The following is a 71,722-nucleotide window of genomic DNA, read 5'->3' as shown; positions in this document are numbered from 1 at the left end:
GTGAACTTTTGTTTTTATCAGAGAATGAAATTTGTCACGGCATTCGAGTAAAAGTTTTTTCTCTTATTGTTTTTCGTCTTTTGTTCTTTTTCTTCTCTGTAATATTATTCTTTTTTTTTTTTTAATTACTTGCTTTTTATTCTTCTTTGTTTCATTTATATTTTTTCGTGGGGGTTTCAATTTTTTCTATTACTCGTTTTAAGACTTTTTTTTTACACTTGTTTTGGAATTCCTCTTTAGATATTACTTGTTTTTTTTTATTTATTATGCGTTGTTTATTATCATCCAACGCTGGTTTGTTACTGTGTTCTCATTTATCTATTCTTTATTATTTATTTGCTTTTTTTATTAACATTTTTTTTCCTTTGTGTTTCTGTCACTGTTCCTGACTAGTGGGAAAGAGGAGGGGGGTAGGAGGGGGGAGGGGGGGCACGGTGATGGCACACACAGTTTTGGGCAATTACTCCGTTCCTTCTCCTCCTTTATCTCCACTTTTTTTCTTCTTTTTCTCATTTCTATTTCAATATTTGCGTATTCCTTTTTTGTACTTCGCCCTGCCCTTTGTTATACTATTAGTATTGTTATTATTATTATTAGTAGTAGTAGGAGAAGTAGTAGTAGTAATCGTAGTGGCGGTGGTAGTAGTGGTAGTAGTAGTAGTAGTAATCGTTGCAGTAATAGAAGGAATGAATGATATTAATAATAGAGGCGATGAATGATGATAATAGTTATGTAAGATAAATGATGGTAACAACGATAAGGAAATAAGTGCAAAAACGAAAAAAATACACGCGAAAACAATGAACGAGAGAGAGAGAGAGAGAGAGAGAGAGAGAGAGAGAGAGAGAGAGAGAGATTCATATTACCCCCAGCCTCTCCTCCTCTCTTTTCATAATCTCCTCCTCCACCTTTATCAACTTCACTTTCTCTTTCCACTTCTTCCATATTTTATCATCTCAGTGTTCCGAATCACCAGCTCGAGACGTCTCTGGAGCCTCACCCACACCCCCACTCTCTCTCTCTCTCTCTCTCTCTCTCTCTCTCTCTCTCTCTCTCTCTCTCTCTCTCTCTCTGTTTATTTCGTTTCATCCATTTTCTCGTTTTACCTCCTTTCTATAGCCTCTCTCTCTCTCTCTCTCTCTCTCACTCTCTCTCTCTCTCTCTCTCTCTCTCTCTCTCTCTCTCTCTCTCTCTCTCTCTCTCTCTCTCTCTCTCTCTCTAATTCGGCTGATGAGACCAATCAGGCATCAACGGGGCTTCGGTCTTCCTCGTTCCGTCCGATGAAGAGGAGGAGGAGGAGGAGAGAGGGATTGAGGAAATGAGGGAAGGAAGGAAAAAAAAGTCGACGGAAGAGGATGAATAAAAATTGGACTTGGAGAAGGAAAGAATCAGAGAGAGCGAGAGAGAAGCAAACGAGACTTAGGAAGAGGATGACAAGAATAATTAATGGTCGAGAGGAAGAGGAAAAAAGGAAGAAGAAAAAGAAGAAAAATAAAACTGAGGAACTTAAAGGAGAAATGAAGAGAGACGGAGGAGAGGAGAGGTGAAAGAAAGAGCGGACAGAGAGAGGGGAAAGGGAGAGGAAAGGAAAGGAAAGAGAGAGAAGGAAGAGGAAGAGGAAGAGGAGGAGGAGGAGGGGGGGTAAATTGAAGGATTAGCGGCTTATATGTGAAACCTTGACGCGTGTCGTGTGTGTGTGTGTGTGTGTGTGTGTGTGTGTGTGTGTGTGAGAGAGAGAGAGAGAGAGAGAGAGAGAGAGAGAGAGATTAACAACACCCTCTTTCCGCCTTGAAAAAGAAGAAAAAAAACACGTATTGATTTTGGAGACGCCATTAATACCTGCTTTATGGCTCTACGATTGGGCTGGGGAGAGGGAGGGAGGGAGAAAGGCAGTGGGAAAGGAGATTTGAAAGGGAGGGATGAGGGGCTGTGGTTGCAGGGGGGGCTGGGGAAGGGCGGAAGGAGGGAGATTGACGGAAGGAAGACGAGGGTTGTGGTGGGAACTGGAAGGGTGGGAGGGAGCAGAATTATGATCTAGGATGATGTGTGTGTGTGTGTGTGTGTGTGTGTGTGTGTGTGTGTGTGTGTGTGTGTGTGTGTGTGTGTGTGTGTTTTCCTTGGTCTTCTATTCTTATTCCTCTACTTCTATTACTATATACTGCTGCTACTGATATTACTGCTATTGTTATTACCGCTCCTACTCCCACCGCCGCCTCTAACGCCACCTTCGTCCCTCCTCAGATGGCCACGCCGGAGACCAACGTGTCTGGCGTGCGCGGCTCGGGCGATGTGAACCCCGGCCACGCTCCTCCGCCTCGCCACCTGCACAACTTCAACACCTTCCAGTTCGTGTCGCAGCTGGTGTCCGCCACGCCGCCCTACCTCTTCAACATGTCCACGCCTTTCCCCGGCAACTTCTTCAGTGACCTGCTGCGTCGCATGGCTCCGCGCGCCGGCTCGCCTGGCCTCTCGGCTGACCAGACGCTCCAGCAACACATCCGCGCCGCCCTGTTGGCCAAAGCCGCCCCCCCGCCGCCTCCCTCCCTGCCGCCCACCGTCATGCCGCCTCCGCTGGACTTGGCCGCCGCCACGCACCGCAGCCCCGCTCCGCCGCCGCCGATGCCGCAGGACAAGGGCGTCAAGCGGTCACTCTTCTCGGACGTATCGGCGCTCAGCTCCAGCGAGGAGGAGAGCGGCGGCGGGAAGCGGCCCCGCCTGGAAGTCGACACGCGGGAGGTGGACAAACACCCACCGGAGGGTCTGCCGGCGCCGTTCCTCATGCAAGCACCATTCCTGCCCACCTCGGTGCCGCCCCCCCACGACGTCTTGAACCCTTGGTCCACGCGCGCCTCGCTGCTCCGCCCACAGGTGCCCATGGCGGCCCACGTCCCTCCCACGCCCCTCGATCCCTACCGCCTGCTGCTGGACCTGCGCCTAGCGGGCCAGCTGAGGACCATGGCGGCCACGCAGGCACTGCAGGGCAAGGAGGGGCACCTCGGCGGAGTGGGCGGCGGAGGCGGTGGCGGCGGGGGCCTTGGAGGCCTGCACCCCACCATCACACCCGGCCACGCCCCCCTCACCCCCACCAAGAGCCTGCTGAGCGGCCGCTCCTCCCCGTCGCTGCCCGACCCCCGCCCACCCCGCGAAGACCCGCCTCACCCCGTGTCGATGCCCGCCAGCGTGGGCGGTCTGCACGGCGGAGACGACCGAATCTCGGCCTTCCACCCTCCCGCACGCCCGCACCCCGACCCCGGCGTGGACACCAGCGACGAGGACTCCACGGAGCGACGGAGTTGCAGCCGCAGCAGCAGCGGCAGCGCCAGCAGTGGCCGCGAGGGTTTGGGGCCGCAGTACATCTTCCGCCACCTAACGCAGATCTACCGCTCCATCGACGGCCACAAGGGCGAGGCCGAGGGTGGCGAGGATTGTCGCAGGGAGGCCGCTCCACCCTCCCCAGACCCCTCCCGTGGCAGGGATCCCCCTGGCCCCCCACACGACCCTCGCTCAGACCCTGGGCGTGACGACCCCCGCCCCAAGGAGGGTTGATAACCCGGTGGGCGGGCGGCGGGGCAGCCACGCCGCGCCCCGCGTCGCCCCTCCCCCTCAGTGTTCAGTGTGTAGCTCAGTAAGACAACTTGGTGTCTCTCTTTCCATCGTCGTCAGGTGACCATTGCGCCGCGGCCCCGCCTACCACCGCACCCGCCCGCCGCCCTCCCGCCAGCCTCCACCCTGGCCCCAACCCCTCGCTGAGGCGGACAGCACAATCAGCGTGCGGTACACTCAAGTTTTGCCTCAGCGCCCGCCCATGCATACACGAACACAGCGAATACAAAGCCTCCCGGAGGCTCCATAAATGTAGTAACGCGGGGCGGGGCGTGTGGCGCCGAGGGTGTGGGCGTTGTGTGGTGGTGGCGGGCGTGGCGGGCCGGGACCTGCCGCGACGACCATAATAATAATAATAATAATAATGATAATAATAATAATAATAATAATAATAATAATAATAATAATAGCGACTAATCATACTAACTGCTTTTACATAACTCGTTCATCTCTGGATCTCCTCTGATTTTCTCTCTCTCTCTCTCTCTCTCTCTCTCTCTCTCTCTCTCTCTCTCTCTCTCTCTCTCTCTCTCTCTCTCTCTCTCTCTCTCTCTCTCTCTCTCTCTCTCCTCCCTTTCTCATTCTGCTTTTGATATTGTAAATAAGATGTTTATTTATCTAGTATTTAATTACTTATTTATTTACATAATTATTTATTCATCCGTTTAATCTCTTGTTGATCTCAGTAAGTAAGGACCTCCCCCCCCCCCCCTCATTCCCTCCTTCGATGCCCCTGCTCCCCTCCAATATGCGTCCTACTCTCCTGCTTACCCTGCTCCCCCTCCCTCTCACCCTCTTCATTTTTTTTCGCGTTTCTTTTTTTAAGTAACAAATGGAAGTATTTGCATTTGTTTTTTATTTGTCTCATTAGCGATTAAAGGGAGTAATTATCATTATTATTATTATTATTATTATTATTATTATTATTATTATTATTATTATTTACTGTTATTTGGATATTTATTTGTGTATAACAGTGCTTTAATTTTCGTTCTCTTGCTAATGCAAATATAAATGAATAGCTGATTCCACAATTATTATTATTATTATTATTATTATTATTATTATTATTATTATTATTATTATTATTATTATTATTATTGTGGTGAATGATGATGCTACTAAGAGTGATTTCTCCCCATGGTCACAATAAATAATAATTAATATATGTAGATAAGATTGCGTACATACATTCATGCGTACATACATACATGCGTACATTACATACATGCTTTCATACATTTCTCCCTCATCCATATTTCGTTTTTCTATCCCCTCCTTTATTCTCTTTAATTCCTTTCCCTTCCCTCTCCTTCCCCTACTTTCTCCTCTAAGCTCATACCTTTCTTTCCCTACGATGTCTTTCCCTCTCATTCCCCAACTCTCCCTTCTGATTCCTTTCCCTGCCTCCCCTTCCTCTCTTTTCCTTCAATTTCTTTCTTCTTACTCTTTCCTCCACTCCCTCCCCTTCCCCCTCCTTTCCCCTCTTTACCTTCATATTCCTTCCTTTTCCTGCTCTTTTTACCGTCCCCTCCTTTTCCTTCCCATTCCATCCTGTAGCCTTGCCTCAAACTCCTTAACTGGCTTCCTCTTTCATCTACCTTCTTCCCTTTTCTTCCCTTTCCCAATCCTCTTCCCATTTCTCACCTTTTCCTCGTCTTTCTCCACCTTTCTTTCCTTTGTTTTCTCTTTCCCTGTCTTCTTCCCCTTTCTTCCCCTTCCCTATTATTTTCGCCATTAAGTGTTCCCCATTTCTCGTCATCTCGTCCCCTTCATCGTCCCATCACCCCCCCAATATGCATCCTCGTATCCAACCAAAAAAAAGTAAATAATAATGATAATGATTATAGTTGTTACTAGAGTCGCCACGAAGGAGGAATAATAATAGTAATGATAATGATGATGATAATAGTTTGAAATTTTTATGACATGTAGATGATTTATGGGAAAAATCTTTAGTCTATTTCTTCCACCTTCTCTTGTTCGCTGGCGGCTTTGGTTCTCTCTCTCTCTCTCTCTCTCTCTCTCTCTCTCTCTCTCTCTCTCTCTCTCTCTCTCTCTCTCTCTCTCTCTCTCTCTCTCTCTCTCTCTCAAAATAAGATAATTGTGCTGTACTGACTTTTAAATACCATTCGCTGTTTAGTAATCTCTCTCTCTCTCTCTCTCTCTCTCTCTCTCTCTCTCTCTCTCTCTCTCTCTCTCTCTCTCTCTCTCTCTCTCTCTCTCTCTCTCTCTCTCTCTCTCTCTCTCTCTCTCTCTCTCTCTCTTTCAATCTGAATTAGTTGAATTAGAAAAAGAATGAAAAAAAATATAATCATGAAAGCCGTATATTGATTGCCTAGAAGAATAGACGTATGGAAAGATATTAGAAAGATCGTAAAAGAGAAGTCGAATTCGAACCCCCTCAAAAAAAATCAATCAAAAAACTAATTCTGGTTATATATAGGCTTTACGTGTGTATATATATTTATTTATTTATTTATTTAACTTGATTATTTATTTATTTATGTGCAATTCCAATCTCATTACCTGCCCGTGTTTTTCCAGTGTGCGAAAACTAAATAAATAACCGACATTACAAACGCACTTACTACATCCACGAAGCTCCTGATGTACGATATTTTGGCGGGTGGCGTACGACAGCGAGTCTTGGAGAAGCGACATCCTGACCGACTCTCGCCATAGACAAACACGGACGATGCGCCATGACCCGAGATGACCCCAAACAACGATACTCATAAAACATCCTTAAAACTGACTGATGGATAACCCGTAACGAAGGATTTAATCACGAAACTAAGCTTATAAGAACATCATCTCGCTCCTATACCGCCAGAATCGCTTTACTATGACGAAGAGTCGGTTAGTTGTTGTGATATGTCCAGGTCCTTGCTGTCAGTGCGCATTACCGTCTGTTTCTGTCTTTGCCTGCCTGCCTATCCATGTCCCTCCCGTAATCACTGTAACATCCGCGCCTCGCCCAAACCTTCCGTCAGTCACACTCCTTAATCACTTAGACCTAGAGGAAACTTGGCGTCACTAAGAGAATGAAGGGTTGTTACAGTCATTACAGAGAAGTAATTAGTATATAGACACGAGATATAAGAAAACTTTGTCGTACATTGGGTCTGCCACGATCATTTTGTACCCTAGTCTTGCCGCCGCCGTAGCCGCCGCCGTCGCCGCCGCCGCTGCCGCTGCTGCCGCCGCCGCTGCTGCCGCCGCCGCCGCCTGGTATTTCCTAGTACACCTGCGCATAATTGATTCCTTAATTAGTGAGCTGTTGTACCTGTGAGTGTCTCTGGTGTAGGTGACATTGTTGTGTTGTTTCTCTTGTACATAAAGACAAGACCAAGTTGACGGATGTGTTTCATTGCCGAGTGTGTGTGTATTTACCTACGTAGTTGTGTTTACCTAGTTGTAGCTTTACAGGGCCTGGACTTACGCTCGTGTGGTCCCGTCTCCGTATCTGTATTTGTCCAACTTTTCCTTAAAGTTTTGCACACCACCGATACTACATCCTCACTTAGTCTGTTCCAAAACCTCTATATTTCTTTGTCTCTCAAGCATCTTCCTTTCCTCAATTACTATGTCCTCTTGTGATCTTGGTGTTTATTCCTTTTTTTAATAGTAACTCCTCATTATCTACATCTTCCATTTTGCTCAATAATTTATAAACTAGTATTAGGTCTCCCCTTTCTCTTCTTTGTTCCAGTGTTGGTAGGTCCATCTCCTTTAGTCTTTCTTCATATGTCAATCCCTCTAGTTCTGGAATCATTTTTGTTGCCATTCTTTGTATTCCTTATAGTTTTTTTTTTTTTATGTTTCTTACGGGGAGACCACACCGCCTCCGTATATTCCAATTTTGGTTTAATCATAGTGGTTATTAACTTTTTCATCATATCCTTATCCATGTAGTGGAATGCTAATCCTATATTTTTCACCATTTTATACGTATCACCGAATATCCGATTAACATGACTCTCAGGCTGTTGATTATCTTGTATTGTCACTCCCAGATCTCTCTCTTTTTTAACTTTCTTTACTATTTCTCCATCTCCCATTCTTCGTATATGTCCATTTTGGTCTCCCTTCACTCTTTCCCATTTCCATTACATGACTTTTCTTCACATTGAATTCTATCTCCCATTTATTACTCCATTCCCAAATCTTGTTCAGTTCATCTTGCAAAATTTCACAGTCTTTACTGTTTCTAATATGTCTTAGCAGTTTTGCATCGTCTGCAAACAGACTCACATAACTGTTTACTCCCTCCGGCATATCATTTACATATACTAGGAAGAGTACAGGTGCCAATACCGATCCTTGAGGCACTCCACTCTGTACAATTCTCCATTCCGATTTCGTGTCCTTCACCACTTCTCATCTCTCCTCCTCTTAAGTAGCTTTCCATCCAGTTCTTCATTTTCCCTTTCAAACCTCCTTTATTCTCCAGCTTCCATAGTAGTCTTGTATGTGGAACGTCGAACGCCTTCTTCAGGTCCAGGTAAATGCAATCAACCCATCCGTCCCTCTCCTGTATTTTGTCTGTCACTCTTGTGAAAAAAAATATATATATATATATATATATATATATATATATATATATATATATATATATATATATATATATATTTATGTATGTATGTATGTATGTATTTATGTTCTTAAAATTAAGCTGTAGTGCAAATACGAATATATATGCATAATTTTTCATTCATACAGTTCTCTAAGTGATCACACACACACACACACACACACACACACACACACATATATATATATATATATATATATATATATATATATATATATATATATATATATATATATATATATATATATACATTGTTGTATTTTTATTTATTTATGGATATATCAATAATTGTTTTATTTTTATTTTTAAGCAGTGTGATTTATCACCTATAATAGTCAGGTAATACTAATGATAATGGAAGAAGAAAAAGGATTATTAATATTTACTACCACTGAGATATCTACTACTACTACTACTACTACTACTACTACTACTATTACTACTACTACTACTACTACCGTTACTACTACCAAAAATACTAATACCACTTAGCTAGGAGAAGGAGTACTACAACTAATTCTGCTGCTACAATAATTACTACTGCTACAACTACTACAAATACTACTACAACTACTGTTTCTATTTTTATTATTTTTTTTTCCTCCCTATTCTATGTTATATAGGGACTAATATTTTGATTCCCTTTGTTCTGAACTCAAAATGGCTGCCAACAGGACGCAAAAGGGGAAAGGGGCTGTCGTTGTTGTTGTTGGTGGTGGTGTTGTTGTTTGCGTGTTTATTGCTTATTTATATTCAGCAAATTCATTTACGGATTTATTAACTGGCTGTGGACTGTTGCTGGCAGAGTGAGGGTTGGATCTCTCTCTCTCTCTCTCTCTCTCTCTCTCTCTCTCTCTCTCTCTCTCTCTCTCTCTCTCTCTCTCTCTCTCTCTCTCTCTCTCTCTCTCTCTCTCTCTCGTAGCGAAGTGGCAAGGGGATAAGATTTCTGAAAATGGAGGGGAGAGGGAAGGGCAGGGGGGAGGGGAGGGAGGGAAGCTGGAAAAGGAGCTAAGGCCGAGGAAAGCAGGGACGGAGGAGGAGGAGGAGGAGGGATGCAAGAAAGGAGGGAGGGACGGTAATGGACGGGGAGGGAAGGTTGATCCACGCGGAGCCGCCACCCGCCACGACGAATATCAGGAAAATCATTAAAAACTCACTTGGAGATTCCGAGAGAGAGAGAGAGAGAGAGAGAGAGTTAATAGACAAGCGTCATGTTTTTGTTTTGTTTTTATTTTCGGATATTCATTTCATCTATATTTTTTCATCTATCTTTTTTTTCTATTTGTTTATATACTTATTTATTCACAAACCATTATCTATATTTCTTCCGTTATTCTTTTACTTATTTACACACAACTTATCTTTTTTTCTTGAAAACTACTTAACTAAATTACGATAGTGCGGAAACTTATACAAAGCGAAACGTAGTAGTAGTAGTAGTAGTACCATGAATACTGTCATTAAAAGTGTAGTAGTAGTAGTAATAGTAATAATGCTGATAGTAGTAGTAGTAGTAGTAGTAGTAGTATCGGCAGAGAAAAAAAAAGTGAGAGAAAAAACAAAAAACTAAAAAAAACTTCGGATTTCCCCTTTTTTTCATCTCTGCTCCGAATACCCGTGAATACATCTTTAGTCGCGGCCAGGAGGAGGAGGAGGAGGACCAGGAGGAGAAGGAGGACCAGGAGGAGAAGGAGGAGGAGGAGGAGTTGGTATATTGATTTCTAGTGAGAGTTTGTGTTTTGTAGCCTCGCCTTGCTGCCTGTTCACCACACCCCTGTAATACGGAGGAGGAGGAGGAGGAGGAAGGGAAAGACCACTGGAAGGACTGAGGAAGGTAGAGGGAGACCAGGAATTCGAAGGCGCAGGAGGGAGGAGGAGGAGGAAGAAGAGGAGGAGGAGGAGGAGCATTTCGGTAAAGGAGGAAAGGATGTATATAGAGTTGGATCAGAAGTGCTCACAGAGAGAGAGAGAGAGAGAGAGAGAGAGAGAGAGAGAGAGAGATGAACACAAGAGGGGAGAAGGGGCAGGAAAAGCACTTGAGCGAGAAGAGGAGGAGGAGGAGGAGGGCAAGAGAGGAGGAAGAGGAGGAGGCACGGAAGCAGGAAGGAGGGAGAGATTGAAGGAAAGAGGATTAGAGTGGAGTCTATTGAAAGCAAAATAATAACAGTAGTAGTAGTAGTAGTTTAGGACACAATAAAAACATGAAAACTAATATATAAAACTAACTGACAGGAATATACATACACTCGAGATAAAAAGAAATAAAAGAAGATAAGATGCACGCGAGAGACATTGACATTAAGAAGCCATTGTCATCGTTTCATTGTTTTGTTTTGTTTATTGTTTTATCGATACGTTACATACTTTCAACCAAGTTTTCCATCACTAATACCTTTTCTTCTAATCCGGAAACGATGATGATTGTAGTAGTAGTAGTAGTAGTAGTAGTAGTAGTAGTAGTAATAATAGTAGTAGTAGTAGTAGTAGTAGTAGTAGTAGTAGTAGTAGTAGTAAGGATAATAATACCTGTTTGCAATATATGTGTAAAAATTATTTGTTGGTTTTCACGCTCTTTCAACATTTTATAATATTCAAAAATGTTCCGAGATATGAAAGAAATGTGTGTAATGCGGGATGCACGCATATATATATTTTTCATGTCCCCATTCCTACACACGCAAAAAAAAAAAAAAGTAAATAGTGGAAATATTTTAAACCCTTTCTAGGAGTCTGTACGTGTGTGTGTGTGTGTGTGTGTGTGTGTGAAGCAGACTCGTCAGAACCAGGTGGCGGTGTGATCTGGGAAGCTATTATGAACGCGAACTCCAACACCACCACCACCATCACCACCTCCACTACCACCACCACCATCACCACCTCCACAACCACCACCATCACCGCCCCCCGCCATCGCCGCTCACTCGAAAAGAGGATTCGAACCCCACAACTCTTTGTTTTCTACTTAGAGTCTAATCCTCTTTGGCGGGTATTAGCGACAGGGAAAAGTTGAGGGGGAGCCGAATGTGGTGTTAAGCGATGACGATTCCGAGGGACTTGTCTAGGCTTTTTTATATATATATACGTAGATGTGTGTTGTTTTTTGTCCTGATGATGATGATGAGAGAGAGAGAGAGAGAGAGAGAGAGAGAGAGAGAGAGAGAGAATTTCACTAGGCAATTTGATAGAGAGAAAGAGGATAATGTGTTTGAAGTTAAAGTGAGGAAAGGTAAGGAGAGAGAGAGAGAGAGAGAGAGAGAGAGAGAGAGAGAGAGAGAGAGAGAGAGAGAGAGAGATGTGTCGGCTCCCACTCTCAATTGTCTAATCTCGAGTATTATCTTCATTCTTTATCCTCCCCTGCATTTAGTCCTCCTCCTCCTCCTCCTCATCTCTATCATGCTAAACATAGACAAACCGTTGCATCTCGTATATAGTCTTATTTTAAGCTAGCGTCAAAAGGAAAAGGGTTATAATATCGTTCGTTATAATATAGTTTGCGTTTTGACGAAGACGAAAGAAAACGGAGGGCTCATGAAACGTGATTATGTTATTCTAAGTCCATATACACCAAGTCAAGTCATACGCAGGTTTGTGGGAGGAGACACGGCCGAGGTGTGGTTTATGCATGACAATGCTTGGAGCCAAACTAGAGAATGTAGAAACAGGGAGTTAGAGAAAACGAGGAAAGGCGGACTAATTTAAATCAATCCCTCCATCATGCTCTCCCTCACACCCCACACCGACATATTTTTTCGTTAGTGGCTTGCCTGAATGCGCTGTGAAAGAAGGCGAGAATGCACATCCAGAGTGCACATACGGCCCCAACTTTAGTCACCCTTGAACTGGCGAATATTTTTTATTTTGGCTCCAAGTGACGTCATCCCGCTGCTCCGCCCCAAAACCGCCTCCTGCGCGTACCGGTCGCAGTTTTGAAGCAGAGTGACTTGACTTGGTATATATAGACTTAGCTATTATTATAGTCACATGATCGCTTACGTAAGAAATGTAAAAATGCTAGACTCCTAAAATAATCGTAGTTTGAAGTCGTTTTTATGTGTTAATACAGTGTTGACTCGTAGCCTTCTTTGATTACGTCCATCACCGAGGAATGAATGCATTGTCTGTCTGATTACCATAGAAGTGACTCACCTTGATCATTCACTCACCTCCGATTTTGATCTCAGGTGCTAATTACATGATTAACTTATAACTACCTGATTATGCCAACTAACCATAGAAAAAAATACAATCCCTAGCCGAATACATAAATAGATAGATCAGGTTGCATTAGATTGTGTGTAGATAATTATATAGATAGAGATAATTATAAGGCTCAAGATCATAGGAAAATACAATACCCAGCCAAATTTTTATCCAGGGTGCTAATTACATGATTGACTTATAACCCTTCCTGATTAACCGAGCAACCATAGAAAAATACAATACCTAGCCGAAAATAGAAATAGATCGGTCAGGCTACATTAAATTTCATAGATAATTATATAGATAGAGATAATTTTAAGGCCCAAGATCATAGGAAAATACAATACCTAGCCTAATACAGAAATAGATCGCTTAGACTGCATTAAATTGGGTAGATAATTATATATATAGAGATAATTTTAAGGCCCAAGATCATAAGAAAATACAATACCTAGCCTAATACACAAATAGATCCCTCAGGTTACATTGAAGTAGGTATAGATGATTAGATAAAGAGATAATTTTAGGGTGCAAGCCACCTTCGAGGACCTTCTGTGTGTGTGTGTGGAGAGAGAGAGAGAGAGAGAGAGAGAGAGAGAGAGAGAGAGAGAGAGAGAGAGAATCCTGTATTCCATCATGTACAAAAACACCGCTAGTCACCTCACACAGCCCTCGTACAAACCCGTCAATATTTCACTAGCTCACCATCACCAAACTGACCAGCGAGGTGACGCTTCCCTTCCGCCCAAGAAAAATAACCAAACTCGTAAAGCCTCGGTCCCTCCTAGCTGTCTGGCCTGCTCGGCGCCCTCCCTAATTCCTGGTTATCCTCCTCAAGGCTATGCAGGCGAAATGGCAAGCGTACGTGTTATTCTAAAAATGCTGGAGATAAAAAGACGAGAGACTGACAGGTTAACACACACACACACACACACACACACACACACACACACACACACACAGAGAGAGAGAGAGAGAGAGAGAGAGAGAGAGAGAGAGAGAGAGAGCGCAGATTAACATAGACATAATTATTATATAGCTTTTAGACTAGAAAAAGAGAGAGGGAATAGGAGGAGAGGAAGGCGAGGGGGCAGATTAGCATAGACATATATAGCTTTTAGACTAGAAAAGGGGAAAATGGATGAAGCAAAAGAAGGAATAGGAGGAGGAGGAGGAAGAGGAGAGAGAACTGAGCAAGGCATAAAACATACCGAGGGACAGTTTTGGGAGAGAAGGTGGCAGAGTAACATAAAAACACAGCTGATAGAATAGAAAAGAAGAAAATGAAAGAAAAAGAAGAAGGAACAGAAGCAGGAGGAGGAGGAGGAGGAGAATTGAGTAGACCACAAATCAATGAGGAACAAGTTTTGGAAGAAGCGGTTGAGTTAGACATATATAGCATTTAGACTAGGAAATGAGAAAATGGATTAAGAAAAAGAAGAAATGGGAGCTGGAGGAGGAGGAGGAGGAGGAGACCTGAGTAACCCATAAAACATACAGAGGGACAATTTTGTAAGGGTCGGCATTAAGCTGTCGGCGGAGCTGGGACAAGACAGGCGGGGTAGAACTCAAGCGTCAGAGCGGACGAGCTAATGACGGCCCCCGCTTGTCATCCTGCGCCGCACCGTACCAGATGACAGTGATCGCGCAGAAAACTTTTACACTAACCTTCTCTCGATAAATTCATTCCTTCCACCTTCTGATCAGATATACGAGGCAGCCATGCATTAACCGGGGAGCTGCTGCCTAAACTTTTTTTTTTTTTTTTTTTTGGGGGGGGGTCTGCGGTATTTACACACACGCGTTAACACACACACACACACACACACACACACACACACACACACACACACACACACACACACACACACACGCACACACATGGCAGAAGCACACAAAACCACAGAAGCAAATGTATATAGCTAGAAAGATCATTTTACAGATATATAAACCTAATATTTGTCCACCCCACGAAAAAAATATTAATGTTTTATTTATGGTACATACGAGAGAGAGAGAGAGAGAGAGAGAGAGAGAGAGAGAGACTTACTAATGACGTTCCAGCAAAGTTTCTTCATCAATAAGTCTCTTGTTGACTAAAAATATTCCTCCTATTTAATTCATCTTCGTCATGTGTGCGGACATAAACCAGCTGTCAAATTGTTTCTTTACGGGTTCTCTCTCTCTCTCTCTCTCTCTCTCTCTCTCTCTCTCTCTCTCTCTCTCGAATAAGATCATGTTTAATAATCTAATAATCTTACGCCTACTTTTTTTTATAATATCCCGAACGTAGGAAAAATATTGCTTCTTTTTATTGGTGAGAGTGAGTTTGCAGAGTTTCTGAGAGAGAGAGAGAGAGAGAATTAATATATATGTACTATCAGGAGTTTGAACCTCTGCCTGACTTCTCTTCATAGGCAAAGAAGCAGTCTCTCTCTCTCTCTCTCTCTCTCTCTCTCTCTCTCTCTCTCTCTCTCGATTAGTCCAATTAACAGACGGTTTTAAATTAATCTGTCCTAAATTTTCCAACACACACACACACACACACACACACACACACACACACACGTCCTTGAGAATTACTAGTGAGCTGCTCACCGTTGCCAGATTATCGTACCCAGAGCATAGTATTTACCGGTTTCTGACGCATAACTATCGCCAAGAAACATCGGGAACTAACTATTCTAACGATAATTATAAATTAATCCCGTTATTGGGGTCCAGAAGACAGTTTTGGGGTCAGAAGTCGGTAAATATAAGAGGCTGAGTACGACAATCTGGCAACATTGTACTGTGAGCATGATAACTTAAAATGGAAGGGTAGAAGAATGAAAGGACTCTTAATACAGTAACCTGGAGTAGAGATGAGACATAGTTGGGGAGTGGACGCTACGGAGGCTGTTTGCAAGATAGGAGTAAAAGGGAGGAAGATAACGAATTGGCTGTTCTAGCAGGTATGTGCATGAGGCGATAATTATCTTTTGTTTATTTAGAGTTGACTGATTATAACGTTGCACACAGGGGTAGTTTTTGAATTGTGACGATGTGAAGTTGCAGTGAATTGAGTTGATGCTTGTTACACTTGAGTCATTCACCATTCACCTCCACCACCAACACCGCGCGCAGCCACCACCATGCCGTCCCCACTTTGAAAGACTATCTACTAGTTTAATTAATGGTAATCCTCCGGTAATACTTTCTAAGAAATCCGCCTCCCCCTCCGCCACTCCAGCACCCCCTACCCCCCAAGACAAGCCTGGGGAACTGTGGGGAACCGGGTTTTTTTGGGGGGAAGCCAAAATCACTGAAAAATGGGCCATGAAAATCCCAGCAACTTTTACGAGAGGCTTTTCAAACAGGCGAACTAAGGTGCCGAGACGTTCAAGACTACGGGCTATTAATAACTCTACCAAACCCCTGAACCCCTTGGATGCGGATTTCCTACAAGAAGACATCACCAAGCTACAGGAGTGGAACAAAAGTGACTGCTCCAATTTAGTGGAAGAAAAATGCGAGGGCATGCATTTTGGGAGGGGAAATCCAGCATACCAATACCACATGGGAAACACTCCATTGCCCACAACAGAGGCACAGAAAGACCTGGAGCATATGTTACCAGTGAAGGCGAAATCCGTGCCAATCGCAGCGGACGGGTTAAAACATCTATCCCGTATATCATAATAGGTTATATATTTCCTTCTTGTGAATGCATGTTTACTCATTCAACTGTTATATCAACGTGATGCTAAACGATGCACCGTATAATTCTTTTCGTAACGTTTTAGGTTCGCCGCTGTACCGCCGAGCTTCAACACGGGACTCGAAACATGTCTCATCGGTACTTCGAGGATCCGAGTCTCACAGCTTCGTACGTCAAATTCCCCCCGCACCCCCCGGCCTCCCTGGTGTCCCGTGTCCTGGACTACCTGCAGCAAGGGGTGAGTAGACGGCCTTCACGTTGGTGCTTTAAAAACGGATATGGTTTGAGAAGGATTACTTATACGTACGCGGTGGATAGCACAAAGTATAAGGCTTTTAGTTTCCGGTAAGTTCATATAGGCTTGTATTGATGCTACAGGTATAGTACATATTGGTTGATTATTGCACCGGTATATAATTTCTTACTTAACAAAATTGCTCTTCTATAGTCATATACGAATTCTCCTAACCTTTAAATCTCCCTGAAAGAGTGTAAAGACAGACATCACTGAACTACGGCACATCTTCAGGTATTGTTCATCGTTGGATACTGGAAGTCGTTAGTTTACATGTGGGATTAACAGTAGCTTGATGCCATATATTAGCAATGGCAGAGTTGTGATGGATATTAAAGTAGGCTTAATTTGCGACCCCATACGGCGAAGTTGCACTAGGGTGGCTAGTATCAGTGGCAGCTACAGTTTTACTTATTTTAGAAGAACGAATAAGAGGTAGGAGCTTCCTTGTTGCAGGAGCTGAGGTTGTCCAGGCCCGGAATTCCGTCTTTGGCTCCACACAACTCCCATATGATATACTGTAAAGTGGGTTAATCTTGCTAACAGCTGCTTCTAATATACCGAAAAAATAGCATAGGTATACTGCATAGGATACTTCTTTTCCTTCACATTTGTGAAGATTTTATAGTTACTGGTCGTACCAATTTACTGCGTGGAGGGGGAGAAGTAGTTGTTCCCTAGTTTTACCCTAAGGAAAGGGAGGTCAACCCACGGTCGGCTCAAAATTAGTCCCATTCTGCGCATCCTCTCGAGGCTCCTCCCCAAGGTCCAAGCACAGAGTATAAAAAAAGCTGACCGAGCAGGCAACCCATTAGGCAACCCGGTATTATTCTAGTGTTTGCCCATACTCACCCCTCGCAACCAAAATTGGCTAGGGGGCCATTGAGACTTCGGGGAATGCGGTGGTAAACATGAAATGCGTCGCAAATGCATAGTTTTTGAGCTATGGGGGGTTGAAAAATACTCTAGATGTAGGGAAACTCCTTACAATTACTTAGATGTAGGGAAATTTCATACATTCCGGTTTTTTTTACAACGTAGTACGGAAACCACGCAATTTCACTCTCTCCATACCAAATGGGGGGTTCGAGGGGGGCGAAGCCCCCCGCTACAGTATTATGGTCATGATGAAGCATCTATAAGCGGTAAGTAATTTACGTCATAGGAATCTTGCAACCGTCATATACGACTACGTATTCACTTACTGGTAGCACGTACGAACGCGTGAAGCAGGTTTGGTATCACGTACGAACGCGTGAAGCACGTTCGAACGCAGGTTACTTGTGTTCAATGTCCCTCAGTTAGCTGTTAGTTCGTAAAGCTCGGTTGGGGTACTTTAAGAGGGGGGGATCAAGGGGGGGGGAAGCAAGGTAAGCTGTGTTAACCACGTCACACTGGCCCAGTGGTCACCTTTTCCATCCCTCCACTCTGCTACAGCTGCTTCTAATTTTATTCCCCACTTTACCCCAAACGCCCAGTATTGAGAAGAAACTAGGCGAGCTAAGTTATGCAAGTTTTCTGATTTTACCCTTTTGTTTTGATATTTTTTTCTATGTACATACAAAAAGCATAATAACTATAAAATAGTGCAACAATGTGTTCCCTTATATAGTACGATGGCCCCCTGGAGGCAGCAGCAGACGTGGGCTGTGGCTCCGGCCCGGGCACTCGCGTCTTGGCGCCACACTTCAACACAGTCACGGGCCTCGACATCTCCCCGACACAAATTGCTGAGGCTGTCAAACTCAACAAGACCTCGTCAGTCTCCTTCAGGTGAGGTATTCTGAGATTTTTTTGTTTATGACATCTCCTTGGCTTCCCTCCAGAGGCTAGTCATTGCAAACCTCAAAGGTGTAGCCTACAGGAGAAAATATTTCCTCCTGTAGGCAACATACTTTCCGCTCCATCAAGTTCACTCTCTTTACGAATGCACCCTGACTCGCCTCTAGATTATTACTGTAACAGCCATCATTTGGGGTTCCCACAAGGTAGTCTCTGCTTTCTCTTTATCTATATTTTAGTTTAAGTGCAATGATAGGTGTCAGTGGTCACTAAGAGATCTAAAGAACAGATATCAACCCACTCAACCTTTGTTATAGAGTTACAACATTGATGTTCATATCTCATAAAGATGCTTCTGAGAAGATCCATTGCCTTTGCAGAAAAAGTACACTTCTTTTTACTTTGCTCACTGCTGTGAACATTGGTTTGTGGAATTTTCTCCTGTGGAAGATCCATCTCAAGGAGGATATGGAACTTCCAATGGGAAGCATAAATTGTTGCTGACAGTTATTGCGTTTTCCTAAATTCATGACGACTTTATACAAATAAGTCATAAAATGTGATTTTTCAATCAGAATAAAATAACACCAATCACAGAATTATTGTAGTCTGTGAACATCCTTTTTTTTTTTCAGACTTTTAAATGCTGCTGCTTAAGCAACTCGCATGAAACATTTTTTTTTCTTAGAGTGTGCCTGTTCACAACTTTCACTTGTTGTCTATAGGCTTCCCCTCGTCTCTTTACCTCAGGGTGAGCAGAGCGGAGTCCCTGCCATTCCCTGACAACAGCCTACAGCTACTGACAGCAGGTCAGGCCTGCCACTGGTTTGACATGCCCAAGTTCTTGAAGGAGGTGGACCGCGTGCTTGTGCCGGGTGAGTGTGTACAGAGTACAGATATTCTTGGTTAATTGATTGTAGTTTTATACCACTGCTGGGTCTAGTGTCATACCCATTGAAACATTACTGTTATACATACCTTTATATGCTACAAAGTAGTCCATTTTAAACCACACATTGTTATTACTTCTTCATTGCTGGAGTATGATAATATTAACATTTTCTTAATTTTCATTTACAGTTTGTAATTTTTTCCCATCGTGCATGCAGCTTCTTTCACCAGGAAACCGAGATTGTCCTTATCTTTGTGAATATCAATATGTCTTTCAGTAGAACACTTCCCTCCCTGACAGGTGGTGTGGTGGCCCTGTACTGCTACCTGCTGCCTCGTATTGTTCACCCCCACCTGTCGGAGAGGCTGAGTGCACTGATTTTTGAGGTAATATTTAAGTTAGTGATGGATTGATGGATGTTTTTTACTGGGCTATTTCCTCTTTATTGATGTACATGATTCTCAAAAAGACTTGTGCTTCTTCTATTCTTTCCTTGTTCTGTGTCTATCTTCTTCATGCAGAGTCCTAAAATGAATTCCATCTCTCATGTTTACTTTATTCCTACATTAATAGTTAAGTTTAGTCCAGTGATATTTTCCCCACGATGTACAGTGTATGTCCTTGGTGCAATGGATTAACATTCGTTTTTAAGTTTGAGAAGATGTAGAGAGAATGAAGGAGAGGGCAGTGAAGGAAGGGCAAGATCATAGTTATGGTCATTCAAGAAAATCATGAGAGAAATACATATAAGCATAGAGGTAGAAAGGGTATTAATGTAATGAGTAATTACCTAGCAAACTGAGTGGTGACCATTTGACACCGTGTTGTTATCCCCATAAAAAAAAGCCATAATGGTTGTGGACCACCAGAGCATCAGTAGTGCCAAGGAAAGGGCAAGACAAATGTATAATTTACATTTTACAAAGGTCTTTTATCATCAAACTGCTCTCCAAATGTAAGAGTGCTCTAATAGCAATTTTAGAAGTTTCATTTGTAGATGGTACCGATGTACCCCTGTTATAGGATAAGATTGGAACAGTAAACATGGCATTATGTATATATGAAATTACATCCCACTTTGCATGTATACATCTTGCTATATTCTTGCTTTATACATTCTGTAGTAGTCCCCCAAAATGGGTCACATTCAGTATTTTCTGGTGTCATAACCCTTATGGCTGCCACTATATGTAAGGCCAGTGCAGCATGCACTCTATTGTGTGGTGTCTTGCAGGTCCAGGAGGAAGTGTTGGCCGGCTACTGGGGAGAAGGCATCAAAGATTTAGAGGATGGTTACCAGGATCCCAAGTACACCATCCCATACCCGGACTCGTGCAGGTAAAGGGGCAGGATGGCAGAAGAAAGCAGTTATGGTATTACTACTTCTTGCATTATTCATGTGATAAAAAGTCTTCTAATACTTTCAGATCTTGTAAGGAAAAGAAAGATAAGTGAAGGCGATTAGTTTTGTACATAGTTTGGAAGTAAATTTCATCCAACATACTTTTGTTATTGTTGATGGGATGACTTTTGATCCTCTCAAGGGATATATTAGCATACATCAAACATGCTAGAAAGCTTCCCATTTATTATAATTTGTCAGTCCCTTTATTTGTAAATGCTCATATTCCTTGCCCACTTTTCAAATATTTTATCATGTGCTTGTGCTGATTGATATGATAGCCTTTTTCATGCTAATTTAGGCAGCACATATTTTGATAACCAATGAAAGTCAATATGAATTACATTTTGCACAAGTCATAACATTTTCCATTCTCCATCTGAAACTGACCTCTCGTCTGGCCTCCGATTCTTTTTCTTTTGTCAGAGCGGTGTCTAGTGGACTTTTTTTGTTATTGTGGTCTTTGCCCTTAACCCATCTGCTGCGATTGGCACGGATTTGGCTTTCACTGGTAGCCTGGTAGCTTATACTCCCAGGTCTTTCTCTGCCTCTGTGGTGGATAGTGGAGTGTTTCCCATGTGGTGCTGGTATGCTAGATATCCCCTCCCAAGGTGCATGACTTTACATTTTTCTTCATGAATTGTAGCAGCCACTTTTTTTCCATTCCTGTAGATTGGGTGATGTCTTCTTATAGGAAATCCACAGTCAAGGGGTTAAGTTGCTTCCCTTGCTGTAAAAAAAAAAAAAAAATAATAATCCACTCCAACATTTACAAAGTATGTCAGCTTTTTTTTTTTTTTTTTTTTTTTTTTTTTTTTTTTTTACATCACATCCTATTGCGTCGTTAGGCTTTTTTCACTGGTGGGGCCTGATGGTTGGCTCAGCCCATCGTTGCCCAGGTGAATGTTTATAGTAGCTCCATCTTGTTTTGGCTCATTCTGTCCCCCGGAGCTCATCTTTGAGCCTCTCTTTGGAGAGGTAATCTAGAGTCCAGGTTGATAGGTGGTCTTCAGGGCAGCATGTGGGTAGTCTTAGCACACTCAGCGGTGACTGAAAAATCCCAGCTATGTGGTGTCCAGGATTCAAATCCGCGTCCCTCCTAGATCTTCCAGACGCGGTGCCGGCACGCTGACCACTCAGCCACAGCTACAGCTTGGTGTTTTCTTTGCCTGACAGGGATGACTCGCACACCTTGAATGAGGAGGTGAGTGTAGCTGACCTGACCCTCTCCATCACTGCCTGGTTAGGGTTCAACACATACAAGAAGAAGAAAGGGGAAGCTGCAGCTCAAAAGATTATTATTGACTTCCAGAACAAGTAAGTTGAGATGGTAAGGTGTGCGAATACCAGTGGTGGGCACCACTAACCAAAAAGTTAGCTTCACTAACTGGTAATCCACTAACTATAAAGTTATCTTCGCTCACGCTAAACTGATAAAGAAATTAATAGAACCTGATGCTAACCGCTAACCTTTTTATATGGTTTAGTTTCAGTTTAGTATTTTGGCTCTTAAACCCTTAAAAACAGACCTAGTGTCCTGAAATATCAGTATGCTGTAGCTTACAAATTGAGCTTTCCAGAAAGGTATAGCATGCATGGACTCCTTGGGTTGGCACATGACGCACTGGAAGTCCAAGACATTGGCGTTCGTCATATCTCTTGATTTAAGGACAAAGTACTTCTCCAGGTGGAGCCGCGGGTCCTGGAAATTCTGAATCTCCTGGCCGTCAGCTTGAGTGTCCTCCGCCTCACCCACAGCTGCTGCCAGCTCCTTAACAGGGTCAGCATCCTCAGGCAGAACAAAAACGTTCTCACTCGGATCACCTTCCACGATGTTGATAACGATAAACAAGGCAACAATAATGAACGTGGCTACACGGTCACAACGTTGCAGCTGAACTGAACAAAGAGCCCAACAAGCAACAACAACAACAATAAGAGAAGAGAAAGAAGCCTCCAGTTTATCTTAAATCCATATATTTTACCCAAGATTTCCCACAAATTTATGCATTTTTTATTTTTTCCATAACTTGCACTTTTATTTTTTATTATTTTAAGTTTATTTCTTGTCAGGTAGAAAATATTGAATTCTTGTTATTAAATCCCGAGTTCAAAGAGTTGGAAATGGAAGATGCATTACCCTAAAATCCCCAAAAGTTTCCGTAATAATTGTCCAATTACCCTACTTTAACCCATTCGTGGTCAACCACGTCACCTGACGTGTTAATGTTGTTACTCCCTCTGGTCAACCACGTCATATGACGTTTTATTATTATTTTTTTCCACGTGAATGAAAATCCTCTAGCGGTTTATAATTACATTTATTGAAGTGTCAGGCATCTTTTCTCAAGTGATGACTTTATGCGCGGCAGTTTTATTGGTTCAGAGCATGCTTATACAGTATGGCACGTAGATGTCGACTCGGCGCTCTCACTGATGAGCAAATTCAGCTTCATTTCAATGAAGATGAGGGTGATACTGACAGTGAATCTACAATAGATGATAGTGATAAAGATGAAGATTATGTTTTTCAAGAAAGTGAAGAAAGCCAATCAGCAAGTGGATCTGAATATTATCCAGCAGACACAGCAGCAGCTGACTACTCCTCAAACATATGCTCTGGACCATCACCTACTCAACTATCTTCTCCACCCCCTTCCACCTCTAGGTGTTTATATCCACCACGTGGTGGCAGAATGAAGATGGCAAGATGTCGGAGTTCATCAAGCGAAGATGAATGCAATGTATCTCGTCCAAGAGTGACTCCCCCACCCGCCCGTGATCTCACTCCAGCCAGACAGACGCCTTCCCGCCGATCCTGTAGGTCACGTGTTATGCCACATTTCCTTTTTATGTTTCCTGTTCAGAATTATTAGCCTATTTTGAGACAAGTTGTGTCCTTATAGCCTAGTCATACACTATCATAAGAATGTAGTGTTGTACAAAAGGAAACAATTGTTATGCCACATTTCCTTTTTATGTTTCCCGTTCATAATTACTATTTTGAGACTAATTGTGTTCTTATAGTGATACAATATCATGAGAATGTAGTGTTGTGCAAAAGAAAAACAATTGTTAGTGGAAGAGTTGAAAATAATATCTCAGTGGTGAGATTACATCTGGCAGCGCCGCGCCACAGGTGCCAGTTAAATGCCGGCGGGCCATTTAAAAAAAGGTAAGGAGGAAATTTCCATGTTATTTTCTTTATGTGGAGATATTTTTGGATTCATTTGGCCAAAAAATTTGTTTTCCATTTTTCGTGACCAGGGGGAGTACACACATTGTAACATAGGTAACCACGAATGGGTTAAGGCATAATTTAATCAAAAGTGGAAGCCCTTGATTTTTTAGTGGATTTAAAGTTAGTGGAGGAGGAACTACATTTAGCGGAAGCTAATTGGTCCGCTAAGTGTTTCCAAAGTTAGCGAAAGCGCTTATCAGGTAACAAAAACGTTAGCTTCACTAATTGCGGTTAGTGGATCAGCGGAACCGTGCCTACCACTGGTGAATACCAATTCTAAGCATGTGTGTATGTGTGGTGTGTGTGTGTTTGTGTGTTGTGCGTGTGTTCTTCAAGTATTTTCATTTCCAGTATAGTTTTTTAGTATTTCATAGAATTGTGTCGTTCATGTTACTATTACTGGCTTGATTACTGTTGGATGTACATATGTAAATGCAATGGCCTGAGGTCCTAAGCCATGGGGTCCTTTTGACTTGATGCTAAAGAATTTACCTTTCGTCTTTCTTTTACGTCTTAGTATTATTTTGTTAGCCATCTCTAAACCACTTTAACCTTTAAAGGGGATCACAAAAACAGACTCAGGAGGCTAACAAAATTTCTACTCCAGACTCATGACCACTCTGGGGGTGAGCACCTCCCCTGAGAACACGCACCTTCACCTCAGAACCCAGTTCATTCTCCTCTTGGGGTGCAAACCACACCCTTAGACAACCCAAGGCAACATTTTCTCACTGGATCTACAGAGTAAAGGTATCAATCTCTGGGTAATCATGTAGATTATTATCTCAGTTGTAAATCAGTTTGTATCCCTGTAGTATTGATATTTTTGTTGATGTATGAAAGTCTGTTGTGTATTTTGCCCATCTCTCATTTTATAACTAAACTCTGAAGTACTCTGTTTCCCCCTCTCTTTAACCCCTCCACTTTCATTGGCATGGATTTAGCTTTCACTGTTAGCCTGGTAACATATACCCCCAGGTCTTTCTCTGCCTCTGTGGTGGATAGTAGAGTGTTTCCCATGTGGTATTGATATGCTGGATTTTCCCTCCCAATGTGCATGAATTTACATTTTTCTTCATTGAACTGTAGCAGCCACTTTTTGTTCGACTCCTGTAGCTTGGTGATGTCTTGTATGAAATGCGCAGTGAAGGGATTAATAAGTCTGTAAACACCACATATATCTTGGCAATAACTAGACAACATGAAGATTCCAAATTACAGTTATAGCAAAACTTGCATCCAGCCATCCATAGAATATTATCATAGTTGCTTGAAACTCTTATCTTAAGAGGTTTTCAAAAATAGCTAGATGCAGTTAATCTCGAAATATGCAAAACTCTTATGGGTGAATTTCAGTAGTGACTTTTCATAATTAAGAATCGTCAAAGTTGCAGCCATACATCACTTTAACCTTTCAGTTTACATAACACAGACTTATTAAGACTTATTAATACTGTTGAACTTACCTGAAGTCCATTTACAAAGAATAATATTGGGTAGTAAATGCTGCTGAGAACTGGTTTCTGTGAATGCTTCCAGAAATTACAGAAATGAGTGAGGAGTTATAAGGCAGGGCAATAAATGTACTTTGACAAACTACTATACCTTTTATAAAAAATAAAACCATGTACTTTCATATAATTATATATGCACATCAAACATGGCACAACACACACACAGGGGCAATAAAACTTCTCATTTACCCTTCATAATGTTTCATGAAGTTTCATTGCCCTGATCACATATCCTATTTTAGTGAGTGACTGAGAACATTTTAAAACCATGCACAGACTATAAGTAAGTGCAAATTACATAGACAAGATAATGCCACTTAATGGTGAGTATTTGGGTCTGCAGAGAGCTGCATGTACCCTTGACACTCAGTTTTATCCCCTTGATGTGTTATCTAAGAATTCCTGTGTGCAGAGAGAGAGTGGGAGGGAGAGTTCAGCATTTATCTCCTAGGTGTATGAAATGCGCCCCCACCACCACCACCACCACAACCACAACCACAACCACAACCACACACACACACACACACACACACACAGACACAGAGACACAGACACAGAGACACAGACACAGACACAGAGACACAGACACAGAGACACAGACACACAGACACACAGACACAGACACACAGACACAGAGACACAGACACACACACACACACACACACACACACACACACACACACACACACACACACACACACACACACACACACACACACACACACACACACACACACACACACACACACACACACACACACACACACACACACACACACACACACACACACACACACACACACACACACACACACACACACACACACACTAAAAAGGGGTACACATAAACAACCTTGAGAAACACAATCTAGCATGACTAGGCAGATGGGGCTGACGTCTGAGAGGAGAGTAGGTCAAGGGAGGAGGAGGAAAGGGGAGGGAAGGGAGGAGTTTTTTGTTATATAAGTGGTAAACGGGGAGAAAGAAGAGTTGAGTAGGGGATTTAAGAGTGGCTGGTTGTGGGGCAAGAGTAAAAGTGAAGGAGAGAGACAGATAGGCTGCTCTACTTGAAGGTTTGTGAGGCATTACATACGATTTGTTTAAGTTAAGACTGTGCAGTATAGTTTCACATGGGAGTTGCATAAGTTCTAGTCATATTAACCCTAGATGGGTATCGCTGGGTCCGCGCGGACCCACGGCTTATCTACATTTTGAATATCCCGCTCTATTTCCCAAAGTATGACGAGGCAGCAGCTGGCGGCGACAAGTCCTTTCCCCATTAACTACCTCTATAGATATCACATTACATACCTCCTCACCACCATGCACCACCACCACCACTACCATCATTGCCACCAGTGTAAGCAGCAATATTGGCTTATAGCCTCCTGCAGCCTGCCTCATTTTCCTCCTTTTTCTCACTCTTCATGCCTCCTAGCTGCTTTGGCTTAGATCTATGGTTCTCAGCAATTTTCACCACTTGGATATTTTTGTATTGGTAGGTTTATCGTACCATCTGTCCCAGAGAACTATTTGAAGTATGTACACCCTTTTCAAAGTAGTGCAAATACAAGTTCTGTTCCTCAACAATTCTATCTTTGTGATCATTAATGGCACACTGTTTCATCTTTTTTATTGCTTTTAGCTCTGCTGTTGTATCACTGAGCTTCACACGGAACTTGAAACATGTCTCAGCGGTACTTCGAGCATCCAAGTCTCACTGCTGCATATGCCAAGTTTCGTCCAGAGCCTCCGGCCTCACTGGTGTCACACATCCTGGAGTACCTGCACCAAGGGGTGGGTATAGGCAGCCTTACTACTGTTTTAATTTTGAAAAAGAATTTGGATGGAGGAAGACTGATTAATACATTTAAGTTCTGTATACTATCAGTAAGTATATCACTTTGCCTTGATGCTAGATTCCAGTGAGATAAAAGTCTCAATGAGGCACATCAGTGAACTAGTGGACTTTTTTTAGGGTTTCCTTGGGGTTTTGGTACTTTGAACCAGTACCAGATAGTGTGGTCAAGCGTAGGTTTTTCTATGTACAGTCATACCTCAGTTTACAAGCTTAATTCGTTCCGGAATATTGCTTGCAAATAAAAAAAACTCTTAAACTAATATTGTAGTGCTGAAAATACTAAGATCGCACACTAGAGTAAGCAGACACAAACACACAGGTGCTACCTCTGCGATTGTACAACGCGAACTGAGTTCCCATTCCCATTGTTTTCTGCTCTGAGCACTCTTGTCTTGTGGCAAACAAAGGGAACCCACGCTCATTTCTTCAACTTGTACAAACAGGATGCTCGCACACCAAGTCACCGCTCGTAAACTAAGGGGTTTTTAATGATTTTTTTGGCTCGTAAATCAAAGCACTCATAAAGTAAAGCACTCTTAAACCAAGATATTACTGTATTATTGTATGTATAATCATCTTGCAGACTTTTAGAAATGCTTTTTTTTATCAAGTTGGGGTGAGGGGTGTGGCACCTCCTGTAGGCATTAGGGAGGCTGCAAATATAAACTTTCACCTCTCTTTTAGTGACCTTAAGGAGGGGTTGAGTTGGGCAAATCTTCCTCATAGGAGAGAAAGTGTACCTTAAGGGTGAGAAAATGGGTTTCCATACTATATATTAAGAAAAAAAACTAGAAGTGCCAAATTTTGCTATATTTTTTTAGTTTTTCCATTTGTTTTATTATATACGTATGTGTACTATTTATATATGATTCTCTTTGCTGGATGCCTCCTTAGAAACTTTGGATAAAACAGAGCATTAAGAGTGTAATAATGTGCTCCCCTCAGTACGATGGCCCCCTGGAGGCAGCCGCAGACGTGGGCTGTGGCTCCGGCCAGAGCACTCATGTCTTGGCGCCACACTTCAACACAGTCACAGGCCTTGACATCTCCCCAGCACAAATTACCGAAGCTGTCAAACTCGGCAAGACCTCATCAGTCTCCTTCAGGTGAGGTGTAATGAGATTTTTTTTTTTTCCAGTGACATCTTGACCTTTCCTCCATTAGTCACTGAATTATTGTAGTATTGTAGTCCATCAATAACATACTTTTTTTCCAGAATTCTGAATGCTGCTGGTTAAGCAACTCATATGAAACATTAATTGTCTGATAGTGTGACTGTTAACAGCTTTCACTGATTGTCTGTAGGCTTCCCCTCCTTCCTTTACCACAGAGTGAGTGGAGCTGAATCCCTGCCATTCCCTGACAACAGTCTGCAGCTAGTGATGGCAGGTCAGGCCTGCCACTGGTTTGACATGCCCAAGTTCTTGAAGGAGGTGGACCGCGTGCTTGTGCCGGGTGAGTGTGTACAGACATTCTTGGTTAATTGATTGTAGTTTCATAACAGCAAATCAAGTTTATAGCATCCTTTCCATCAAAAGCATTCTTTTTTGCATATATCTCTATGCCATAATTTTATAAACTGGTGCATTTTCTGCTTGACTATTCTAATTGGGAAATTGAGTTCCCTTACATTGTTATTCTATCTCCATACTGCACTTTGCTGTATTCCCTTGTTAATATCCCACTGCTTTGTGCAGTGGCAGTATTATAACTAGTGTTGCAGAGCTTTTTTGTGTGTAAGGGTTGTGGTAGTGCCCGAAGCTGAACACTGAATTGTTGGTAATGAGCTGCAGCTCTAGAGCTACCATGCACATTGCTAAGGTAGCCAAGTATTAACATGCCTTCTCAAGTTGGCCTCATTAGTACATCACATCTCTTTTACTCACCTGTTCTATGGGGGGCTTTCATAATGAAATCCGGAGTTCCTTTTCTTTGGCATCAAGGAAGTATATCCACATGTCCGTGATCAGAACACATCCACCAGTTGTCAACCAAGTGCTTCCCTCCCTGCCAGGTGGTGTGGTGGCCCTGTACTGCTACCTTCTACCTCGTGTTGTTGACCCCCACCTGGGTGAGAGGCTGAGTGCAATGATTAGTGAGGTAATGAAAAGTTAAAGTAGATGGGTGGGAGTTTTCTGATTTTTTGTTTCCATTTCCTTGTTATTATGTCGGTCTCAAAAATTACCCTCATTTCATTCTTTGTTTACCTTCACCATACAGAATTGTAAATATTAATTCATCTTTTTCAGTTACATTCCTCCATCATCAATAGTTGAATTTTTATGTCCAAGTTTCTGTATCTCCCATATTTATCACCCATGCATAGTAATGACAAGTGTTTTTATCACTGTCCACCTGTTTGTTCATTCGTCTGTCCTTTAAAATAACATAAGAACAGGATAAGTTTTGGGAATACCCCAATAAAAACTGAATTAATGAAATGGCATGTCCCAAAAATTATGTATCACCCACTATTTTTGCAAGTTTTAATTGGTTATTCCAGAAAGGGGTCAGACCACTTACAGAAAGCAGGGAACCAGGCAGTCATATTCTGGCCCATATCACCTTCCAAGCCTTTCTGGTCACCCACAGGAAGCACTTAAAATGTTCTTCCTTCAACTTGTCAAATTCCTATTCTCAAAAAGAATCTTTATTATTCTTGTACACTGCATTATTTGATGTATTGCAGGTCTATGATGATTTATTGGCTGGGTGTTGGGGGGAGGGCGTCAAAGATGTGAATGACTGTTACAGAGACCCCAAGTTCACCATCCCTTACCCTGACTCCAGCAGGTTAGTAGGAAGGATGGGAGAAGGAAAAGGGGTATGGCATTACTTCTTATCTAAATATGAGGTTAAATATTCAGTTAAACATTATACGATAAAAGGCATTCTAATCCCTTCTCTGATACCTGTGAGAGTAAAGGAAGAATAGCAATAGCCTTTAATTAATCTTTACTCTTATTCCTTCATTACTTTTCAAGTGTATTGTCCCATGTTTGTGATACTTGACCAAATAATGCAAATATATTTTAATATTTGTGGTCATGACTTGGCAACCACCTCAAACTGTTTTTGGCTAATTTGGACAGCAGTTTGATTTTGTTTCCAATAAAAATCAACTATTCTTCACACAGATTGTATTAGTACTGTTGCTGAGAATCTTGCCTCAGAAGGTTTACAATATGTATCGGTCATCTCCGTGTTCTTGTGTGGCAGGGATGACTCACACTCTTTGATGACGGAGTCGAGTGTGGCTGAGCTGACCCTCTCCATGACCGCCTGGTCAGGGTTCAACACATACAGAGAAAGGAATGGGGAAGCTGCAGCTCAAAAACTTCTTGATGACTTCCAGAAAAAGTAAGTTGGGACGGTAAGGTGTGACAGCAGTTGAGGTGCAGAAATTTATCCTTTTGGTATTTAGTGAAACTATTTGAATCTTTACCTAACACCAATGGTAGTGTTTTGATTTTATACATTATATAGCACATCTGTATTTTCACCACCAGAATAATTTATATCCATTTTACCATTGATGTAATAATATGATATATTGATCACATAACAATGGCATAATGCATAATAAGCTGCATTTATGAAATAGCTCTTTTAATAACTATCGATGACAGTTAATTCCTTTTCATATCTCCACTGCAAGATGTATTTGTCAAGTAACTTGAAAGTCAACTGAATATTTTAAGAGAATCATAAAAAACAGACTCAGGAGGCTAACAAAATTTCTCCTCCAGAGTCATGACCACTCTGGGGGTGAGCACCCCCCCTGAGAACACACGCCTCCAACTCGACACCCACTTCCTTCTCCTCATGGGGCGCAAACCACGCATCTAGAGAACTCAGGGCAACCTTTTCTTACAGGAGCTACAGAGTGAAGGTATTAATCTCTGGGTCACTGTAGGTTTGTGGTACTGATGAGTGTCTTTAGTGTTAGTATTGATATATAAGGGTCTGTAGCAGTGATATTTTTGTTGATGTATCCTGGTCTTCTTAGTGTGTCTTGGACACCTCTCTTATAAACTAACCTTTGAACCAACCTATATCCAGATTCCTGTGGTGCCTTTTGAAGCACCATATATATTTGAGATCTCGTTTGTTTGACCTTTTTTTTTTAAATAGCTATGCACAGAAAATGTTCTGAGTTGGGTAGTGGCATGTCGGTTTAATGGCCTGATGTTTTGGAATGGTTTTATAACTACAGTATACTCTTCCTTAGGTGATGAAAACTAGTGCTATATTTACAGTTTAATTATAAAAAAAAATAAACAAGAGAAAGTTGTTACATTTGTACATAAGGCATACGAGACATTTCAGTACTGGCAATGTCAAAACCTCTCTGGTCTGAGCAAACGTGTTGGATGATCGTTACCAAAGTCAGTGGATGGCATGCATAAGGCACTCTGCTACCCCATATCATACCCTTCTGTGGGCCTATAGTATAATGTTCCCTAAGTAATTTGTTTCACATCTCATAACAGGCACTTAGCTCACATCCTAATAACCACTTCAATAATATAAATAGCTTTGTTATAAATATGGGACACTGAAGAAGGCATGTGTCGGAGTCTGTAATAACCAGACTGCATAAGCATTACCATGTGCAGTTTTAATGAAACTTAGATCCATTTACCCATAGGATGTGATTGTTATTGCTTGAAACTCTTAGAAGTCTTATGATGCAGTTAACACTTAGTGATAAAATTTAATAATGGATGTTCATAATGAGGATTCCTTTGGTTGCTGCCATCCTACACTTTAGCATGTACAATTACAGTACACAGACTAATCAATACTGTTAAACTTGCTTGCAATCGGCAAAGAAAAACCTCGGGTAGTAAATGCTGTTGAGAACCGGTTGCTGCAAATACTTTTAAACTGCAGATACAAGTGAGAATATGAATAATGCATAATATGTAAGTTAATGAGGCAGGGCAATAGATTTACATTAAAGTGATAAACTACCTAGACTTGTATAAAAAGAACTTAAATTACATCTCAGTATATAACTATCAAACAACTATATACATATCAAGCACGCCAGAACATACACATGCTCTCAATAAAACATAAATATCACGGTCACTTCTCATTCAACTCTAAAGAGTCTTTGTTGTGACCAGTGTCTATTGTTCCTGCTTGGAGATCATATCATGTATATATATTTATACATCAGAATAGTTTATCTTTTTCCTTACTAAGATATAACATTGTTAAAAAGATTTGTTAAATGTTGGTGTTCTTGTATTTGAGAACTAACATACTTTTCTGCCTCCTCCTTCCCAGTACTTTTTCCTCCTTCAATATAGCTACTCTCCTATCCATATAATTCTTGGGTTGTACTTAATGCATGACAAATAACTGTTCCTACTGCTCTCCTTCATCCTTTGCCTCTACAAGTAGCAAGGTCTTGCACAGCCATAGATATCATGCATCATTAACAACCTTAACTCATTTTGTAATTGTAGCATTGAACAAAATTGAGATATAGTACAGAACTTTAAATCAGTTCCATTTGTAAAGTTTCTTTTGTGACCTTAGTAGATAACTAGACGAACAAAATTTCTATATATCCTCCTGGAGGAAATAATTATTCTGGCTGATGCATAAATGCTTTGAGCTAGCTAACAAAATTTCTACTCCAGACTCATGACCACTCTGGGGGTGAGCACCTCCCCTGAGAACACGCACCTTCACCTCAGAACCCAGTTCATTCTCCTCTTGGGGTGCAAACCACACCCTTAGACAACCCAAGGCAACATTTTCTCACTGGATCTACAGAGTAAAGGTATCAATCTCTGGGTAATCATGTAGATTATTATCTCGGTTGTAAATCAGTTTGTATCCCTGTAGTATTGATATTTTTGTTGATGTATGAAAGTCTGTTGTGTATTTTGCCCATCTCTCATTTTATAACTAAACTCTGAAGTACTCTGTTTCCCCCTCTCTTTAACCCTTCCACTTTCATTGGCATGGATTTAGCTTTCACTGTTAGCATGGTAACATATACCCCCAGGTCTTTCTCTGCCTCTGGTGGATAGTGGAGTGTTTCCCATGTGGTATTGATATGCTGGATTTTCCCTCCCAACGTGCATGACTTTACATTTTTCTTCATTGAACTGTAGCAGCCACTTTTTGTTCGACTCCTGTAGCTTGGTGATGTCTTGTAGGAAATGTGCAGTCAAGGGATTAATAAGTCTGTAAACACCTCATATATCTTGGCAATAACTAGACAACATGAAGATTCCAAATTACAGTTATAGCGAAACTTGCATCCAGCCATCCATAGAATATTATCATAGTTGCTTGAAACTCGTATCTTAAGAGGTTTTCAAAAATAGCTAGATGCAGCTAATCTCGAAATATGCAAAACTCTTATGGGTGAATTTCAGTAGTGACTTTTCATAATTAAGAATCGTCAAAGTTGCAGCCATACATCACTTTAACCTTTCAGTTTACATAACACAGACTTATTAAGACTTATTAATACTGTTGAACTTACCTGAAGTCCATTTACAAAGAATAATATTGGGTAGTAAATGCTGCTGAGAACTGGTTTCTGTGAATGCTTCCAGAAATTACAGAAATGAGTGAGAAGTTATAAGGCAGGGCAATAAATGTACTTTGACAAACTACTATACCTTTTATAAAAAATAAAACCATGTACTTTCATATAAGTATATATGCACATCAAACATGGCACAACACACACACAGGGGCAATAAAACTTCTCATTTACCCTTCATAATGTTTCATGAAGTTTCATTGCCCTGATCACATATCCTATTTTAGTGAGTGACTGAGAACATTTTAAAACCATGCACAGACTATAAGTGCAAATTACATAGACAAGATAATGCCACTTAATGGTGAGTATTTGGGTCTGCAGAGAGCTGCATGTACCCTTGACACTCAGTTTTATCCCCTTGATGTGTTATCTAAGAATTCCTGTGTGCAGAGAGAGAGTGGGAGGGAGAGTTCAGCATTTATCTCCTAGGTGTATGTAACGCACCCACCACCACCACACACACACACACACACACACACACACACACACACACACACACACACACACACACACACACACACACACACACACACACACACACACACACACACACACACACACACACACACACACACACACACACACACACACACACACACAAAAAGGGGTACACATAAACAACCTTGAGAAACACAATCTAGCATGACTAGGCGGATGGGGCTGACGGGGAGGAAGGGAGGAGGAGGAAAGGGGAGGGAAGGGAGAGGAGTTTTTTTGTTATATAAGTGATAAACGGGGAGAAAGAAGAGACAAGAGTTGAGTAGGGGATTTAAGAGTGGCTGGTTGTGGGGCAAAAGTAAAAGTGAAGGAGAGAGACAGATAGGCTGCTCTACTTGAAGGTTTGTGAGGCATTACATACGATTTGTTTAAGTTAAGACTGTGCAGCATAGTTTCACATGGGAGTTGCATAAGTTCTAGTCATATTAAACTACTGTGAGTTGATGTGCAGTAGTCGAGTCACCACTTTACCACTAGCACCAGTGAGATATTTCCTTATCATACAAGTCCTTTCCCCATTAACTACCTCTATAGATATCACATTACATACCTCCTCACCACCATGCACCACCACCACCACTACCATCATTGCCACCAGTGTAAGCAGCAATATTGGCTTATATCCTCCTTATAGCCTCCTGCAGCCTGCCTCATTTTCCTCCTTTTTCTCACTCTTCATGCCTCCTAGCTGCTTTGGCTTAGGTCTATGGTTCTCAGCAATTTTGACCACTTAGATATTTTTGTATTGGTAGGTTTATCATACCATCTGACCCAGAGAACTATTTGAAGTATGTACACCCTTTTCAAAGTAGTGCAAATACAAGTTCTATTCCTCAACAGTTCTATCTTTATGATCATTAATGGCACACTGTTTCATCTTTTTTATTGCTTTTAGCTCTGCTGTTGTATCACTGAGCTTCACACGGAACTTGAAACATGTCTCAGCGGTACTTCGAGCATCCGAGTCTCACAGCTGCATATGCCAAGTTTCGACCAGAGCCTCCGGCCTCACTGGTGTCACACATCCTGGAGTACCTGCACCAAGGGGTGGGTATAGGCAGCCTTACTACTGTTTTAATTTTGAAAAAGAATTTGGATGGAGGAAGACTGATTAATACATTTAAGATTCTGTATACTATCAGTAAGTATATCACTTTGCCTTGATGCCAGATTCCAGTGAGATAAAAGTCTCAATGAGGCACATCAGTGAACTAGTGGACTTTTTTTAGGGTTTCCTTGGGGTTTTGGTACTTTGAACCAGTACCAGATAGTGCGGTCAAGCATAGGTTTTTCTATGTACAGTCATACCTCAGTTTACTAGCTTAATTCGTTCCGGAATATTGCTTGCAAATAAAAAAACTCTTAAACTAATATTGTAGTGCTGAAAATACTAAGATCGCACACTAGAGTAAGCAGACACAAACACACAGGTGCTACCTCTGCGATTGTACAATGCGAACTGAGTTCCCATTCCCATTGTTTTCTGCTCTGAGCACTCTTGTCTTGTGGCAAACAAAGGGAACCCACGCTCATTTCTTCAACTTGTACAAACAGGATGCTCGTACACCTAGTCACTGCTCTTAACCCCTTCGTGCCGGATGTTCAAAAAGCCCGCCTGGCTGATATACGGCGTGCTCGGCCGCGAGCTCCCGCACGCGGGAAACCTGAGCCGGCATGTATCTGCTTGTCGCCTCCGTATATTATGCTGCTAATTTTCAGTCAACATGTCACGGTCACGTCGAAAGGCAAGGAGTGGTGGTGTTGGCACCTTGGTCTGGGGGGGGGGGGAGAGAGAGAGAGAGAGAGAGAGAGAGAGAGAGAGAGAGAGAGAGAGATGTGGGCGAGACGTGATGGTGTCGGCGCCTCGGTGTCTGAGAGAGAGAGAGAGAGAGAGAGAGAGAGAGAGAGAGAGAGAGAGAGACAATGAGACTTCCTAATTTTAGACACAAGGCGGGAAGAAGGCGGTGCATACTGTAGCTCATTTTTTGTGATTGGTGGGAACAAGGATGGTGGAAGGAGCAATAGGATTTCAAGGATAGCATACGGCGTCTTTACTTAGTAACCAACACAAAGTACGGGACAACTCAATAGAAGAAGAAACAGAATAGAAATATGACGCCTACGTAGGCGTCATCGTATATGCTACTGGGGCTTCATGACACCTACGTAGGCGTCATCGTAATGAAAGGGTTAAACTAAGGGATTTTTAATGATTTTTTTTTTGCTCGTAAATCAAAGCACTCGAAAGGAAGGCACTCTTAAACCAAGATATTACTGTATTATTGTATGTATAATCATCATGCAGACTTTTAGAAATGCTTTTTTTTTGCCAAGTTGGGGTGAGGGGTGTGGCACCTCCTGTTGGCATTAGGGAGGCTGCAAATATAAACTTTCACCTCTCTTTTAGTGACCTTAAGGAGGGGTTGAGTTGGGTAAATCTTCCTCACAGGAGAGAAAGTGTACCTTAGGGGTGAGAAAATGGGTTTCCATACTATATATAAAGAAAAAAAACTAGAAGTGCCAAATTTTGCTATAATTTTTTAGTTTTTCCATTTGTTTTATTATATACATATGTGTACTATTTATATATGATTCTCTTTGCTGGATGCCTCCTTAGAAACTTTGGAAAAAACAGAGCATTAAGAGTGTAATAATGTGCTCCCCTCAGTACGATGGCCCCCTGGAGGCAGCCGCAGACGTGGGCTGTGGCTCCGGCCAGAGCACTCACGTCTTGGCGCCACACTTCAACACAGTCACAGGCCTTGACATCTCCCCAGCACAAATTACCGAAGCTGTCAAACTCGGCAAGACCTCATCAGTCTCCTTCAGGTGAGGTGTAATGGGATTTTTTTTTTTTTCCAGTGACATCTTGACCTTTCCTCCATTAGTCACTGAATTATTGTAGTATTGTAGTCTATCCAGAATTCTGAATGCTGCTGGTTAAGCAACTCATGTGAAACATTAATTGTCTGATAGTGTGACTGTTAACAGCTTTCACTGATTGTCTGTAGGCTTCCCCTCCTTCCTTTACCACAGAGTGAGTGGAGCTGAATCCCTGCCATTCCCTGACAACAGTCTGCAGCTAGTGACAGCAGGTCAGGCCTGCCACTGGTTTGACATGCCCAAGTTCTTGAAGGAGGTGGACCGTGTGCTTGTACCGGGTGAGTGTGTACAGACATTCTTGATTAATTGATTGTAGTTTTATAATAGCAAATCAAGTTTATAGCATCCTTTCCATCAAAAGCATTCTTTTTTGCATATATCTCTATGCCATATAAACTGGTGCATTTTCTGCTTGACTATTCTTCTTCTTCTTCTTCTTTCGGCTGCTCCCGTCAGGGGTCGCCATAGCGGTTGACTATTCTAATTGGGAAATTCAGTTCCCTCACATTGTTATTCTATCTCAATACTGCACTTTGCTGTATTCCCTTGTTAATATCCCACTGCTTTGTGCGGTGGCAGTATTATAACTAGTGTTGCAGAGCTTTTTTGTGTGTAAGGGTTGTGGTAGTGCCTGAGCTGAACACTGAATTGTTGGTAATGAGCTGCAGCTCTAGAGCTACCATGCACATTGCTAAGGTAGCCAAGTATTAACATGCCTTCTCAAGTTGGCCTCATTAGTACATCACATCTCTTTTACTCATCTGTTCTATGGGGGGCTTTCACCAGCAAATCCAGAGTTTCTTTTCTTTGGCATCAAGGAAGTATATCCACATTTCCGTGATCAGAACACATCCATCAGTTTGTCAACCAAGTGCTTCCCTCCCCTGCCAGGTGGTGTGGTGGCCCTGTACTGCTACCTTCTACCACGTGTTGTTGACCCCCACCTGGGTGAGAGGCTGAGTGCAATGTTTAGTGAGGTAATGAAAAGTTAAAGTAGATGGGTGGGAGTTTTCTGATTTTTTATATCCATTTCCTTGTAATTTTGTCAGACTCGAAAATTACTCTCATTTCATTCTTTGTTTACCTTCACCACACAGAATTGTACATGCTAATTCATCTTTTCAGTTACATTCCTCCATTATCATTAGTTGAATTTTTGTGTCTGCATTTCTGTATCTCCCATATTTATCACCCACCTCTGCATAGTAATGAGGAAAAAAGTAATTTTATCATTGTCCACCTGTTTGTTCGTTCGTCTGTCCTTTAAAATAACATAAGAACAGGATAAGTTTTGGGAATACCACAATAAAAACTGAATTAATGAAATGGCATGTCCCAAAATTTAGGTATCACCCACTATTTTTGCAAGTTTTAATAGGTGCACCTAACATCACCAAATGTGGGGTACAAACTTGGTGGAGGGACTGTGTTTCTGGTGCCATTAAAGGTAAGGGCTAAAGAGTAGCTTAGCCGGATATTTTGTTTTTATTTATTAATGATCCACGAGACATCCTGGAGTTAAATCAAAGTATATGCTCATCTTTGTATTCATTTGTACACATACTGGTAATATTTCTGTGGTGTCTGATTCACTTATTAGAGTGAAATTCTAGTGTGATAAAATGTCACAAATTCGTGTCACTGGTGAAAATGAAACTTGTAATTTAAGTTTTGCCACCATGAAATACACACAAATAGATAAATATGAAAGCTCACAAAGTCACAACAAGTGACATCACCTACTTTACGCAGTAAAAGTATGCTATTTTAGGTATCTGACACCTGCAATATGGCAGGCTGCTGCTGCCTCGGCCACAGATTATTGCCAGATTGTCATACTCAGCCACTTATATTTCCCGACTTCCTGCCCCTTAACTGTCTTCTGGGCTCCAATAACGAAACTCATTTATAGTTATCGTTAAAAGAGTAAGATCCTGATGTTTCTTGGCAATAGTTAGGGGTCAGAAACCATTAAATACTATGCTCTGAGTACGACAGTCTGGCAACGGTAGCTATACGTATTTTCATATTATTGTTCTGTTGTTTATTGAATGTTGTGTTCAAGAAAAAGAATACTCATGATTTTAGTTAGTTTTTGGTTATAAGGATTCTTTACGAAATACAAGTATAACATTACCTTCTTATACTTAGGAAACGTCCTGGATCGGCTATGGTAATGTTAGGTGCGCCTATTAGGTGTTACCAGAAAGGGGTCAGACTACTTACAGAAAGTAGGAAACCAGGCAGTCATATTCTGGCCCATATCACCTTCCAAGCCTTTCTGGTCACCCACAGGAAGCACTTATAATGTTCTTCCTTCAACTTGTCAAATTCCTATTTTCAAAAAGAATCTTTATTATTCTTGCACCCTGCATTATTTGATGTATTGCAGGTCTATGATGATTTATTGGCTGGGTGTTGGGGGGAGGGCCTCAAAGATGTGAATGACTGTTACAGAGACCCCAAGTTCACCATCCCTTACCCTGACTCCAGCAGGTTAGTAGGAAGGATGGGAGAAGGAAAAGGGGTATGGCATTACTTCTTATCTAAATATGAGGTTAAATATTCAGTTAATCATTATACGATAAAAGGCATTCTAATCCCTTCTCTGATACCTGTGAGAGTAAAGGAAGAATAGCAATAGCCTTTAATTAATCTTTACTCTTATTCCTTCATTACTTTTCAAGTGTATTGTCCCATGTTTGTGATACTTGACCAAATAATGCAAATATATTTTAATATTTGTGGTCATGCCTTGGCAACCACCTCAAACTGTTTTTGGCTAATTTGGACAGCAGTTTGATTTTGTTTCCAATAAAAATCAACTATTCTTCACACAAATTGTATTAGTACTGTTGCTGAGAATCTTGCCTCAGAAGGTTTACAATATGTATCGGTCATCTCCGTGTTCTTGTGTGGCAGGGATGACTCACACTCTTTGATGACGGAGTTGAGTGTGGCTGAGCTGACCCTCTTCATGACCACCTGGTCAGGGTTCAACACATACAGAGAAAGGAATGGTGAAGCTGCAGCTCAAAAACTTCTTGATGACTTCCAGAAAAAGTAAGTTGGGACGGTAAGGTGTGACGGCAGTTGAGGTGCGGAAATTTATCCTTTTGGTATTTAGTGAAACTATTTGAATCTTTGGTAAATGTCCAGAGAGTTGCCCATCTCTCTGCGGTACTTCTCACCCTAACCATGGGTTAGATCTCATAATTCTATGCATTTTGAACCCCATATATATGCCTCGCAAATTGATAGAATCGCTGCTAGCGATTTTTGAAAAGTTAGTGAGTTTTTTTGCGGCCGCCTCGGGGCGTCACGGGGGGGGACTGGGATACTTTGTTCCCCCGCCTCCAAAATACGATATTACGCCTCCATGTTGTACTTAAGGGACGAAATACATGTCCCTTAACCATAATATGAAGGCTGAAAAACTTAAAAGTAAACAAAAAGTGGTAAAGGTAGTGAAAAAGCATATTATACACACGCGCGATGTGTTTTGATGGCGGCCATATTGGGAAGTGAGCAGTGTTGCCAACGATCCGGTTATCGATGGTACGCTAGGTTAGCGATAATGCGCTTAGTTAGCCATTAGACCACGCATGTGAGAAAGTTCCACCACGCTTTTTTTTTTTTTTTTTTTTTTTAGAACATGCACCTTTACCTAATACCATACCCGGCCCAAACCTTCACAAAAGCCTTTGGGTATAGGTGCGTGTTCTAAAAAAAAAATAACCACGCGTGGTGGACCTGGTCTCTCATGCGTGGGCTCCTGGCTCACTACACTTACCAAAGCTAACCTAGCTTAACACCGCTAACAGATCGCTTAACGCTGCTCACATCGTGATGGCGTCGCCATGTAAACACATCGCGTATGTATAATATGCCTTTTCACTACCTTTACCACTTTTTCATTACTTTTAATTTTTCCGCCTTCATATTATGGTTAAAGACATGTATTTCGTCCTAAAGTACAACATGGAGGCTAATATCGTATTTTGAGGTAACAAATAGCATCTTCCATTTAGGCATAACCGTTTCTGGGCGTGATCTGTAGAGTTCCTGAGACCCGACAACCTAAGATTTGGTGAGAAGTACCGCCATTGAGATTGGCCTCTGTGACATTTACCTTTTACCCTAACACCAATGGTAGTGTTTTGATTTTATACATTATATAGCACATCTGTATTTTCACCACCAAAATAATTTATATCCATTTCACCATTGATGTAATAACATGATATATTATCACATACCAATGGCATAATGCATAATAAGCTGCATTTATGAAATAGCTCTTTTAATAACTATCGATGGCAGTTAATTCCTTTTCATATCTCCACTGCAGGATGTATTTGTCAAGTAACTTGAAAGTTAACTGAATATTTTAAGAGAATCATAAAAAACACTCAGGAGGCTAACAAAATTTCTCCTCCAGAGTCATGACCACTCTGGGGGTGAGCACCCCCCCTGAGAACACACGCCTCCAACTCGACACCCACTTCCCTCTCCTCATGGGGCGCAAACCACGCATCTAGAGAACTCAGGGCAACCTTTTGTTACAGGAGCTACAGAGTGAAGGTATTAATCTCTGGGTCACTGTAGGTTTGTGGTACTGATGAGTGTCTTTAGTGTTAGTATTGATAATATATAGGGGTCTGTAGCAGTGATATTTTTGTTGATGTATCCTGGTCTTCTTAGTGTGTCTTGGCCACCTCTTATAAACTAACCTTTGAACCAACCTATATCCAGATTCCTGTGATGCCTTTTGAAGCACCATATATATTTGAGATCTCGTATGTTTAACCTTTTTTTTAAATAGCTATGCACAGAAAATGTTCTGAGTTGGGTAGTGGCATGTCGGTTTAATGGCCTGATGTTTTGGAATGGTTTTATAACTACAGTATACTCTTCCTTAGGTGATGAAAACTAGTGCTATATTTACAGTTTAATTATAAAAAAAAAAATAAACAAGAGAAAGTTGTTACATTTGTACGTAAGGCATACGAGACATTTCAGTACTGGCAATGTCAAAACCTCTCTGGTCTGAGCAAACGTGTTGGATGATCGTTACCAAAGTCAGTGGATGGCATGCATAAGGCACTCTGCTACCCCATATCATACCCTTCTGTGGGCCTATAGTATAATGTTCCCTAAGTAATTTGTTTCACATCTCATAACAGGCACTTAGCTCACATCCTAATAACCACTTCAATAATATAAATAGCTTTGTTATAAATATGGGACACTGAAGAAGGCATGTGTCTGAGTCTGTAATAACCAGACTGCATAAGCATTACCATGTGCAGTTTTAATGAAACTTAGATCCATTTACCCATAGGATGTGATTGTTATTGCTTGAAACTCTTAGAAGTCTTATGATGCAGTTAACACTTAGTGATAAAATTTAATAATGGATATTCATAATGAGGATTCCTTTGGTTGCTGCCATCCTACACTTTAGCATGTACAATTACAGTACACAGACTAATCAATACTGTTAAACTTGCTTGCAATCGGCAAAGAAAAACCTCGGGTAGTAAATGCTGTTGAGAACCGGTTGCTGCAAATACTTTTAAACTGCAGATACAAGTGAGAATATGAATAATGCATAATATGTAAGTTAATGAGGCAGGGCAATAGATTTACATTAAAGTGATAAACTACCTAGACTTGTATAAAAAGAACTTAAATTACATCTCAGTATATAACTATCAAACAACTATATACATATCAAGCACGCCAGAACATACACATGCTCTCAATAAAACATTCATATCACTGTCACTTCTCATTCAACTCTTAATCATGATTTGTGAGTCTTTGTTGTGACCAGTGTCTATTGTTCCTGCTTGGAGAAGGGCCTGGGACCAATCTGATCATATCATGTATATATATTTATACATCAGAATAGGTTATCTTTTTCCTTACTAAGATATAACATTGTTAAAAAGATTTGTTAAATGTTGGTGTTCTTGTATTTGAGAACTAACATACTTTTCTGCCTCCTCCTTCCCAGTACTTTTTCCTCCTTCAATATAGCTACTCTCCTATCCATATAATTCTTGGGTTGTACTTAATGCATGACAAATAACTGTTCCTACTGCTCTCCTTCATCCTTTGCCTCTACAAGTAGCAAGGTCTTGCACAGCCATAGATATCATGCATCATTAACAACCTTAACTCATTTTGTAATTGTAGCATTGAACAAAATTGAGATATTATAGTACAGAACTTTAAATCAGTTCCATTTGTAAAGTTTCTTTTGTGACCTTAGTAGATAACTAGACGAACAAAATTTCTATATATCCTCCTGGAGGAAATAATTATTCTGGCTGATGCATAAATGCTTTGAGCTAGCAATTATGACCATATAAATTAATGTCATACACTCCTTAAGATATAATGTGAACACAGTGTATTAAGCAACCAAATTTTGGCACTACATTTAAAAAGAAAAGCACTACAATTTATGTGGTCATCGACTTAAATATTATAAGTAACACCTCCATTGCATGACTCCTACACTTGTCCTTTCTCCACTGTGCATCAGCAGCAAGTCTAGTCCATGACCCACCCACAGCTGAGCCAGTTCTGTCTTTGACCCTATGTCTGGCTAGGTACACAACACTAACATAAATGCCACACACGGCTGGACGTTAATATAGAAAGAAGAGTTTGCAGCTTTTGTAAATATGTACAATGAGATATAGCTCAGAAATTTCAGTGCTGATGTGTCTTGAGTCTAACTACACTAGGCTTTACAGCTCAGTATGCAGCAAGCCTGTGGTGGAGGTGACTGTGGCCACCGAGGTGCGCATAGCTGGTACTGGTGTTCTCGGTGGCTTCTCCAGCTCCTGGCATACAAGCGGCTGTGTTGTAAAGGCATTGTCATAGGATGGTCTCCGTACAGGCTCTGAGTGAATCTCTGAGGGTGGTTTCCTTACAGGCTCCGAGTGAATCTCTGAGGCTGGAGTAATGGGCCGCATATGCTGGGGTGGAGTCATGGATATTAGGTTGTTATTGTTGTTATTATTGTTCTTTCTTGGTTGTGGCTGGTGAGGGCGCCCATTAAGCTGTGCCCCCATGTCTGCTGTGATGTATGCCTGAGGATAGCTCTCAAGTATGTTATCTGTGGATCTAGAGATGTGGATCTTGGCTGGGTGGGGGTCATGACTGCGGTCAACCTGATAACGTGGCTGACTCAGCTGGTCGACAGACTTTGCCATTGTCTGATTATTGGGACGGTAACTTTCATAGTTGTTCATGCCCCTCTTGAGCGTCCCGGCCTCGGAAAGCTCCGGGGCGTCGGTGGTGATGGTGTTGGGGGTGATGGGCCGAGAGGGCAGGCCAGTGCTGAGCTGATGGTTAGAGAGCTTGTCTAGGTACTCCCTCACCTTGTAGTCGTCTTGGTGTTCTGGTGGCTCGAGGTGGTCGGAGGAGATGTACTGGAGGTCGTCCAGGGCCTTGTTCCTCTGTCTGTGTGCCGGAGAAAGTGTGTTACATTAGACTAACATGGGAGCACATACACACTGGATAGAATAAGGAAGGAAGACATGGGATTGATAATATAATGGAAGACAATTTATCACCAAAAAGATCTATAGACATGTTAACAGGAGCAATATACAGATTACTCAGAAACATAGGTGATATTTAATTATAGTAATGAAGATATGTAAGGGAATTGATAGTGTATGATGTGATCCAGGCTTGAATATGCAGCTGTGGTGGTATGGTCACTGTACAGAACAAGGGAACTAGAAAGGATTAAAAAAGCTGCAATCAGATTAGTGCCTAGTCTAGAGCAGCTAATGTATAAGGAGATACAGAGTCAGGACAGCACGAGAACTAAAATTACAGTCTGTTAACTACAACTAGGTAAATACAAACTCACACCCCTAGAAGTAATTATTTTTTCATTTGTAGGTAAAAACACACCACTATATACAGTAGGATCTTATTGATAACATCTTAATTGATTTGTGATTTGCATCAAATCTTTTAAAAACTAGAGTGAAGGGTTATCAGTGCCACCACACCAGGACATTCACTAGTATTCACTCTTGGAACATTCCTTTCACTTTTTTTTTCTAGATAAAATTATAAGAATAGTTATTGAAACAGCACAGACAATATAATTGAGGAGTTAATGAGGTGTTTGATATGGTTGTTATTCCAAGAGTAGTGCATGGAGGTAGGCTACTGTGGCATACACTTGGCCTGGCCCACTCTGGCCTCTTGTGCCTAGTTCCACGGGCAGGCACTGTTTCTGCACCACCTCAGCAACTCCCACAAAAAATGAAGAGTTGCGAGGCCCACCCGAACCAATACAAATTAGGGATGAGGCTGACTGCTAGTCGTGGGTAGGGACGCAGAATCCCTGAGAGGATAAAACCCCCAACCATCCGGCCTCCACAACCGTAAACTCTTCTACTGTGGCCACCCTTTGTAGGGAATTTCAAGGAACAGACAATGGATTATACAAAACCATGACTTTCCTATTAGTCTCCCAAAAGAAAAAAATTAAAAGTGGTAAAAACAAAGTGTTAAGAGCCAGAAAACAAACCATAGAGGCAGGCAAACAAGGGGTGGTTAGTCGAAGCAAGCATAGAGGCTAAACTTCAATCCTGGTTGACCGAGGTGTCGAGGGACTAGGAGGGAATGGCCTACCCCTGGTCATGTTCCCCCTCTCTATCCCCTCTGAGTACTCGTCCCCGTAGCTTAGTGCATCGTTGTCTGTCTTGTAATACACCAGGTCGGCCACTGCCTTGTTGCGCTGTCTGGGGCAGAGGAGGAGGAGGAGGAGCCGGGTTAGGGCACTGAGCATGCTGGCCGGGTGTTAGTGTCCTCTCCTGTGGGGGCTGTCTGGGTTCACAACAATAGTGACCTCCAGGCTTACATGCTTGGTGAGTTGATATACACAAAGTTGCAACTTAAAGATGTTAGCCATTTTATACTAAATTAGGTCTTTGTACTATAGTAATGGTATTAGTACTTGGATTTTTTTTGTTAGAGTATATCAAGGCCACCAGAAAATATTATTAAGCTACTGAGCTACTAATAATAAAGTATATACTGTGTCTACAAATTACCCATTAAATACAAAACTGAACTTAATTCATACGAGGAATATTACGGGGATATTTTTCTTGCAAAAATTATTACAACTAATTGGACAATGTTTGCCTCACAGTGATAGAATCTGGGACTATACAGTGCTACTGAGAATAAGCAAGTAAGCTAAGTCTACTTACTGTATTAATAACATGATTAATTTCAACTATTCAACATTGGTCCAAACTTCAACATCAATTATTTGCTTGAAAATATAATTTAAAACAATTTTATACTCATGAAAAGAACAGGCCAATAATTTAGCTCAAACGAGTTTTAAGTATATTCAGCTTTTGGTTCTAATGTTAGCTTTTAAGATTAGGAAAGTGAGAGGACCAAGAATCAACATTTATAAGCAAAGAGGAGGTAGGACATTTTAAAATCTACAGACAAAATCCAATAATAATAATAATGCCAAATGTTACAAAGCAAAGCCAAGATACAAGAACATGTTTCTCATAGACAAACTAACAAGAGGTCAGCAACCTTCACACAATGATAATGTATGGGATTTAGAAATCTCAGATCAGACCTTTCATACAAGGTGTGTGTAAAAATGATATGGTGAGTGGCTGCCATTCACCTAGTTTGTAAGGTGGACGTGGCCTGTTTGGTAATGTTCAAGTGAATTGAATCCCTTCACATGGGCATGCATTCAGTCAGGGAGCTGATGGCAAATACATTCAGCAGCAGCTCCCAACATGCAAAGTTTTATACACACACCTTGGGAAAAGTTTTACTAGGAACTTTGTGTGTGTTTGTGAGGCAAGAAAACATGCTTGGGATAAAGGGAGCATTTTACATTCAAATTATTGTCACCACACAAAGGATGACCTGATTATTGAATAAGCAAAGCCATTGTTCAAGCATAACAAAAGTAAATGTATGATTAGCCATAACTCAACAGGTCCTTACTTTCAGTCCTATGGGAGCTTGCTAGGAAGTCATTTACTATGCCACGAGATCTCTTCACAGAAAACAGTGCCAGGGTGGCCACAATAAAGGAGTTTCCACTTTTTTCTCATCATAAATTTTAATGCTAATGGCATGCTCAAAACATCTAACTCTTTAACCTAATATAAGACTGTTCTCCCACAGATTGTCGTCCTCTTGCACACACCACATCTCCCTTTGAAATGGAAAAGTTCTCCAGCATCTGTCCTTTGTCAGTGTAAACAAACACATTCACTAGTTCCAATTCATTCAGAAAGGCAGCTTATAATTGTTGATATTGTCATCTCTTTATAAAAAAATAAAACTAACACAAATGCCAAACTGTACCACAAATATTAGTTCAATAATGAGGGTGAAGTCAATGGTATATGGTAATGAAACTAAAAACCATTGTAAGTTAAGCAAAGCAGTATCAGTAGGAATCTGTAAAATTAATTAATACAGGTAAAATTATTTATACAATGGAGTCCAGGAAGCTTGAGACACAAGAAAAGTCATGCATATTAACATTATAATCCCTTGCCTATAAGTGTCAGTGTATATACAGTTGTCAGTGCATGTACAGTTTAGAAATTGATCAGATTTGACATGTAAAGAATGGGAAGCAGGAAAGCTACAGTTCATTTTTGTTTGAAATAGTGTCTGTTATGCTGAAATAGACATTTAACATTACATTTTATATGTAAACAATAAATATGTAACAAGAGAAAATGTTTTGTTTGAGAGTCTCACTGCACTGTGGTTAGTGGTTAGAAAGTTTAGCTATGAATCTGTGGAGCCGAGTTCAATTTGAGAACACTGTGAATAAGGAAACTCACCCCACAAAGACCCTCTTAAGCCCAGTAAGCATAACCATTTGTTTACAAAATCACTTGTTTATGCCTGCAAAAAATACACACACAAGAAACTGCATTGAGAGAAAAACAGAGAAACCATACTATAACTTCTTACCACCACAAAAAACACACACTTACCATAATGAACACACACAAAACTAACAAACCATACAAAAAAAAAAAAAAGGAAAAGGAAAGAGGTTAAATAACAAGAAATGAAAATGGGTATGGAACTAAACATACAGAAAAAAAACAGCCTACCTCTTAGCTGACTTCCAGAGGCCACAGCAGACAAAGAGGATCACCAGCAGCACCACACAGGCCACCAGCGACCCATAGAAGGCTGCCACAATGGGTTGGCTCATCTGTGTCCAAGGCTGATGAGAGATTTCCCCGATTAGATCAAAGAAGCAACTCTCACCCTAATCCCCAAACCTAGCAAGAAGCCACACCAAACAATCAATTTACAAATGTTTCAAGCTTATTCCCTTCCCCCTCCTATCCTAAAAAAAAAAAGGGGGGAACAGAGGGGAGGTAGGGCTATGTAGTTGGCCTCTATTCAAGGCTAAGGAGCAGAGGTTGTGGTGAAGTGCTTGTCTAGTAATGTCCTGTAGTTTTTGCTTCCACAATGCAGAATTAGGGAACTAAGGCCTGAAGAACTGAATGCAATTAAAAACAGTCCATTTACCAGGAATCAGACCAATGAAAGTCAAATAAAGCACAGTGGGAATAAGAGAACACCTGAAGATGAACCAAGCAAGATTCTCATTTATCCTATACTATAAAGAAACTTTAATTGAATGGAATGTCAAGGGTAATATGAAGTATAAAACTGAAGGAAAATAAGGTGTTACCACAAAGAGGTATACTATCACATGAGAGAGGCTATATTGTGGGAGGGAATCATAGCCCATCCAACTTCATAAGGGAAAATAAGGATGCTAAACTAAAAGTAGAAGAGGCAAAACCATGATACGCATATAAAAGACAACACCACAAGCAGTCCAACTTACATTGAGAGGTGGGGGAACAGTGGGCACCCACTCTCTCACGACCTGGGGGATGTAGGTGGTCCAGAAGGTGTTGTAGGGCTGGCGGTAGTTGTAGTGGATGGAGGTGTTGAAGGTGGTGTTGATGCTCAGGTACTTCAGGTTACCTTCCAACACCTGCTCCCAGTTTACCTTGAGTATTTGAACCTGTGACTGGGTGGGGTTGCTGTGGGCACAAAGGGTAGTCTTAGGGTGGATAACTACACACACTGAAGGTATTAGTAAGACCTCAAAAGATAGAAAAACTGTTTATGGCAGTATATAAAAACTAAAAAGATATTTGATACAGAAAACATTGAGGTAAAACATGAAGCACATTAAATCATGAGCCATATTAAAAGTATCTGAAGGAAACAGAAAAAAAGCTTCCACTCACCCCCACTTGGCAAAGTTAGCGAGTGTCTTCATCATGAACTCGGAGATGTTGCGGTCGCCCTCACCCCACTGCTCCCGAGACACCCGCATGGTCTCGGGGTAAAAGTCCGGGTCCATGAAGGGAGCGCCGGTGATGAAGTAATACTCAATATTGTTTGGGATCTGTGGGGTGGAGAGTGATGAGAGACGGGTAAAGATGAGGTGCTGTTTAGTGATACATTATGATGGAGATGGACCACTTTTTTGTTGAAAACATACACACACACAAAAAAAAAATCAATATCAGCTTAAAGGTGGCTGAATCTGATTGCAATATAAGGCTAATGTGAGTTTAGTTGAATGAAGGACAAACACACCTGTCTCCAGAAGGGTAGTTTGAGGGCCTCCACAGTAGTGTTGAGGAGGTAGTAATAGGTGGGAACACTGCGCTTGTTGGTGGAGTTGACAAGCACCTTCACCAGCTGGTCCACACCTGACTTGTAGAGTGAATCTGAAAGCATCTGTGGGAGAGAAGAGGTGGTTGGTGTGAGAAAAAGAGGCAGGTGACTTCATGAATGCATCTATGAGAGAAAACGAATATATCTTATTTTTTTTCTTCATCAATGTATACACTTAAATGAAATGGGAAAGCACTGACCCTAACTTAACCTTTCAGTACATCAACATACTTCACATAAGAAAAATAAACAAGTCATGGCTTTTTTTATTTTTTTTTACGCTTATGGCACCGGTAGGCTTTCTGATAGGGCCTGATGATCGGCCCCAGCTCATTATGGTGCAGGCAAGTGTTTATAGTGGCGCCATCTTTCATTGGCTCATGCTGTCCCCCGGAGCTCATCTTTGATCATAGAATCTAAAGTTCGGGTTGATGGGTGGTCTTCTGGACAGCATGTGGGTAGTCTTAGGCCACTCAGCAGTGACTGAAAAATCCCTGCTTGTGGCACCAGGCAATGCGCAAACCTGCGTCTACTAGGAATGTAGTGCAACATACACACACCAACAGTACAGCTCACAACACAACAGTTCCAACACAATCTCTGATGTGTAATGCTGCAAGGACAGCCGTCACACAAGAATCACCATTTCAAATCATATCCCAGCAAAACCACGGAGCCAACATCACACTTACATTGACATACTCCTCCCTTATGTGTGTGACGTTGTGAGGGTCGGGGCCGTAGGTGTACATCCACTTGATGGCGTCGTAGGCACCTTCAGGGTTGAGGGAGTAGTTGTAGTGCTTCACCCATTCCTTCACCCGCTCGTTGAAGAACTCCTCCGTCACCTCATGATGATTGCGCACCAGCCGGTTGTCTTCGACTGTGGAGAAGGTGACAGGTGAGGAATGGAGAGAAAAAAAAGAGAAAAAATAATGACTGGATATGTAAATGTGGCTGGGTGGAGATAGGTTGAAAAGAAAGTATGCAAAAAACATTAATTTATGAATACCACTGAACTGAGAAAATCTTTGCATTAAGATATCAACCAAGAAAACTACCATCCATATCAATGTTACAAAAAAATGTTTCTTGGGAGCCTGGGAACAGAATAAACAGCAGAGAATGGGAAATATTAGAAGGTCAGTTATGTTTAGACTAAAAATTAAACATATGCAGCCGCCACCACTCACAGACAAAGTTGGCAGCAGCATCACGGTTGACTCCTGTAAGGGCGCGCAGCTGGGGGTGGTGGTGGTTTCTTTGGTACAGGGCAAGGGGCATCTCAGGGAGGATGTGCCAGTCCGCCTCCTCCCACTCCTCGTACCAGTCATCGCCCGGCACAGTGAAGTTGGTATCCACGGCTGGAGCCCAAGCGAAGGTCCCAAGATCAGGCTGAGAGATGATGTAATGTATGTGTAAGAATGATGATAATTACAAAGGTAGTGTCTCAGGGCAAAATGAAACTATTATTATTATTATTATTATTATTATTATTATTATTATTATTATTATTATTGTGAGTTGTCTTTATCTTATTTTTTCATGGCTAGGGAGACAAACTAAGGGCTAAGAAAGTGTGAATAAAAAAAACATTGCTTCCACATTGCACTTCTAAATGAGGTAATGTCAATTTCTCTCCTCTAAAAGGTTGTCTTCAAGCTCTCAGAATACTCATCCACTGCCATCTTCTGATATATTTATACTTTTTTTCTGAAGTTAGTAGCTGCAAGATGCTTTACGCCTGCACCAAATTCTACTCGAATCTTTATACCTACTGTCCATCTCATTGAGGAAAGGGTTCATCTACTCCTATTCCTTCCCTTCCATTATTTTCTCCCTTCTTTTTTGTAGGACACTAAGTTCATACATATTTTTGGTACCTACGGCCTACTTAAGAGCAGCACAAATAATTCTTTTCCTCTTTCCTCAATCTTTGGTCTACCCCTTTTCACCATGAAGAAAAAGGATGAAGGAGAGGTATTCAAACAGAAGCATCACTGGCCACTCACAATAATGGGTGCAGTGGAGAGTTCTTCATAGCTGCGGCGGTTGAGGCATTGCAGCAGCTTGTATGAACTCTCCACAGTACAGCCCACCTCCTGGCCATAGACTCGGGAGGTGTTCTGCACACGATACACATCATCCAGTGCTGCCCACTCTGCCAGGGGAGAGCCACTCTGGGGGGTAGGGAAACATGCATTAGTGGAGAAACATAAATGAAGCAGCTTAACACTACATATTAAAAACAAGGAAGATTAGACACTTCTTGGTTGTGAGGTGAGCATGCCAACCACTGCACTGTGTTTATGTTATATGCATTATGTCCACACATGCTGTATTCTCCTCAGATATGCAGCCCTCAGTGCACACTAACCATGGCAATAACCTGGCTGACATAGTCCTTGGTCTTGGGAAGCACAGCAAGTAACCCTGCCATGGCCCCTCCTGCACCCGGCCCAAACACCGTGATCTTGCTGCGGTCACCATTGAAGAAACGGATGTTAGTATACACCCACTCCAGGGCCATTGCCATGTCCATGAGACCATAGTTGCCAGGTGAGTTGGCATCTCCAGTGCTGAGGAAGCCTGCAATGGAGGTAATGGTGAGGATGAGTTTATTATTTCTTTCCACAAAGAAGAAACTAACATTTCCACTATACATTTCTCAAAATAAATTTTCACTTGACAAATGGATTTAAGGAAAGTACTGATCCATTCATAAATGGGGAGTGGCCTGAACTGTAACCTTGTAACCTTGAATAAACTCGACAATCACTCTTGAATCCAAAAGCCTTGGCTACTCACCCAGTGCTCCAAGCCTGTAATTGAAGGTGACCACCACCACCTCCCCCCAAGCAGCCAGCATGTGCCCCGGAAACTGGTTGCTTGCCCCATGGTCCAGGTCACCCCCATGCACATAGAAAAGCACTGGGTACTGGTTGTTCACCGTGATGGACACCTGCAAGAAAGGTGTGGGGATGAAAAAAATTGTAAGACGGATGTTACTTTTGGCTTTTAGTGTAAAACATGGTCTCGCTGCCCCCTCCCATATACAAGGCTAAAAATAGTACTGAAAACATGTACTTGAGAAAATGGAGTGGAATAACAAAGAAATCAAGATAGTCTGTAAATATTCTATCATAAACACTTTTCTTGTTTTTGTTTTTAGTGTACAACCAACTGTGTTCTTTTTTCTAATGCAACAAACAATAAACTAATGAAAACAAAATAATGAACATACTTTGCATCTATTAAAGAAGATCACCAGAGCAAACAAAAAATAAATCATATCAACTGAGTGATGCAGAATTTGAACTAGAATAAAAAAAAGCCTCAGTATGTCAATAAATACAAATAAAAAGACATACCCAGCTTGAATTTGTTATGCATGCAGAGAGTGAAGGACTCCTAAAATAGTAAAGGTAAGGTATGGTAAGGTAAGGTATGTATGGTAAGGTAAGGTATGGTAAAGTAAGGTATGATAAAGTAAGGTTTGATAAGGTAAGGTAAGGAAAGGTTAGGTTAGATAAGGAAAGATTGGGTTGGGTAGGGTAAGGTAAGGTAAGGCAGGGGAGGGGAGGGGAGGGGAGAGGAGGATTGGGTTGGGTTGGGTTGGGTTGGGTAAGGTAAAGCTGGGTTGGGTAAGGAAAGGTAAGGTTAGGTAAAGTTGGGTTGGGTTGGTTTGGGTAAGGTAAGGTTGGGTAAGGAAAGGTAAGGTTAGGCAAAGTTGGGTTGGGTTGGTTTGGGTAAGGAAAGGTAAGGTTAGGTAAAGTTGGGATGGGTTGGTTTGGGTAAGGTAAGGTAAGGTTGGATAAGGAAAGGTAAGGTTAGGTAAAGTTGGGTTGGGTAAGGAAAGGTAAGGTTAGGTAAAGTTGGGTTGGGTTGGTTTGGGTAAGGTAAGGTAAGGTAAGGTTGGGTAAGGAAAGGTAAGGTTAGGTAAAGTTGGGTTAGGTTGGTTTGGGTAAGGTAAGGTAAGGTAAGGTAAGGTTGGGTAAGGAAAGGTAAGGTTAGGTAAAGTTACTTTGGGTTGGGTTGGTTTGGGTAAGGTAAGGTAAGGTTAGGTAAGGTAAGGTTGAGTAAGGTAAGGTAAGGTTGGGTAAGGAAAGGTAAGGTTAGGTAAAGTTAGGTTGGTTTGGGTTGGGTTCGGTAAGGTATGGAAAGGAAAGTTAAGGGAACACGAAAAGCCTTATCAAAGAGCCTTACCGAGGGGGAGAAGATGTTGAGGTAGAGGCAGTCTTCATGGATGTTTCTAATGTGGTTGGAGGTGCCGATGTACTTGAGGTTCTGGGGGCAGGCACTCTGGTAGTCCAAGCCCTGCCAGGTGCTGTACCAGTTGGGGACGTGTCGGGGGGGCTGCAGGGGTGAAGAAAGAAGAAATGGTGGTGAGTAATTTGATTCAAAATAAATTTCCTTGTATGAAGTAATGTTTGTCTGTCTTTCTGCCTCTTAATTTGTCTTCTTATAGTCAAACCATTTCAAATAGTCCGTTTGGGGGCTCGATTCCGCAGGTCCTTTCCTTCCCTCTGCTATGTCACACAGTCCCAGCACCTATCCCTTCCTCTCAAATGTCAGCTATAGGTAACATATGGGAGGGAAAAATAGGTGCTGGGACTGTGTGGCAGAGTAGAGGGGAGGAAAGGACCTACGGAATCGAACGCCCAAACGGACTATTTGAAATGATTTGACTAGTTATTTTTTTTCTACAACTATGTTCTATTACAGATAAGGTTGAGATAGACTGATTGAAAAAAGGATAGAAAGTTAGCTAGATTAAGATATCCAATAACTTACTTGACTATATATTTATAAACATATTCTTTGGTGGACTTGTAATATTACATCTCTTCATTGTATTAGCTCGTAAATATACTTCAAACTTTTAAAATATTCAATGAAGCAGTAGGAAATGATCCACAGTACGCCCTTCCATCCCCCCCCCTTCTCTCTCTCTCTCTCTCTCTCTCTCTCTCTCTCTCTCTCTCTCTCTCTCTCTCTCTCTCTCTCTCTCTCTGTAATATCAAGAGAGTCTATATTTTCTGCGCGGAGAGAGAGAGAGAGAGAGAGAGGGCATGGGTAAGGGGGTAGTCAAAGTTCATATCCCGTGAACTCTCTCTCTCTCTCTCTCTCTCTCTCTCTCTCTCTCTCAGACCACTGTTGCCACATCTAGGATACTTTTTTTTTTCTCACTCACGATCTACGCAAAACTCAAACCAGTCCCTTGCTGAAGAAATGTTGGCTTGCGTGTGTGTGTGTGTGTGTGTGTGTGTGTGTGTGTGTGTGTGTGTGTTCAAGGTCATAGGGAAGATGCTGGTCCCTCTTCGGTCTTGATCTCTTTGTTTGCAATACGGGATTCTCTCTCTCTCTCTCTCTCTCTCTCTCTCTCTCTCTCTCTCTCTCTCTCTCTCTCTCTCTCATGAATACCAAATCATCAATCACAACTGCCAAGACCACAGACCTCGGCGTGTGTGTGTGTGTGTGTGTGTGTGTGTGTGTGTGTGTGTGTCATGAGATAGTCTTGTCGTTATCTCTCACTATTATCAGTGTTATAGATAAGAATTCTCTCTCTCTCTCTCTCTCTCTCTCTCTCTCTCTCTCTCTCTCTCTCTCTCTCTCTCTCTCTCTCTCAACCTTTTCTCACTTATCTTTTTCCTATTGCAGTTTTTTTCACCTTTTTACGCTCGCCTGTTTGAATTCCTTTGATTTGAGCCTCGCCCCATCATCACCACCACCTCCTACACCACCATCACTATACACATATACCATCACGAAGTCCACAACCAATAACAGAAAGAGAAGACACGGGTAAATGAGTGAGTTTATTCCTATTCTTCCTCCTCTTCCTCTTCCTCTTCTCCTTTTCCTTCTGCTCCTCCTCCTCCTCCTCCTGTCAGTGCATCACGTATGGACTACAAAACGAGACTTCTCCTTTCACACACTTCCTCCACCTCCACCATCACCACCACCAACACCATCACTACCAACATAACCATCATCAGTACCACAACCACCATGACCACCACCAACAACAACAACAACACCATCACCACTACCACTACCACCATCACCAACAACAGCAAACACTACCAACACTAATAGCAACAATAAAAGCAATTTCTAGTCCTTGTGTTCTAGTGTGAGTGTTTATTTTAGCGTATGTCAGTATGTAACACGCACGCACGCACACACTTTTTTTTTTTTTTTTTTTTTTTTACTTCCAGACTAGTAGGTTCCTTATTATCAAGCCACTGTGTGTGTGTTTGTGTGTGTGTGTGTGTGTGTGTGTGTGTGTGTGTGTGTGTGTGTGTGTGTGTGTGTGTGTGTGTGAAGCCTTTGAAGTAATGTAATCATAATGTAATTTTCATGATAACGTCACTTCCTTTCTCTAATATATCGCACTCTTTCTTTCTTTTCTTTCATATATTCATTTCCTCCCTTCCTTCCTTCCTCTCTTTCCTTTCCTTCCTTCCTTCCTCTCTTTCCTTTCCTCCCTTCCTTCTTTTCTTCCCTTCCTTCCTTCCTCTCTTCCTTTTCCTCCCTTCCTTCCTTCCTCTCTTTCCTTTCCTCCCTTCCTTCTTTCCTCTCTTTCCTTTCCTTCCTTCATTCCTTTTACTTAACCTTACCATTCAACCATTTCCTTCCCTCCCTTTATCGCTTTCCTACTTACTACACTTTGCCTAAACACACACACACACACACACACACACACGAAGCAAGGATACAGGATTCATTACAGAGGTTATATTGTTGCTACCGTGTCCGCGTCCATGTGTGTGTGTGTGTGTGTGTGTGTGTGTGTGTGTGTCTGCGGTCAGCCAACACTTCCGGAGGACAGTGTCAGGGGGTTCAATGCCTGGATAATTGTTTCCCTTTTACTTCCTCTAATTTCCCCGTCTTCCGTCTTTTTCCCATATATTTTTTCCTTCATTCCCGCTTCCTTATTTCCACCCTCCTTCCTTTCCAGTCACTTCTTTCCCGTCTCCTTCTGATTCTTTTTCCACTTCTCTAATTCTCCATTCGTTCTTATCCTCTTTCCACTTCTCTAATTCTCCATTCGTTCTTATCCTCTTTCCACTTCTCTAATTCTCCATTCGTTCTTATCCTCTTTCCACTTCTCTAATTCTCCATTCGTTCTTATCCTCTTTCCACTTCTAATTCTCCATTCGTTCTTATCCTCTTTCCACTTCTCTAATTCTCCATTCGTTCTTATCCTCTTTCCACTTCTCTAATTCTCCATTCGTTCTTATCCTCCACTTCTCTAATTCTCCATTCGTTCTTATCCTCTTTCCTTCTAAGTCTCCATTCGTTCTTATCCTCTTTCCACTTCTCTAATTCTCCATTCGTTCTTATCCTCTTTCCACTTCTCTAATTCTCCATTCGTTCTTATCCTCTTTCCACTTCTCTAATTCTCCATTCGTTCTTATCCTCTTTCCACTTCTCTAATTCTCCATTCGTTCATCCTGGTAGTCAGTTTCATTTAATTCTATTTCTTTCCCTCTTTTCTTAATGCACTTCCACTCCTCCACTCACTACTTTCCCTTCTTAATTCTTTTCTTGTACTCCTCCTCTAATTCATTTACTTCTTTCTTTTCTTATTTCTTTCCTCGTGCTCCTCCTCCTGCTGCACCTGCTCCTCTTCCTCCTCCTTCTTCTCCTTCACCCCCCTTTTGTCCTACTCCTCCTCCTTCTCCTTCACCCCCCTTTTGTCCTCCTCCTCCTCCTCCTTCCTAACGAGTGCAAAAGTGTATACAGGAAGTCGCTCTAGTAACCACCCTCTTTGTCTCCCTCCTCCTCTTCTTTTCCCCCCTTCTTCTTCCTCCTCCTCCTCCTCCTCATTGTCTTCCCTTTCTTCTCGTCCCCTTCACGCTCGCTAATATCACGGTTTCTTCTTTTTCTCGTTGTTCTTTTCTTTCTCCTCATCTACACTTTTCTTCACTATCACCACCACTATCACCACCACCCAAATGACCCTCACCATCATCAACACCACCCTCCTCCTCCTCCTCCTCCTCCTCCACCCAAGGATAGTTTTATTAGAATCATGGTGTTCAGCGCAGGAAGGAAGTGGTGGAGGGAAACTGGAGGGATAAAAAGAGAGAAGGAAGGAGGGGGTAGGGAAATGGAAGTGGAGAGAGAGAGAGAGAGAGAGAGAGAGAGAGAGAGAGAGAGCAAACAGGAAATTGGATATCATATTACCTGCCTACCTAACCTTACCTTCCCTTCCCTTACCCTACCTACCCTTCTCCTTCCCTTTCTCTCTCAACTCTCAACTCTCTCTCTCTCTCTCTCTCTCTCTCTCTCTCTCTCTCTCTCTCTCTCTCTCTCTCTCTCTCTCTTCCCCTTCCCGTCCATTACGCATGCTACTACCCCTTATACCTTTTCCCTACCCCCTTTCCCCTCTCCCTCTCTGTCCCTTCCGCCCATGCTTCCCCTTTCCTCTCTCCCGCGCTGGAATTCCCTCTCCCTCTCCCTCCCTCCGTCCCTCACTTCCTTCGCTTTCTGCGGTGTACTATTACAGCTACTAAAATGCATACCGGTCTCTCTCTCTCACACACACACACACACACACACACACACACACACACACACAGAGACAAAGGTAGGAAATGCTTATTGATGTGGTAATGATTTTTTATGATGGTCAGTGTGTGTGTGTGTGTGTGTGTGTGTGTGTGTGTGTGTGTGTGTGTGTGTGTGTGTGTCGTCTCCATTGATCATTTTGATGGTCAGTAAATAATTCCCTTCATGTGAATCGATGACTCTCTCTCTCTCTCTCTCTCTCTCTCTCTCTCTCTCTCTCTCTCTCTCTCTCTAGGGAGGAACTGTCATGGGAGCGTCGCCAATTTGCAATTTCTTGAAGTACCGAGGAGGAACGGCCTTGAGCGCGCGCACACACACACACACACACACACAACAAACACACACACACACACACACACACACACACACACACACACACACACACACAGACACACACCGAATATTTCTACAATAATGATAAAACAATGGTCTCAAAAACAATACACGTCTGTGATATGAACAGGACATTATTACGAGACACTAATTTCCCAACCACCTCCTCCTCCTGCTCTTTCTTCTAATCCTCCTTATCCTCCTCTTGCTCCCGTTCCCCCTACATTCCCACTACGTTTTTTTCCTTCTTTACTCTGCTTCTAATTCACTATCTCCAGCATCATTTGTTCTTCCTCTTCCCTTTCCTCCTCTCTCTCTCTCTCTCTCTCTCTCTACCACCACCACTTCTCTTTCCATTCCTCCTCCTCCACCACCATTTTCAGCTCGCTTTCCTCTTTCTTATCCCCCTCCTCAGTCTTTTCTTTCTCCTTCCTCCTCATCCTCTTTCTCCTCCATCACCTCTTCTCCCCCCACCCCCTTCCTCTTGCTCCTTTTATTACAGGTACTACTTATAATACAAGCAAAAACAAGTAAGGCAACAAACCAGTATATACGCATACAAAACACATCTACAAACAGGTATATCATGTCTTTCTAATTGTACTTTCATTATCATCGTCATTTTCAGTAGTAGTAGTAGTAGTACCTTTACATTAATGAGGTTACTTTTACTACTTAACTTCACATGACTGCCTAACCATATCTTGTGAACCTGGCGCGAGCTCTCATTGGTTGGTTATTACTTTCCCATGGCAAGTGACTTTTTCCCACGCTTAATCTCACTCCCCCCTCCCCCTCTCTCTCTCTTTACAAACTCTTTCAATTTGTCTATTTATATATGTTCATTTTCCCATATAATATTATAACTGACATCTTATGACTTTCACTTTGTACAATTTTCAAGGTCATCAAAAGAAATAAAACGTTTAAATTTAGAGGACAAATTTGGGTAACCTTGAAATTTGTATAGAATGAGTTAAAACACCATGTGAGGGGAATTAATATATAAATAGACTATTATAATGTTTCGCCGAGATTTCACTTCTACATTCTTCTACAATCACGATTTAATTTTATTTTACGTTGCTGTAGTATAAAGGTATTACACTTGAACATCTTACTGAAAGGTCTCGTGAAGTATTCCACCCATAAACTGCATATTCGTCAAACAGCTTTTAGCATTACAACTCTTATAGCATTTGCCTTGGTTCTAAAAGACGCAATTATACTCTCTCTCTCTTTAGCCACAAACAGCCAGAACATGAATTTACTTTTTTTTGTTGTTATTCAGTTCCCAGCATTGCCCTTCTCTCCCTCTCAACACAAACGTTCAACCATATCTCTTACTCTTTGGGCAAAAACAACCAGAACATGAATTAACGTGTATCTTTATTATTCAGTTTTCTGCACTGCGTTTCTATCTTTTCAATATAAACCTTCAACAGTCTCTTTTCCTCTTTGGGCAGAAACAATCTGAATATGAATTACCGTTTAAGTTTGTATTCACACAGGTTTGCATTGCCCTTTTCTCCTTTCAGTACAAGTCCTCAACATTCTCTTTCTTTTTAAGCGGAACATGACAGCGTTTATCACACTTCCCTCCATCGCTCTTATCTCCTTTCAGTACAAACCCAACCAGAACATGAATTGACGTTTACTTTTATTTTTCACAGTTCTTTGCATCGATCTTCTATCCTTTCATAATAAACCCTCAAAATTTTAACTCAAACTCATCATTATTCACATTCTCTGCATTGCCTGCCTTTCAGTACAAACCCTCAATAGTCTAACAGTCTAACTCAATGGGCAGAAACAACCAGAAGAAGAATCAACGTTTATTTTATTCACAGTTCTCTGCATTGCCCTCTAATATTTTAACTCAATGGGCAGAAACAACCAGAACAAGAATCAACGTTTATTTTATTCAGTTCTTCGCATTGCTCTTCCATCCCTCTCAACACAAAACTTCAATATTCTCTCTCTACCTATTTGAACGAAAACAACCGGAACATGAATCAACCTTCACCTTCGTTATTCACATTTCTCCGCATTGCTCTTCTCTCCCTCTCAACACAAACCACCAGAACTCACGAACAAACGAGGGTCATTAGTGTGCATCACGAGTTTTAAAAGTCACTGCTCCCTCTCTTCTCGCCCTCCTTCCTTCCGCCTCTTAAAGCAAAGCACCAGAACGTGACTCGGTGCTTCGTGACTCTCCGGATCACTCGTATGAATTCTCCACTCAACACTAACTGGGAGGGAATGTTACGTATTGTTTCATGATTTCAATATTTCAACGATCACTACCTATTTTTACTTTTCACGCGTTAAATGATTCGTCAAAAACGTTATGTAGTGTCAAGTGTTATTCTTCTTTTTATCTGCTAAGGGTGATATGTTAAAATAATGATAATATTTTAGTTCGCCTGGCGCCATATATAAAAACAGGAATAAAAAGCAGAGTATTGAAATCATAGGATATACTTTTAGTTAATATCAATATTAGACAGACCTTAAAAGATGTAACCTTTTTATGCTTCATCACTTCCCCCCGATTTTCTAAGTGTCGTATTAGTCCAAATAGCAATAATGTGGCTGAGTTATCATATTTGACCCGTTTTTCAAGGCGTAGTTAGTTAATTTTTAAACACCTTTTACGAATGAGTTTGTAATATGAGAAAACCGAACAATTCTTTCTAACGATGTCCCAAAAATCGAATTAAAGGCCAGACTAACCCCATAACTTAATACGAATACGTTTAAAAAGATCTGGCGTTCATCTGTCCCTGCTCGCTCTGATAGGATGATTCATAGACGACATAACCGTATTCAAAGCTTTTATCGTCACCACACAACCTGTTTCATTATGCATCGTGCCGTTAATCCTTTCGTTGTGGTGGATGGCATAGCGTTGACTTCTTCACCAGCTATTTCCTGTTTGTGTTACGGTGGAAATAACAACTTTTCTTTGGTGATAAGCGTTAGTCTCAGGTTGGTATCGTTAGACAATTTCAGGTCTCACATTGACTATTTCCAAAGGCCAAAAAGGAGATCAGATGGGTTCTAATGAGTGTGTTTTTGGTTCATGATACAGAAGAAGGGTCAAACTACCACAAAGGCCATGAAACTACCTCTGGAAAAGCCCAAAACTCCTACGAAAGCCTTGTCAAGTATGTGTTCTTGGGAGCCGAAATGTTAAAAAATACTGGCTTTAGTCTTATCAACGCCGACAAGGTACAGGATTAAAACTACTTCCTGTGAGTGAATCTAATTGCAAGGCGGTAAATCTTAACTTTCTCTTATGTTCGTTAATATGCGATAAAAGGCTCCACGATAACCGCACGTGATAACGATACGAGGCAAGGGTTTCCTGCTTACCATAAAAAAGTCCATCTTTTTATATATGATTAGTACGATAAGACTAAGGAAAAAAGGTTATATCGGGCGTATTCGGAATTTACAATACCCTACGAATTTAAGATATGTGATAACTCCTCAATAAAATACAGAACTTGCATAAACAAATAAAATGATTACACACACACACACACACACACACACACACACACACACACACGTAACTCTTCTGGAACAAGTGCTTGATTGCTTTACACAAGAAAAATGCGTGTGTGTGTGTGTGTGTGTGTGTGTTTTGCATATTTGGCAGCACATCGTTACAGGCATGTCTGACTCAGCCCGCCAGCCCGCCCTCTCTCTCTCTCTCTCTCTCTCTCTCTCTCTCTCTCTCAAATACTTTCACACACAAAAAGTAAACAAATGGATAAAAGTAAAGAGGGTAGCATCACTTATACGATATGGATGCAGGAATACACACACACACACACACACACACACACACACACACACACACACACACACACACATTGGTATTCCTCCCCTTGTCTCCCCGGCGCCGAGTTCGTTATTCTGACACACACACACACACACACACACACACACACACACACACCACGTCACTTCAATCATCATTATTACCAACACCACCATCATCATCACCGCCCAGGTTGATGCCCTTCCCAGCAATCTGCCGCTCATTGTCAAGAGATTTCAATGCAGAGGAATCAGAGCGTATAAATAATTATAATGAATTGCTCCGTTAGCGCTTGAAAGAAATAATACCGACATCTCAGACGACTCTTTCCGGTCTGACGCCTTTGAATGCATAGATAATAATACGTAAACGAATACAGATACATTTGGTCCACTGCATAAACCAAGACTGTTTGCGAAATATAAACTGGCTTCTTGCAGACTTTTATTTTCTTATGTTCTAATCCAATAACCTTAACACTAGGTACCCTAAACAGTGCTATATGGGAGCTAAATGCCCTCTTGCAGCCTCTTTTCTCATGTTATAAACCCAGTGACCAAATATAACTTAATAACGCAATCTATCATAGTGGCCTAACCTATCCTAACGACCCAGCCTAACCTAATGGCCTAACCTTATGCCAAGCTGATTACCCAACCTAACCTAATGACCCAACCTAACCTTATAACCCAACCTAACCATATAACCTAACCTAATTTTATGACCCAACCTAACCTTATGCCATACACACACACACACACACACACACACACACACACACACACACACATTGGTATTCTTCCCCTTGTCTCCCCGGTGCCGAGTTCGTTATTGTGACACACACACACACACACACACACACACACACACACACACACACACACACACCACGTCACTAACCTAACCTAATCTTACCCAACCTAACCTAACCTGATCGAACCTAAACTTACTCAACCTAACCTAACCTTAAGACTAAACCAATCCTGACGAACCAGCATATTCTTACCCAGCCTAACCTAACCCTACGATCCAACCTAACCTTATAACCTAACCTAACATTATGACCCAACCTAACCTTACCAACATAATCTTACCCAGCCTAACCTAACCTTACTATCCAACCTGAACTTATAACCCAACCTTTTCTTATGCCCCAACTTAATCTGATGACCCAAGCTTAAACCTAAAACCAAATCCTCACCTTGAACCGTCCCTCGAACAAAGGCGGCTTGGCGTACGGAATGCCGAGGAAGGTGGACACGTTCATGATGTAGCGCTGCTGGTGGATAGGCTTGTTGACGGGGCGTTCGTTGGGGCGCATACCGGGCTTGTCGTACAGGTAGACGTAGAAGCCCTGCACCTTGCCCGAGTCGGTGGTCACGAAAATGTCAGCCAGAGGGACTGTCAGGCCTGTTTGGAAGGGGAGGGTGAGGAGACGGGTTATTTGTTTTGTTATATTCATTTGTTTTAAGTTATGTATATGTCAGGCCTGTTTGGGAGGGTGAGGAGACGGGTTATTTGTTTTGTTATATTCATTTGTTTTAAGTTATGTATATGTCAGGCCTGTTTGGAAGGGAAGAGGAGGGTGAGGAGACGGGTTATTTACATATGTACAGTATATGTCTGCCAGGGGGAGTGTCAGCTCTGTCTGGAAGGGAAGAGGAGGGTGAGGAGACGGGTTATTTGTTTTGTTATATCTATTTGTTTTAGGTTATGTATATGTCTGCCAATGGGAGTGTCAGCTCTGTTTGGAAGGGAAGAGGAGGGTGAGGAGACGGGTTATTTGTTTTGTTATATTCATTTGTTTTAGGTTATGTATGTCAGCCAGAGGGAGTGTCAGCCCTGTTTGGAAGGGAAAGGAGAGATGAGAAACGGGTTATTAGATTTGTTACACCCATTTTTGTTTTGTTTTGTTATGTATTTCCTCTCACAGTAATCCATTTTTTTCTTGACTATCTTTATTTTTATCGAGTATTTACTTTATTAACTACTTATATGATTAGTTTTCTGTGCGAGGAGAGTGTTTTTTTTGTCACGTTAGTTATGCCTTTTTAACGCACTCAGACACCACAGGAAAGAAAAGAAAAATGCTGACTACTTTCCACCATCATCTGGGGCTACTTTCACTATTTCCGTCGCCACCACTACCACCGCTGCCGACGTGTGAAATTTCCTCTCCATGTAGAAGTAGGTCAGTGTACGAAGCAGTAGTAGTAGTAGTAGTAGTAGTAGTAGTAGTAGTAGTAGTAGTAGTGTTGTATTAGCAGTAGTAATGATAATAATAAGTAGAAGAAGAAGAAAAAGAAAAACGAATAGGAAAAAATATGATCCCAGTAGTAGTAGTATTAGTAGTAGTAGTAGTAGTAGTAGTAGTAGTAGTAGTAGTAGTAGTAGTAGTAGTAGTAGTAGTAGTAGTGTTGTAGTAGTAGTAGTAGTAGTAGTAGTAGTGAGAAAAATGCGGAAACAGACAGCAATGTAATTTGATGTGGTTTGTGTGTGTGTGTGTGTGTGTGTGTGTGTGTGTGTGTGTGTGTGTGTGTGTGTGTGTGTGTGTAGATGTGTGTGGGTGGTGGTGGTGGTGTTGACTGTGGTGGAGGTGATTATGTCAGGTGATCGAATTCTTGCAGGCGTTGGTCAGTGACAAGTCTAAAGGTTATCAGTGTTGTGTTAACTTTCCCGGAGGTTATCTATGCGTCATTTAGTAGTAGTAGTAGTAGTAGTAGTAGTAGTAGTAGTAGTAGTAGTAGTAGTAGTAGTAGTAGTAGTAGTAGTAGTAGTAGTACCTAGTAGTAGTAGTAGTACCTAGTAGTAGTAGTAGTACCTAGTAGTAATAGGGCCTCCATCTATTAGAGTTGCGTTGTGAGCGGTATATTTTCTCATATCCTTTCACAAAGCAATTCATTGGCCCCACCCCGCCAATGACTGTGGCCGACAACCATCTTTATTTAATATTACAAACTTTGCTAAAAAAATTTATTTTTAAGCTAACAGAGCTTGTGGTTGATACGACTATCAACCACCGTCGCCTCAAAGTCCAGGTCAGCAATGCGGGTGGTTTTGGGTGCAGGTGACCTGGTTCCTCTCAGGCAGACCAAGGCTGACCTCAGGAGGGAGAAGGACAGCCTGCATCTCATCCAGGCGACCACACTGCTTCTTGGCTGTTGTTTCTTATCCGCCAGTGTTTCGGCGAGTCTTGCGTAGAAGCTCTGCGCCCTTGGTCCCATCCCTCCTGCCGTCGTGAATACTACCGGGGTGAAGGAGCCCTGGTCCACATTCTGTATTCTTTCTTCATATGCTCTGTTCTTCTCTTGATATAGTAGTACCTAGTAGTAATAGTAGTACCTAGTAGTAATAGTAGTAGTAGTACCTAGTAGTAATAGTAGCACCTAGTAGTAGTAGTAGTAGTAGTAGTAGTAGTAGTAGTAGTAGTAGTAGTAGAATAGTAGTAGTAGTAATAGAATAGTAGTAGTAGTAGTAATAGAATAGAATAGAATAGTAGTAGTAGTAGTAGTAGTAGTAGTAGTAGTAGTAGTAGTAGTAGTAGTAGTATAGTAGTAGTAGTAGTGGTAGCATGGGCAGTGGTATAATTCTCATTCTTCCCAATTTGTGATCATAAGCGTCTGACTATTTCATCCCATTTCGATATATATACTTTGCATCTTCCTGCTTACGGCCAGAGATCCCCCAAGAAGCAGGAAGTATTGAAGCAGGGTGAGGTAATAATGAGTCAGGCCTTTGGTGGTGGTGGTGATAGTGGCCTTTATCAGTAGACAGGTCCGTGTGTGTGTGTGTGTGTCGTTCATGCGGTAAATACAACTCTTGGAATATGCATTAAATAGTTTGTGGTATGAGAAATGGACACTACCGTATTACTATTACTACAGCTACTACTACTACTACTACCAGTACTACGTTCATTATTACACCAATCTACTACAACTTCTATTTTCATAACGATCTCCAAAACACTAATATTACTACGGCTACATCCAGATTTCCCCTGTCCTTTTTCACCATTCCTCCTCCTCTCCCTTCCCGCCACCACCATCACCACATGCACCTGTTCTCGCCCCTAGCACTCACCTGGCTCCTCAGACGGCCGGAACTCCCCCTGCAGGTCGGGGCGCCACATGTCAAGAATCCCGAAGCCTTGGTCCCATTGCTCTTCCCCGGGGCGAGAGCCTGGGCGTGACCCTGGGCGTTCCCTCCCTCGGGCGTCATACCTGCCTCGCCCCAGGTAGTTTCCACTCAGTCTTGGGTTCTCGCTGTACCTGAACTCCTGGTCGAGGAAGCGCCCGTCGGACCCTCGTAACTGTGATGGGTCGTCGTAACGCGTGTCCTGGTATCGGTTATCCGTGCCGTAGTAAGTGTCCCCACTGTTGTAACGCGTTCGGACGGGGGGTGGAGTGGTATAGCCTCGACTCCGATAGTTACTCCGCCAGTAGTCGTCCCGTAAGAGTTCTTGGTCGCGATCGTTGCGGAATTGTCCCTCCGCCACCCCTGCGAGCGTCCCTACCGCCACCACTAGCACACAACACCACCCCCACCATCGCCTCACTACCACTTGAGTCGCCATTTCGATGCCCGTCACCGCTCACAGCCGCACCGTACTTCACCGTCCATAGTTCCGCGTCATACTAACTCCCTCACCTGCCCGCCCTCCCTCCCTCCCCCGACTCCTCCCTCTCCATGTCTCCCTCTGTTTGAAACTCTCCCCCCCCCCCGCGTACGTTTCTCTGCCACCTGGCTAGACTCGCTCACCTTACCCCACCAGTTGGAATCCCTCACTCCATCATAACCCCCCACGGACGCATACAACTCTCCCACCCACCCATAGTTTGCCCGAAGGATTTGTCGTTAATTTAAAAGCTCGAATTCTTGTAGGTTGCGGGGCATTTAAACCGAGGGAACAATGGGGGCAATGCTTCCACACCTGACCGCCAGAGGGCAACACAACACAGGTAACAGCAACACACACACACACACACACACACACATAAGATTCCATTGCCCGTTACCTCTATGCAAGCACCCGACTCCTGCATCATATTGTGTGTACATGAAGGCTTAACATTGACTGTCACGCATACACACATATACAGACAAATGACACAAATGGAGTATAAGAGAGAGAGAGAGAGAGAGAGAGAGAGAGAGAGAGAGAGAGAGCATTATTATTGTGACACAAGGAGGGGGGTTAACTTCGTGCTGTGGTAAGCTTGTGGTGGTGTGTGGAAGCTTGCCCCTCCATGAACACCCCTATCATCACCGCCCGCACCCACTCCTCCCCCTCCATTCCACCCCCCTTCCTCCACCTCCCCCACCCCCGTCAGCATGCACAGCGACGTTGCCAAATTTTCTTCACTCGCTCCTTCGTCGATGTCTTTTCAAGGGCAAGGACTGAAGCGAAGAAAGGAGTGGGGTAGGACAGAGAAGGAAGGCAAAGGGGAGGAGAGAGTGAGGATGGGTTGGGAGTAGGAAAAGAATGGTTTGAGGACAGATTAAGATGAAAGGTTAACAAAGAAGGGAAGGTTGTGGAATGTGCTTCTTTGTGTTTTTTTCCTAGTGTGTGTGTGTGTGTGTGTGACGTTGGGAGTGGTTTTAAAGATTTTTACTGGACGTCGGGCCGCTGTGTGTTTAGTCGATTTTTACACACACACACACACACACACACATGAGAAAGGGAGACGCACCCCCTCAAAGTAATCTTCAGGATGGTCGTTAATATAAAGTTCCTAAGCTAATGTGCGGCGATAGTTTACTGTTTTAGCGATGATACTTAGGTTACCATCCCTTCAAATGATCAACTATTGCTGAACTGATGCTTGTAGTTATAGTTAGGCACTTATTGGTTAGTAAATAGCCTCATTACTTCTTTTTTCGAGTCTTTCAAGCATCTATTCAGTCTTCCTATGGGTAGTTGTTCTCTTAGCTCGTTTCCTACCTCTTCCTCCAACCCCACTCCCCATTTTTTCAACCATAGATTAATTCGTCTGAAGTGCTTGATTTCTTTCTTCATGGCCCAAAAAATCTTGACTCCATCTCTTTGCTTCATCTCTCCTTGTTGGTCCTATCTTATCTTCTTATCTATCCTCTTATTTATCTTGCTTCTACTTATCCTTCTTGCTCATCCTTCCAAACACGTGCTAATTCCTCTCTTATCTTATCTTCTTATCTATCTTCTTATTTATCTTGCTTTTACTTATCCTTCTTGCTCATCCTTCCAAACACCGTGCTAAATTAATTGTTTATTTTTTCATTTATTCTAAATCCTTCATAATCCGTTTAACTCCTTCGCCTCACCGACATACCTGTTTTCAATGTCTTCCTTTTTTAATATTCCTTCGTATCAGCATCTCTAAAGGCGAAACTATCTCTTCTTAATGGGTTTTGATGTTTTGAGTAGTCTATTGGTAGTTTCTTTCATACATAGCCAGTTAGTTCTCCTGCGAGGGATGGGGGATAAGAAAAAATAAACTATAGTGATTTACGACGAGATAGGGGATAATAAAAACGAGTGATTTACAACGGGAATGATTATTAGATTCTTTAAAAAAAAAACATATACACATGTCAGAATCTGTCATGCGAATATGGTAACGTCAATGAAATGAATTATATAGCCTAGTTACCTTTACCGAAAAATTACCGATGTGGCTTTGTTTAAGTACCCCGCCTGATGACAACTTAAAAAAAAAAAAAATTGCCATCATCGCACAGACTAAGAAGGGGGGGAGGAGAAACGAAGTCGAGGCGTTAGCTCTCCACCTCCCCATCCTCGAAAACGATGAACCGACATTAGCAAGTGAAGGAAGACCACGAGCTTTCCCTTCGCCGCATTATCTGAGCCTATATAGACAAAGCTTCACTAATTATGTAGCAACAACTAATTGAATATTCTGAAATTTGTACACTGCTTTTTACCTGGTATTATATATATATATTTTTTTACAACAAAGGAGGCAGCTCAAGGGCACAGAAAAAAAAAATAAAAAAAAGCCCGCTAATCGCTGCTCCCATAAAAGAACCAGAAGAGGTGGTCAAAAGCAAGGTCAAATGAGGCGCCTGGCGAAATAAAACTATTGCTATTAGCCTACTGTTACTACCAAAGGGTTTGCTATTACTATAAAAAAATTAGCTTACTGTTACTACCAAAAAACTTCTCTAGACACGAAATCACGAATACTTACAATACCGTATATCATAGTAGGTCAGTGGACTTTAGCAAATTGCATTCCAAGTAATAGAAATATATGAATCCTTAGCACTTAGATAACTACTTATCGTGTAATCTATAGCTATCTAGAGTCTAAGTGTTATGAATGCAATAATCTTTAGTACTTACCTTAGCTACTGCTCTTTTTATGGAGATTTGTCCTTAAAAACGTTCGATAACAGCCCAGTGTCTCTCCACCTCCTACACTCAAGACAGCCACGATGCTACTGATTGGAAAGCTTCAAGGATCAAAACCGGGACTGTCTCGACTCTAGGGTATTCGGTATTCTCAGCTTGTTCCGTCTCACACAGCAACTTATCCAAAGACCGAAAAGGAAATCAATCGGGTGCTAAAATCAATGACTGTTTTGAGGTTGGAGGTACAAATGAATGGTGAAACTACAAGATGGGTCATAAAACTACCCCTGGAAAGGCCCAAAATCCCTACGAGAGCTTTGTCAGGAGTGGGTGTATCGTCGAGTTCCGAAATTTTTGAGAATACGGGGAATTAAGGTTCAATTAGGCTCTACTAAGTGTTTTATTAGGTGTAAAGGTACAGAGGATTTGTCAAACTACAAGAAGGGTCATCAAACTACCCCTGGAAATGCCCAACACCTCTACGAAAGCCTTGTCAAGAGTGAGTGTATCGTCGAGTCCCGAAGTGTTTGAAAATAGGGAAATCAAGGTTCGATCGGGTTGTACTGAATGTGTTTTGAGGCTAAGGGTTCAGAGGAATGGTCAAATTACACGTATGGTAATTAAACTACCTCTGGAAATGCCCAACACCTCTACTAAAGCCTTGACAAAAAATAGTGTATCACCGAGTCCCGAAATTTTTGAGAATGTGTGTATCATCAAGACTTAGGGTTAGAGGAGGAATTAATCGTGTGTAGGATATTTTGTATTGCGTACAAGGACAATATGAACGTGGATTTTTATGTTTGAAATAGCAAGGAACTTTACATGCGAGGTGGCTTAATAGATTTAATTAATAGACTTAGTAGTAGTAGTAGTAGTAGTAGTAGTAGTAGTAGTAGTAGTAGTTGCACAGCATTGAGTAGAGGTTCAGTAGTGTCTTACCTGTACAAATCACCTCACCTGAGACTTGAACCAAACTACAGAAAACGTGCACTCTTTCAGGGAGACTATTGCAATCCCTCGACCCGCCCAGGTTCACACACACACACACACACACACACACGCACACACTGGAGCCTCTAGATTCCTTGACATAAACAGAGCGGGCCACACTACGAACCAAGGAGACTATAGTATCCTTGCTACGAACCTTGGGACACAAGACACATTGCTACATTACGGATACATGGGTGACGAGTTTTGAATGCCTTGTGTTTAGGGAGCCGTGTGCCTGTCGAGTGCTGTTTATAAGGAGACTATAGTATCCTTGCTACGAACCTTGGGACACATGACACATTGCTACATTACGGATACATGGGTGACGAGTTTTGAATGCCTTGTGTTTAGGGAGCCGTGTGTCTGTCGAGTGCTGTTTATTCGGGACGTGAACAGAACAAGTCACGGGACATTATAAACATGCAGCTTTCCGTTGTAACCTTGGGAAATATTGATGAGTTGCGGGTACACGGATGATTAGTTCCTTTCTGCACGTGCCTTGTGCTCAATAACCCGTATGTCTGTCTGCATGGCACTCTATACGCGTTTGCATAAGAACAGAATGGAAGTCACGTGACAGACCTGGGGAGCAATTATTATAGACTTTGAAAGTTAAATTTAGCTTCAATGTAGAGTTTTCTTTTAAGTTTCCTTCCAACTTCTAGAAGTCGTGAATTTACATCTAGAAATCCTAGAAAGAAATCCTCGGGAGGTACTTCTTCCTTTTACTTGAAAGGGGACTCCACCTTTAAGAAGTGAAGTTAAAGCTACTTCTATGAGGAGAAAAGCTTTTAGTGCCCCCTCTAGA

The 71,722-nt window shown here is 41.9% G+C and overlaps 3 protein-coding genes and 1 long non-coding RNA gene across 24 annotated transcripts in view; 2 read left to right on the top strand and 2 right to left on the bottom strand.

The window, feature by feature from the left end:
* The window catches only part of LOC127007093 (uncharacterized), a 47,606-nt gene extending 40,643 nt beyond the window's left edge, over positions 1-6,963 (top strand). For both annotated transcript variants that reach the window (XM_050877682.1, XM_050877681.1), the window contains exon 2: positions 2,242-6,963. In XM_050877682.1, the coding sequence (XP_050733639.1) occupies positions 2,242-3,546 (1,305 nt within the window). In that variant the 3' untranslated portion in view covers positions 3,547-6,963. The remainder of the gene's footprint in view (positions 1-2,241) is intronic.
* Positions 6,964-24,320: 17,357 nt separating this feature from the next.
* Positions 24,321-48,203, top strand: LOC127007095 (putative methyltransferase DDB_G0268948). Of its 18 annotated transcripts, none has more exons than XM_050877700.1 (9): positions 24,321-24,462; positions 35,061-35,212; positions 36,834-36,994; positions 37,177-37,326; positions 37,940-38,025; positions 39,441-39,544; positions 39,971-40,111; positions 41,490-41,632; positions 47,267-48,197. In XM_050877700.1, the coding sequence occupies exons 2-8, from the start codon at positions 35,145-35,147 to the stop codon at positions 41,587-41,589; spliced, it is 810 nt and encodes a 269-aa protein (XP_050733657.1). In that variant the 5' UTR covers positions 24,321-24,462; positions 35,061-35,144; the 3' UTR covers positions 41,590-41,632; positions 47,267-48,197. The 18 variants fall into 18 exon arrangements, with proteins under 18 accessions (XP_050733657.1, XP_050733648.1, XP_050733653.1 ...); XM_050877691.1 differs by having other exon boundaries at positions 37,202-37,326; positions 47,267-48,192; XM_050877696.1 differs by lacking the exons at positions 24,321-24,462; positions 35,061-35,212; positions 36,834-36,994; ... (3 more) ...; positions 39,971-40,111; positions 41,490-41,632 and adding exons at positions 26,153-26,299; positions 26,872-27,023; positions 28,033-28,193; ... (3 more) ...; positions 30,307-30,447; positions 30,837-30,979 and having other exon boundaries at positions 47,267-48,203.
* LOC127007091 (neuroligin-4, Y-linked-like) lies at positions 31,336-67,207 on the bottom strand. 3 transcript variants are annotated; one of them, XR_007760066.1, is made up of 14 exons: positions 66,648-67,207; positions 63,766-63,974; positions 54,026-54,175; positions 52,628-52,781; positions 52,197-52,408; positions 51,832-51,999; positions 51,013-51,214; positions 50,512-50,702; positions 49,739-49,882; positions 49,384-49,544; positions 48,972-49,173; positions 48,220-48,335; positions 43,324-44,530; positions 31,336-32,635 (listed from the first exon to the last, which is right to left on the bottom strand). XR_007760066.1 is itself a non-coding variant. In XM_050877674.1 (14 exons), the coding sequence occupies exons 1-13, from the start codon at positions 67,138-67,140 to the stop codon at positions 45,669-45,671; spliced, it is 2,568 nt and encodes an 855-aa protein (XP_050733631.1). In that variant the 5' UTR covers positions 67,141-67,207; the 3' UTR covers positions 44,382-44,530; positions 45,621-45,668. The 3 variants fall into 3 exon arrangements, 2 of the variants coding, with proteins under 2 accessions (XP_050733630.1, XP_050733631.1); XM_050877674.1 differs by lacking the exon at positions 31,336-32,635 and adding an exon at positions 45,621-45,834 and having other exon boundaries at positions 44,382-44,530; XM_050877673.1 differs by lacking the exon at positions 31,336-32,635 and having other exon boundaries at positions 43,102-44,530.
* On the bottom strand, positions 56,009-57,068 carry LOC127007097 (uncharacterized). Its single transcript, XR_007760068.1, has 2 exons — positions 56,969-57,068; positions 56,009-56,933 (listed from the first exon to the last, which is right to left on the bottom strand). It is a non-coding gene; the product is annotated as an uncharacterized LOC127007097 (long non-coding RNA).
* Positions 67,208-71,722: the final 4,515 nt, after the last annotated feature.

This window comes from Eriocheir sinensis, chromosome 34 (genome assembly GCF_024679095.1).
Source record: "Eriocheir sinensis breed Jianghai 21 chromosome 34, ASM2467909v1, whole genome shotgun sequence".
Lineage (NCBI taxonomy): Eukaryota > Metazoa > Arthropoda > Malacostraca > Decapoda > Varunidae > Eriocheir > Eriocheir sinensis.
This window is presented reverse-complemented; position numbering and strand designations above follow the sequence as displayed.

Excerpts from the sequence above, each read along its gene's own strand:
- LOC127007095 (XM_050877696.1), top strand. The coding sequence starts at position 26,913 with ATGTCTCAGCGGTACTTCGAGCATCCAAGTCTCACTGCTGCATATGCC. Across the intron at positions 28,194-28,417 it reads ACCTCATCAGTCTCCTTCAG|AGTGAGTGGAGCTGAATCCC; the intron begins GTGAGGTGTAAT and ends CCTTTACCACAG. Across the intron at positions 28,543-29,101 it reads GGACCGCGTGCTTGTGCCGG|GTGGTGTGGTGGCCCTGTAC; the intron begins GTGAGTGTGTAC and ends CCTCCCTGCCAG.
- LOC127007091 (XM_050877673.1), bottom strand. The coding sequence starts at position 67,140 with ATGGCGACTCAAGTGGTAGTGAGGCGATGGTGGGGGTGGTGTTGTGTG. Across the intron at positions 50,703-51,012 it reads TGCTGCTGCCAACTTTGTCT|TCGAAGACAACCGGCTGGTG; the intron begins GTGAGTGGTGGC and ends CCTTCTCCACAG. Across the intron at positions 49,883-50,511 it reads TAAGGGAGGAGTATGTCAAT|ATGCTTTCAGATTCACTCTA; the intron begins GTAAGTGTGATG and ends TCTCTCCCACAG.